General features: G+C 59.4%; 1 protein-coding gene across 1 annotated transcript; it reads right to left on the reverse strand.

Moving 5' to 3' along the window:
• Positions 1–9,108: 9,108 nt before the first annotated feature.
• Positions 9,109–60,159, reverse strand: EFNB1 (ephrin B1). Its single transcript, XM_059824473.1, has 5 exons — positions 60,044–60,159; positions 28,504–28,781; positions 11,708–11,800; positions 10,527–10,655; positions 9,109–9,550 (listed from the first exon to the last, which is right to left on the reverse strand). Exons 1-5 carry the CDS (start codon positions 60,157–60,159, stop codon positions 9,162–9,164), a joined length of 1,005 nt encoding a protein of 334 aa, XP_059680456.1. The 3' UTR covers positions 9,109–9,161.
• Between the last annotated feature and the right edge of the window lie 9,614 nt (positions 60,160–69,773).

The following is a 69,773-nucleotide window of genomic DNA, read 5'->3' on the forward strand; positions in this document are numbered from 1 at the left end:
CAGATTTGCTCTGCCTTGGGGCACAGATGGCTTCGCTATCACGAAGGACGGTGCTGCGAGCTGGTTGCTGCACATAAACACGGAGCAAGCGCTGGATCCTGACCTGCTGCCTTGGCATCCCGAGCCACCTTCTCCTCCTCCTCCTCCTCCTCCTCCTCCTCCTCTCCCATGCAGCGCCTAGTGCAGAGCGAGCCAGCAGCAGCAGCCAGCCCCGGGGCAGGGACTGCCGTCCCGCACGTCCCGGCACCGTCCCCGCTGCCCGTACGATGGGCCTGTGACAAACGGCCCTCCGGTGCATTGCTGTTATTGCTCTCATTACGGAGCCCGCGGGACTCATTGCATACCACGATGGCCTAATGGATCTTCCAGGCTCCTCTCCGTGCGAGCGTGGAAACCAGGTGCAGCCGAGTCGGTGGATGCCGCAGAAACCCTGGCTGTGGGAAAAGCCCATCGCCTTGACCAGGGGAACCTGTTAGTTATTTTGGATGTACTACAGGGAAAACAAGGATAAACTTCCCAATCCTCGTTGCAGCAGCTGGCCCAGCCAAGGTTTATTAAGAGGGATTGCTGTTATATAGCCTCTTACAGGCTGGGGTTTTTTCAGATGCTCCCCTTGGAGTGGATGTGGAAATGCCAGAGGAAGAGGTTGGACGGGCTGGGAAGGGCGGCTGTGTCTGGGAAAGAGCTGCACGAGGGGGGGCAACAGGGTGTGATAATGGAGAGGGAACTCGGAGCAGCCATGAGAACTGGGGCTCGCTTGCCCCGCTTACCCTTGGTGCAGTCAAGACCCAGGGCAGCGCAGCCGAGGCCGGGATGAGCAGGGGGCTGAAGGCACCGGTGCTCTGGCTCCGTCCCCGATGCCTCCCAGAGCCGGCTGATCCCAGGGACGTGCAGCAGCAACCACTGCTCAGGGTCTTGCGGAGAGAGGGAAGCTCCAGGGGAGGCGATGCCTCTGCAGTGCTGGAAATAGAAGGGCGAGGAGCGGCGGGGAGGGTGGGTGCAGTTGCGAGAGCACCCTGTGCAGCACCAGTGCCACCGGCACAGCGCCCGTGCATGGAGCTGCTGCTGCAGGCTCGGTCCCTCCAGCACTGCTGCCTCCCCTGCTCGCACCCCCCGGTGCGCCGGGACAAACCGGACGATCCTCGGGAGGCGCCTACATAAACGAAGAGATCAGAATACACCAAAAACATCTGAAAAGCATCAAGTCTCTCTCTGCGGTCTGCTTTCCATTCGGGGAGGTTGCTGCCAGGTTACATGGACCTGCTGGTATGCGAGTCCGTGGCCACGAGGCCAGAGGTGGCCCGGGAAGCCTTTGCTCTGATCTCCCCGTCCGTAACAGCCCGACCCTCCCCTGCGGCACAGGGATGCTGTGGGGTGTGCGGCGTGAGAGGTGATGCTGCAGCCCCAGCGCAGGGAGCTGCACCCTGAGCACGCATCCGCCCCACATCTGGCAGCACCTCTGGCAGCCTCAGGTGGAGTCCTGGGCATCCCGGGGGCTGCGCGGTCTGTGCCTGCCCAGGGTGCTCCTGCTCTGTGCTCCCCGCGCCAGGGCTCAGCCTGAGACCCGCAGCAGCCTGGCCAGGGCAGCCCGATACCCCAGCTCCAGTCGAGCCCCATCTCAACTTGGAGCTGGAAGTGCTGCAGATCTGTTATTCCCTGATCACCCACCACCGAGGCGGTTTGAGCTTCCCGTTGTTTAACCAGGTCATACAGGTGCTTCCCACGTGGGCTCCCCCTTCCACGGAGCAGAGCAAGCTCGTGTGGGGTGCCACCCTGGCCATGCCACCCGCGGGCTGGCTCCTGCACCAGGGCCATGGTGCACCCCAGCATCCAGCTGTTGCAAACACTCCGGCTCTGCTGACCTGGCAGCTGCTTCAGACCCGAGTGGGATCCGGCCAAGGGTGAGTTAATAATCTTGACAGAAAGCTCCTTTATGTTAAATAATTAAAATAACTTATCCAGTCCTGATGGACGTCCAAAAACATCAGCAGCCTTGCAGCTTTAATGAACTTTCCAGATCTGGAGGCTCCCAGGCGAGATCCTGCTGATCCCCCTCGCTACCAGCCAGCCCTTGGGAGCAGAGCTGTGCACACTTGCATGCACGCCCTCAGCTCCTGTGTCCCCATGGGTGCTGGCACCCGCGGCTCGATGTCCTCTTCCCAACACAGCCAGGGGCGAGGATGCTCCCGAGCAAAGCCCTTCCCAGCCCAGGCGCTTTCACAGGACCTTGCATCGGGGGGGGGGAGCAGGGGGGGAGCATGGCAGCTCACCCAAGCCCCGTGCAACAGGGATGACGCAGCTCCGCCGTAGCCATGCCCCATGGGCCCCCCCTCCACGGCAGCCTGGGGACACACAGGGGTAGGGGCACCAGGGGAGATCCTGCGGGTCCGACAGGGTCTGCCCCGCCAGACCCTGCTGTGCGCATCCCTGAGCCCGTGCCGGGTCCCGGGGTGCGCCCACCCGGAGCAGCCCTGGAGCCAGGAGGAACCTGCAATGCTCCCGCTCCCCAGCCGGGTGCTGGGTTACAGGAACCTGTTAAAGTGCTTTTCTCCTTCTCTGGCAGGTCCGAGCAAGTTTGGCGCTTACAGTTTTACCCTTTGGGCATTTGGGACCAGGGAAGCTGTTTAAAATTAAAAGCATTATTTAATTCACACTGGGATCAAAGCATGCAGAGAAGAAGGATTTTCAAACCACATATAAGCACGTCTGTCACACCCAAAGGCCCACTCCCCCCACCCTGACCCCGATCCCAAGCAGCCCCTGCTCGCTCCTACAGACGCCTTGGCATGGTCCCGGCGGCTCGGGCTGCGCCCCAAGCACCTCTAAAGCGGCCTGCTGCGTTTGATCTCCTCGGCCCACCTTGTTTCTCACCCCTCACACATCGGCCAAGAAGAAAGAAGTTCATCCCCCACCCTCTCTTGGTACCTCGGCCTCATTTTTCCTGAGACCCCATAAACCCGACCCATCCCTTCACGCATCCCGGCAGCGCCATATGTGACCATGCAATCCAGCATCCACCACCCCCGATGGGGCAGCCCGGATTGATGCAGACGTGGTTTACACCAGGCAGGCAGAGCTTCGACTCCTCCGTCCTCTCCTAGAGCAACTGCTGGGCAAGCTGGCGGGATGCTGGCCTCGCTCCCCTCCTCTGGGCGCCCTGGTGCACCCTGGTTTTCCCTTTGCCTGGTTGTGGAGGAGGCTCGTTCCCACCAGTGGGTCACTAAGAGCCTTCCTCCTACTCTGGGCTGGAGACCGGCGAGGCCGTGGTGCCCCAGCCTCCACACCGCCATGCCGGTCCCCTGGGATCTGCGGGGAGGGGGCACTCGGAGGCTACAGCCTCTGCCCCGGACCTTGGTGGGCGGCACTCACACTCCCGTATCACATGAGCCCAGCCTGGCCGGGAAGAGACCCCCTCCCCACCTTCCCACTCCATCCCCAGCCCACATCCCACCTCCCACGCCCTGCATCCCCCACCCAGCATCCCATATACAGCATCCCACATCCCGCACCCCACATTCCATGTCCCAGATCCACACCAGCAATGAGGACGACGTGTAACTGCTCCACCACTGCCCTTCCCCAGGACCTTTCTTCTCCAGCCATCCCAGACTCCCCAAGTTGCCTCCACGCTATCCCGCCATCCTGTGCTGCCGGACCGCTGCCCCCAGGAGAGGCAATCCTCGGACAAGGCATCGGCCGTAGCCCAGGGGCTGCACTCGCCAGGGGAGCCGGCAGAGAGGGCAGGGGAGCCGTCCTGTCCCTGCAGCAAAGAGGTGTCCGAAGTCCAGCAAAATCAGAAATACGGGCTCCAGGCTGAGCAACGCGGCCGAACAAGCTCACCGAGCGTTTCCCATCCACACCCCACTTCTCATTCACAATGTGTTGTGCTGCCTGGTACTTCAGAGCAATGCGAAGCGCCGTACGAAAGCTGGCTATAAAGAGCAAGAGCAATGACTGTGGTGGAGCCCATTTTGGAGCCAGAGAAAGCGCCATCTGTTCAGGATTTATTACCATCCCATTTCCTAAAATGACTTTTTAATAACTTATCAAATGAAGGTACATTGAGGAATGACTAATTAAGTATCAGTCACTAGATGGGGCGAACATCGCTGTCCTGCACCATCCACGAACGGCTCCCGCGAGGCTCTGCCCGCTCCGAGTGCAGGGGCAGCCTCCGGAGCTCCCGGGGGACGGGGGCTATCGGGCGCAGCGCCAGCCCGGGGGCCGTGCCGGCACGGCGGCTGGGCAGGCAGCTCTGCTCTCGGGAGCGAGGCAGGCGGGCATTCGCCCGGGGGGAGCTGGTGGCCTCCGATGATGCCGCAAGTCTTAAGACAAAAATCCCCAAATTTTTAACGCTCACCAAAACAAACCCCAAGGCTCCCTCCGGCACCAGCAGGAAAAGCCGGCGATGAACGGCGTGAGCTAACTTGTCCCAGATCTCTTCAGGCTGCAATTTCAAAAAGACAACCTGGGGCAGCAAAAAAGCACACAGGAGACAGCCGGGTTTCCATAGGAAAAAAACCCTTTTATTTAACAATATATCAGGTTCCATCACGGCTCCATGGAGTTCAGATGCCACAGAGCTGGTTACCGATGCCGATGATATGCTACTGGGCGGGAGAGCTGGGGAGAAGGCGAAAGGAATCAAAAAGAGGAACATGACACGAAGAAACAAAAGTCTGCGGCGCCGGGGAGCACGGCCGATGGGACCCCAGCACCCAGCACCGGCCGGAGCCCCACCGGGAGCCGGGGACGATCAACCAGCGCGGGACTGCCGATCCCCGCTCCGGGATGTGCCCGTGCAGCAGCTTGGGGACTGGCGGCCCCCGAGGAGGTGCTGGCACAGAGGGTCCTTGTTCCCTCCATGCCACAGCTGAAGCCCCGGCATCCCCCTGCACCGCCAAGCTGCGCGGTGCCCAAACTGCTCCTGCTGCTCGCCAGCAGCAATTCCCAGCCCTCGGCCGAAGCCCCCCCCCGTGTGCCCTGCACCGGCAGCGGAACCGGCCGCATCTGGGCTCCAAGTCCGAATCCACCTCTTGGCTAACAGCAGCAGAGGATGGACAGGGAAAATCTGGCAGCCCAGATGCTCCAGCGGTGCCGGCACCCTGGCAATGGCAGCCGGGCACGGGGCCGGGGCAGCAGCCCCGCAGCTGGTTGATCGCACAACGCGGGGCCACCCGGGAACGCGAGGACTTCCCCACCTCGGGACGCGGGACCGCGGCGAGGGTGCGGATGCGACGCCGTGGGATGTAGACGTGGTCACAGCTCTGAAATGTGGGAGCGCGTGGTGCGGGTGTGCTGGTGTGCGGCGCAGCCGGGACGGAGGGAGGACCAGCCCTGCGCCAGCACCTCCAAACCCGCCCCGGGCAGCGGAGGCAGCCCCCCCTCAGCCCCTGCTGATACCATGGAGGCTCCTGTGAGCAACGGGGACTAGAAGGAGCTCCCAGCTGCCTGCCGGCTGCCCACAGGGCAGTGCCAGGCATGCCGGTGACACCGGAGATGGCTTTGGTGGGCACGGCCACCTCCCCGAGGGCAGGGACCCCTGGCACTGCCCTGTACAAAACGCGGGTGCTGCTGAAGAGGAGCGAGGCACCCCCGGCCTGGGCACCAAGCAGAGATCTGGCTACCGTGTGCTTGCAGTTGGCAAGTGGAAAATAGGGATAGCCGGGGAAAGGGATCTGCAGCGGGAGCAGCTCCACAGGTCTGGAAAAGCGGATCAGGATCTCAGGATGCTGCACTGACTTACACAGCCAGAGGTTCGTTTTTTCTGGTTAAAGATAAAAAAGGAGGTAAATTTGATGCTCCTTTAGTTCACCTTGTGTTACCGAGCTCTTGCCCGTGCTCAGGCCGGGGCTGAAAGCTCTGCCCGGACCCAGGATGGCCAGAAACTCGCTGGGAATGAGCCGGGTCCGACCCTGCCGCGAGCACCGGGGCTGTGCCGGCGGTAAGGGGCACGACCAGCCCCACTGCGCCGCGCCGGGGGCAGAGCCGGGGCTCCCGGCCTCGCTCTCTGCTTGGGGCCCGGCAGATCCTGCTTTATACCGAGGGCATGGCCCCCCGCCCTGCCCTGGCCCCCCCAGGGGGGCCCGAGCCCCCCGCAGCCATTCTGCCCAGCAGCGCCCACACACCAGCACAGCCCCGCGGGGCAGCTCCGGGGCTGAGCGCAGTATGACAATGTTTTACACCCGTTCTCATGGTTAAAATTTCTTCTTTTTTTTTTTTCTTTTTTTTTAGTTCTCATTTGTTTTTCTAAGAAAAAGCAACCAGAAAATAATTCAGAGTTTATACAAAACATCTTTACATTATTTCTTCCAAAAAAGACTAGTATTTACACAAACAAAACAAAACAAAAAACAACAACAAAAAAAAAAAAACCCAACCAAACTTCAATGCTTTCAATGAAAAGAACCGAAGGGACACACCGTTTCAGGACCCAGCAGACCGAGGTGCTCAGCAAAAACCAAGAGTTCAGATTTCACCCTTTCTTCACATATTTACAAGGTTTCTCAGCTGCCCCCAGCAACAGGAGCGGAGCTGAGGGCGGCCGCTGAGCCGCAGCCTGGCTGGGGACAGCCACCGCGCCGGGGAAGAGCCACCGTGGGAAGCCACCCCACGCCGTCAGTTTGCTTTTGGTCCGACCTGTGGCCAGACTCCTTCCTTTCCCCTCCAAAACCGAACCAAAACTAAATCATCCCCCAACTGCCTCCTCCACGCTGCTCCCCGGGAGAAAACCCCATCGATAAAGCATCCTCCACTGCCACCGTCACCGCTGCCACCACCGCCCAACTGGGGCTCTGCTCACGTCGGGAACTGCGGGTCCTGATTTTGCAGGTGGAAGAGGGCACCGGTGAGGGAAAGGAGGATTTTCTTTAAGACACCATTTTCTGTCATTTCTGAGAGCGGACCCCGTCCCCCTGCGGGGAATGGGGGGGGTCCCAGCTGGGGTGGCTCCCAGCCCTTCAGCAGCCCAGGGTGGGCAGCACTGGCACGGATGCCGTGGAGGAAAGGGGGCTGAAAGGTGCTACACGGGGGGCCAGGGAAGGGCCGGGCAGGGGGGAGCACCCGCTGCAGCTCTTCTCTCCCAAGGGCAGTAGCCAGTTTAGGGCCCTGGAAGCGCCCCTCCCCTCGGGATGCTGAGGGCGGGAGGAGAGCTGGGGCAGCCCGCTCCACGCCAGCCCAAACTCCTGCCTTCAAAAAAATCCAAAAAACAACGCGACACCAAGGGATGCTCCCGTCCCGCTCAGGACTGCAGCCAAACCCCCAGCGCAGCACCCGAGCCGCCGGGTTTTGCCCGACACCGTCCCCTGCTCTGCCCCTCCTGCCCGCTCCTCGTCAAGGCACTTTTGCAGAGCAGCTCTCTCGCTCTTTGGGCACTTCCTAACGCGGGTTTCGGGGCCCTGGGAACAGGCGAGGACAAACCAGGCCAGGCAGCCCCGCGCCACCGCAAACCCACCGCCCGGCAGCGCGGCGAGCCGCCCCGGGGGAGCGGCACCACGCACCCCATGCTCGCTCCCTGAGCAAAGGCAGCTACTTCGGAAAGGAAAAGAAAGTGAGGAAGGAGGGGGCAGCCACCAGCCCCAGGCTGGGACAGCCCGAGGACAGGCGGGTGGCAGGGCACTGCCGTGCTCGCCGGCATCAGCTATGGTGCCGGGAGGTCCTCCCAGGAAGCGGAAGCTGGGAACGATCCCAGCAGAAGAGCCCAAAGCTCATCCCCTTCCAGTTTGGGGCAGGAGATGGGCAAGGCAAGGGCAGAGGGAGCCCAGGCTGCGGGACCCCTGGGAGGTGGCACGGCTGGGTGACGCTCCTGCGCCCGGAGCACGGCCGGGCGGGGGGCAGGCGCTGCTGGGGGCCGGTCCCCAAGGCAGGTCCCGCAGAAGGGCACCGGGTCGCCCTGGTAAACCAGGCGGGTGGAGAAGCCTTTGGCTCAGCTCCCAACCAAGCCAAGCCCGGTGCTACAGCCAGCGCGAGGGATGCCTCCCGGGTGGCTTCCAGCCCCGAGTTCTGGCCTCCTCCTGGCACCCCCAGCTCCCCCCGGCACGGGCTGCGGGTCGGGAAGGTTTCTTTTCCAGTTTTCCTTTCCAAGGACAGCCACCCGCAGCATCGCCGGCTGGGAGACGGCACCGGGGGCTGCAGCTACCCCCTGCCCTCCCGCCGCCCCCCGCTTCGCTTCCAGCAGGCTCAGCCCCAGCCCGATGGAAACCCTCAGCAAAGGCTTTTCTCTGCAGCGGGATGCCCTCGGGGGGGTCAGGAAGAGCTGCCAGGCTGAGGCTGCCGCTCCCCGCGGAGCACCCGGACTCTCGCGCACTGAATGCTTGAGACGTGGTATAGATGTAGGTTTTTTTTTTTCTTTCTTTCTTTTTATAAAGAGACTAAAACAAGAGTCAACAGCTACGAACACAAAAGTTTAAACGGGCAGTGGCGGGAGCAGCGGGGTGTGCCCCGCAGCCGGCGGGACAGCGTGCTGGAAGGAGGTGACGGCGTGTGCCCGAAGGCGGCGGGCCAGAGTCCCACCCAGAATTCACAAAAATAAAAATGTTACAAAAAATTAAAATAATAATAATAATAATAATAGTAGTAGTAGTAAATCGGGTTTGCCAGCTTCCTCCCTGCACAGTTGTCTGCATCTTGGCACCTAGGCAAAGCATCCTCCTCCTCCCCCTGCGGCTGCTCGCTCCTCCTCGGACCGAGGCTCCTCGCCGCGGCCCCGGCGTCGGTCCAGGCTCCGGGACCCAAGCGGCGGCAGGCGCACGGGCACTTCACGCAAGAACGTAGGGGTGACACAGGGAAATCCCAAAACGAGAAGGGGAGGTGGAGTCTCCGGGTTTGCCCGCGGTGTCCGAGAGAGCACGGAAAGGCACGGCGCCCGCCCCCCGGCCAGCCGCAGTCTGGAGAAGAAGAGGAGGATGCTGAAGGCTCACCCTCGAGTCTCGGGATTACAAAAGCTGAGAACTACAAAACTAAATACAAAGGGGAGAATCAGCGCGCGAGCGAGCCATCCGCTCTCCAGCGCCGGACCCTGGCGCTCCCCGCGCCGTGCCGTGGGGTTCGTTTCGCTTCCTCCCTCCCGGCGCCAGACCGCCCGCGGGGAGACCCGGGGGGCGGCTGCCCCCCGCGCTCGGCGCTCCCGTGCTCCTGCATCGGCGGCTTGCCCAGGCTGTTCCTCACACCTTGTAGTAAATGTTGGCTGGGCTCTGGGGGGGCATCTCCTGCACAATGTAGACGGGGTGCCCGTAGTCCCCGCTCACCTTCTCGTAGTGCGGGCAGTAGTTGTTCTCTGTAGTCCGTAAGGGGATGATGATGTCGCTGGGCTCGGAGCCCGCGTTCCCACTGCATTTCGGGCTGGCCAAGGTGCTGAGGGACAAGGCTGCGGCTCGCTGCTGTGTGTGCTTCCGGTGCCGCTTGCGGATCTTGATCAGGAGGACGACGAGGAAGATGATGATGAGGATGAAGATGACACAGCCAGCGCCAATCGCCGCGAAGACGGCCACCTTGGAGCTCAAGAAGCCATCGCTGGGACCTTGGGTCTCCTGGCCGTCCTGGTTGACGGAGCCTGCAAGGCAAGGGGAGAGGGGTGTCAGAGCCTGGTGGGCAGCCTGAGCCCCATCTCTGCAAGGGGCTCCACACGGCTGGTTCCACGCTCCATCCAGGCACGGATCGCATCTGTGGGGTGGGCGAGCCCTGGATGACAGCAGGCTCTGGGCAGGGCAGGCAGGAGCCCCGGGCATCCGCAGAGGGACCAGGCGCCCTCTCCCCCACCCCGCATTGCTGCTCCCCCTTTCCATCTCCCAGCCGCTGAAGCGGAGTGCTGCTGGTGTCCCGGTGACAACCAGACCGGATCCCGGGAGCCTTCGCTCTCCAAAACAGACCTGGATGCTCTGGTGAAAGTGGGCTCTGATACCTGGAGCCCCGCGATATCTGATTACTGACCCCCTGCCTCCTCCTGACCCCCGGGCCAGGGCAGCCCCAGCCCCCCGAGGGGAGAGCGCTTGGCTGGCTGTACTGGGAGAGAAGAAAAGAGCAACTCTTCCCCACTTCATCTGATTTCACTTTTCTCTCAGCAGGGTCAGGAACTCAGGAAACCACTTTCAAAGGGCTTTCACACCGGCTCAGCTCAAAAACCTGAGGACCTCACCTCCTCCAAGCCCTCTCAGATGTACTGCGAGGAACAGATGGGCAGCGAGGAGGAGGAGAGTGCTGAAACAGCACTTCCCTGCAAAGCTCCTGCCAGGACATACCGGAGCTGGGAAAACAAACCCAAGCCGCTCCGCACCGCAGCCTGGCTGCCTGCACCAGGCCCCGAGCGGTCCCCGGCCAGAAGGCGCAGGGCTGGGGCAAGGAGATGCTGCGAGCAGCGGGGACGGCACAGCGATTACGGGAAACCCGTCTGCACCCCTGCTCCGGAGCGCCCGGTATCCCCAGGATCCATGCAACAAGCCCAGCTCAGAGCTGCTCTGCCTGCCAACATCCAGCCCCGCCGGCAGGCAGAGCCCCCATCCCTCTCCCGGGGTGTCCCTGGCGAAACCCACCCGGCTTGCCGGGCTCCTCCACTGCAGGGACCTTGCTGCGCGGGCTCTGCGTGACAATTTTCACGGTGTTGTCGGACTCCTTGCTCGGCCGACTCGTCGTCAGCTGCTCTGGGATCACCGCGTTCGGATCTGGGGAGGAGAGGGAAGGGACGGATGAGAGACCTCGACTCACCCTGGACGGCAGCAGCTTGATCCCCCGCCTAAAGAACAACTGCCCCCAAAATCCCAGCTGGCCCCCCCACCACGGGGTGCAAAGGAGATGCAGGAGCGATGGGAGCTGCCGAGAGCAGCAGAGCAAGTCTGCGCAGCTTCAGGCCTTGTGGGAAGCACCTTCCCACCCTAATCCCCTCCACTTTTATGTTTTCTGAGCTCCCGTGCGTGGGTTGGGGCAAGTTTCTTGCGCAGGCAGCGGGAGGAACGGGAAGAAAGGGAAGGGAGCCTGCCAAGGCTGCAGCACTGCTTCTTCTGTTTATTATAAATAATCGGCCCCAAAGTGAAAACACAATAATTAAAAGCAGCCACCGGGAGCTCTGCATCCGAGTCGGGGGCCAAAACGAGCCCGGGGCATCGCTGGGGCTGGGAGGCAGCCGCCACCTCGGGACAGGAGATCTTGGGGAGCTCCCTCCAGGAGCAGAGCACGCTCTGCCACAGCACCGCTGTCAGCGATACCCTTGGTGTCCCACTGCCACCCTCGGCTGGGTTGTCCCCACAGCGCGGTGGCCACCACTGCCGAGAGCCACCGGGACCACACGGAGCCCAAGCGCTAACGCCTGCCCAGCTCGAACCCCGCCTCGGGTGCCCAGCAAGTCACAGGAGCACCGTCCGTGGCCACCGCCCCGCCGATGCCCTTGCGCAGTTCACGGGTCCCGCGCTGAGCTAGCTTCCCACCGGGACACCAACCATGAGGTTACTCACAACAATTACTCCATTTTAACCCCAATGCACCAAACATGTGCAAGTGTTGGCAAAAGAAAAATAGAGAGGAAAAAAAAGATCCTAAAAATAACATTCTGCTGAACTAACCCAGGAGGCCTCCGGGGCTCCAGGGACCAACTGGCCTGGCCTCAGTTTCCCCAGAGCCCCTCCACCATGGCACGACAGGGACCCTGGTTTAGGGGCCAACGCTTTGCCGGACAAAGGCGTTTCGGCGACGGGAGACCCCAGGGCGCAGAAGGACTCACCCTGCCCCACTTTCATGACAATCTTCATGGAGCGCGTCTGGCAGACCCCTCCTTCCCGGTTCTCCAGGCCATCCAGTGTCCCGTTGGAAGTAGCTGCAAGAAAGTAGAGGGAGCGTTAGGGAGAGCTTTTGGGAGCTGGAAGGGCACCGCCGGGCAGGTCCCCGCTGGCCCCAGGCACCAGGAGGGATCTGGCAGGAGCTCGGCACCTCCCAAGGCGGGGGCTCGCTCCTGACCCCCTGCTGCGGCCACTTCGTGCCCCAGACTGGAGCCCACCGCAAGCGTTTCATATGCGGAGTTCTCGTTTTCTGCACCTTCCAGAGATGTTTGCAGTGGTGAGGATGTGATCCCCCCAGCTTCCCCTCGCTGCCACATCCACACAAGCGAGCCATTCTCTACGCCTGTACCCTCCTCCCCCTTTAATTCCTGGATAATTTCCTTTGCTCCTTGGTGTATAATAGGAACACATGCATATGCACAGTTTAAATTATACATATATAATTACACACTGTGCCTCAGTAAAGAATGTAAACTCAGAGCCCCAATGGGGTTGAGTGGCTTTAATTGCAGGGCAGAAGTCAGTCAAATTCACATTAACTTTTTGCTTTAGCCGGCACAGATTTTTAAGCCTTTCGATCCTGTGGGAGCACGGGGAGCTGCACGTCTCCCGCTGCCACCACGCAGGAAAGGACCCCCACCCATGCGCCCACCAGCCCTCTGCCGCGGCGGGGACAGCTCGAGGCAGGGGGGGACACGAGAGGAAAAAAAACCCCAAACCAGAGGATTACAGGGTTAAGCACCCAAATGGCAGATGCTGCTAAACATACTCAAGAAACTGGCTTCTGACCCCAAAAGGTTGGGGCCCTCGTCGCCGGCAGCAGCGAGCGTCCAGTGGATGCTGTGCCGAGTGGGTGATGGGCTGGGCAGCGCTGGCACGCAGCCCGCTCTCCCCGGTGACCACGGACGATTCTCAAGCCAGCACCTCCATCCATCACGGCAAACACAAATCATCCCGGTGCTCCACCAAATCCAGGCACAGGGATTTATTCACCCAGGGAAGCAACAAAACCTGGGAGGAGCACGATGACAGCATATGGCACGAGCGGGGCTTAGGAAAGGCAATGCAATGAGAATCACAAAGCTACGGGGATAATTTTACAGAGACAAGGTAGTGAAACAAAGCAGGATTTGGCCAGCACAGCGCAGCCAACACCCACCCTGAGCCTCAATGCCAAAACTCAGCCCCGGGGTTTCAGGTTGCCTGTGCAGCTCGGTTCCTGCCTCCACCCCACAAAAACTCGGGTTTGGGCAGGGCGGGTGACTGAATGCATCAGACCCCGCTGGGTGCCGGCGGGGAGGTGATGGGAAGAGGCTGGGTTATGGAGCAAGGTCTTTCTTTTCCCTTCTGCACTCCCCTTCCCGCAGCAGGACCCTTGGGTGCCTCGATGAGGACTCAATGCTGGGCTACGCTGGAAATCGAGCCCGGATCACACCGGGATGCAGGCTCAAAGTCCATCAGCTCTGTGCAATCAAGGCTCTCGTGTGAAACACCAGCAAATGTTTTACTAATCAGAAAGTCATTGGGCCGTTTGCTGAGTTATCGGCTCTCCCACGGCAGGGTTTCGCCTGCCAGCAGCTCTCTGGACGGAGCCGTACATCCACGCATCTGGGATTCGCTGGCGGCCGTTTTGACAGGAGCAGTGTCAGCACAAATCCCGACGCAAATGCCTGGGAAACTGGAGAAACACCCCCCCACTGCCTGCACAAGCTCTTCCCAACGTGAACCGCAGTCAGGGACCTGAGCAAAAACTCCCCATAAAAACATCTCAGGGAGCTAACTCCGGCAGAAGGAACAGCAGCCGAGTTCTCCCAGGCCAGAGACAGCAATTTTGGGGTGAAATAAGCCGATATGTCCCAGCTCACGGCCCCGAAGCAGCTCCATGAACAGCTTCCCAGCACCACGCCATGGGTTGCTCCATCTCGAATAGACTTCACCCATTCATGTTGCAACTGTGCGGCACAGGGGAAAAAAGAGCTGTCTGTAAAAACCTGCCTCTGCGAGACCTCATAAGGTCTTATTTATAAGGTAATAACCTGATTGCATCAAAACGATCTACAGAGTAAGTATGGCTCGAGTGTGAGGAGCTAGGAGATCCTGCCAAGGTAGAACACACAGCAGTAATGGGAGACAGCAGCTCCTCCAAAATAACTATGGAGACGTTGCATTCGGAGACGACAAAAAATACTAAAGGTCCAAACAGGACAGAGGAACGGCAGCTGGAGCCACAGGGACGGACGAGGGGACGCAGCTGAGCATCCTTCCTCCCGCGCCACACGCAGGACTTTGTTCAAGAAGCCTCTTCTCGTTCTGATCATAATAACGATGAGGGGAGAAAGTAGCTTTGAAAGGGAACCGCATGAAAAAAATGAAGCAGCTACTTGAGAGAACATAAAAAGGGGCAGCTAAAAGGGTAAAACGCTTGCAAAAACCATGGTGATTTGTCTCCGGTGCAGCCTCTTGAAACAAGGACACACACTGCCGTGCTTTGTATAGATCCAAAACGGGCCAAACCAAAGCAAAGGAAGATGCTCCACCCAGCCAGCCGGGCTTCCGAAAGTCAAAATCCCATCCAAATGGCTAAAAGAGTACAACTCCTGACGAGTTTTATGTAAACATGTAGGACAGACTGACGTGTGGCTGAGAAGCAGGTCCGGAGGCGGGCAGGGGGCTGCGGCCGGGGGGTCCCCACTGACCCACGGGCGGGGGCTGCAGCGGCAGCGCTGCAAGTTCCTCCGTCGTGCTCCACTGCAAAGCTCAGAGACGGAGAGCTGATCCTGCTGCTGTTTCTCGTTTTCACAGGGGAAGATTTACCAGAAGGCCACAGGATCAAGCCCAAGGCCGGCGCTGCTCCAGCAGAGACGAGCGATCCGGGAGGCACCTGGCGAGCAGCGAGACGAAAGCCCAAAGCGTCTGTAATACTCGCTGCTGCGCTCGTGGAAGAGCGACGGAGGCACCACCAATCATCAACGGCGGATGAAATTCAACGTCGACAAACGCACGGTAACGCAGGGGAGAAAAAGGTTAAATCCACAGGCACAACAGCGGGCTGCAGGGAGAGGCGAGAGGCAGCCCTGAGCCTGGGGAGAGGTGAGCGCAGGGCGGTAGCACGAGGCAGAGCTATAAATGATGACCGAAGCCAGGCAGAGAGCTGGGGATACCATGGGGAAGAGGAAATGGCAGGTCTCAAACGTCGGCCGTGCTTTTCACGTGCTGCATTGGCAACGAGCAGCTCCATCGCATCAGCAAGGCTTGATCCAGTCAGCCCCTGCAGCGCTGAGTGTACGGGAGCGTTTTCCTGCCCCCCTTCCATTTTGGAGGGACTTACAGTTTGGCTGTAGGACCGGGAAAGCAAAAGCAGCCTCTGGACAAATGACTTCTACTCGTCTTTAAAGAAAAGGCAGCTCCCAGCCTGGAGAGCTATTAGATGCCTTTGCCTTAATGAAGCATTAAGGCTCAGGCTGCTGAGTGATGAGGATTTAACATTGATACCATTAACCATGTAATTGCTTGTCAATTTAGAAGAGATGCTCAGCCTGCATGGAAGCACAGGCAGGACCTCCGCTTGCTGGCACAGCTCACCCCGGTCCTCGGGCAGAAGACCAGCGAAACGCCAAGCCCCAGCCCGGTGACACACGCCAGCCAACTGGGACAGACGCCTCTGCGGGGAGGAGAGCCCCAACAACCCCCACGTTTCCACCTCCAGCAGCCAGCGGTGCCGCGTGCTGTCCCCGTTGCATCACACTCTACCTCCCCACCGCCAGCGCTCAGAGCGTCACCGTAGCTTTTCTTCCTCCCCTAAAAATATTTCAAACGAGAACTTGGGTTTTGGCAGATGGGAGACTCTGGAAGTAATACCTGGCAGCAGATGAAGGCAAGGGTCTCTTAAATGGTCAGCTTTGGACAGAGTGAGATGTTTGGTTTCTCTTCTGGATTCCCTCTAGCAGGACTCCGTTATGATTTGGGCCCCAAAGCACAATTAATGTGCTGAGACTGTAGCGAATCCAAGTCTCTTTCCTTTTATTATTCTTAATTACTCTTCCATCTGTGCACCACGGCCCTGCTCCAGACCCGGCCAGGCGCTGCGTGGACGCAGCCCGGACGCCCGCCCCGTGATCCCCCCCTCGCCCCCAGACCTGTCCAAGATTCACGTTCCCATCGCGCAGCTTTAGGCGGAAGCAGCAGCATCCCACCGGCACCCACCACCGCTTGCTGCCAGGGCTTCGGGGTGCCCCCGCAGCCTGACCCCCATCCCGCCGGAGCAGACGGGGCGGTGGGAAGGCACGGACTGACCCTGCTGAGGGGCAGCTGGCGCAGAGCAGCCTCAGATCAGCCACGGCTCAGCCAGGACACCCACACCAGGCTGAAAGCCCCTCTTGGCACGGGTAAAGACCCTAAGGGTGGCCCTGAAGATGTGCCTCACACATCTCCGGTGCGCTCAGACACTGTGCCAGCAGACCCTTGCATGGATCTGCAAGCAGACTCTATTTAAAATAAAAGTCTAGCTCATGCCACCTTCCCTCTCCTCCAAGGCTTTCAAGTTGTTTTATGCACCCTCAGTACCGAGGTGCGGCTGTTGCATTGGTAGAGGTGTTGCACCAGTATGGGTGTTGCATCAGCAGAGGTGCTGCACCAGTGCCCAGCGCCGTCACGTCCCGGCCGGGGCTCTCGCCCCAGGGGACCCGCAGAGCCGCTTCCAGAGCCGCTTCCAGGTCACCGAGCAGAGGCACCCGCCTGCTCCACTGCACACAAACTCCCTGGGGCTGCGCAGGGAGCAGGGCTTGGTTGCAGCCCCTTCTCCTCCTCCCCGGCTGAGCTGGGAGGCGGCAGGGGCACGCAGCCTACGCTCACAGTATCACCATTATTCTTATTCTTATTTCCTTGCCGGGCCGTGCTGAAGGGCGGCGAACCCACCGCCCCCTCCCCGCACACATCACCCCAAAGCCCTTTCCATCAGCTCCGGCACATTCGCTGGGTCGGCTGCCAGAGCAAGGGCAGGGGTGCGCGGGGGGAGCCGAGCCCCCGCTGTCAGGCTGCCAGCGAGGCCGGCACAGCCTTCCAGCCCAGAGGCAGCTGCAGCGGGAAGGGGCCCCCAAGCCCCAGAAACGCGTGTGCGCGCCAGCCCAGCCCTGTCCGTCCCTGAACGGCTGCAGGAGGTGCAAGGCTAGGGTTTCACACAGAGCTGCTCCAGCCTCCCGGGCTGCTGCAGGAGAGCCCAGCAGCCTCTTCCCCCGGCACCGCTAACCCCGGGGGTGCCCTGGGGTGCAGGGGGCTGCCCCCTCCCCAGCTCACCGCCCCAGCCGTGCCACAGTGTCCACGCAGCCGGCCGGGACTGATGCTACGGTGCCAACTGGGATTTCTCTGCCCCCCACACCTATACCAGGCATGCAAGACGGACCACGGGTCAGCCTGCCGACAGCCCACACAGCCTCAGGTCCCTTCTCCCCGCTGTGCCCGGTGGGCACCAGGAGATGACCACCACGGGCAGGGATTCCCAGCCTGCCCGCCGGGCAGCTGCCACCATCACCTACTCCCTGTTACCCCAAAAAACCCTTCTGGCAGGAAAAAAGCTCAGGCTCCCCCGTGCACAGCAGTGGCTGTTGCCACGGGGTGGGAAACACCCGGAGATCCTCAGAGCTGGGGACATCCACCACGACCTTCCCACTCTGCCCCGCCAGCTACCAAAGCGCCCTAAGAGACCCAAACCTGAATTTCACAAGCAACACCCTCCCTGTTGGTTATCTGCACCCTCCTTTTTGCTCCCCGGGGTTTACTGTCTCAGGGTCTCGCAAACACACACAGCTTGGAAAAAACATGGGTGTCTCCCAGAAAACAGTGCATCCCAGGACTGCCGGAGCTGGGATTTTGAAGCACTGAATGGCGAACCCTCCTCATGGCCCAGCCATCGGTTTGAGGTTCCCTCTGCCCGCAGCACAGCAACTCTCGGGGTCAGGGAAACACCACCGAAGGGACGCGGAGCTCACATCCTGCCCTCTGCCTCCGCAGGGGACGAAGAGGGGTCCCGGCAGGTCACACCCACCAAACTGAGGGCTGACCAGCGCAGGCTGCTGGAGAAGCAGCGGTGGGACCCACACCAGCGTGCGCTGGGCGATGGTGTGCCGAGGTTCCCGGCCGTGCTGCTCCTCCAGCATAGCCGTGAAGCCTCCCACCGCCAGCGCTTCATGTGCGGAGCCAGTTGCGGGCACGTAGTTTGCCTCCACAGCTCCCTCCAGCCCATGGCCCCGGTTTTGCTGACGGTGTCAACCCCTCGGAGCAGCTGGGAGCCGCGGGCAGAGGCGGCTCTTAGGGCTCAGCCAGCACGGCCAGTTGGAGGGGGATGCTAACGCCCACCAGCACCACATCCCCAGCCCTGGAATCGCCTGGCTAAATAAACAGTTTTTATATACAAAAACACGCAACTCTCCCTGCGCTGGGGAGGGAAATGCCGGCCTCCCCACCACAACCTCCGACCGAGTCCTTCCATCAAGGAGGAGCAAGCAGGTATGGCCAAGCATTGGTGGGTCTCCAAGCAAGGCATGAGGAAAGGACCTAACGGTGCTGATTCGGGGTGATTTGGCTATAGTAATCATTTCGTGTTGTTGCAAAACCCTACAAATTTGTGCCACCAAAGGGAGCACCGAGGGTCTGCTCCCGACAGCCAGGGCCAAGGCACAGCGGAGGAACCCGGGGCTTCACCTCCCTCCTCCCTATGTGCACGGCAAGCAGGGGACAGCCGGGGTGACTGCAGAGGATGGACCGCTCGCCGGATGTGCTGGGGGACCTGGACATCCCAACCCACACTTCTTGCTCCAGCAAGAACACGGCAATGTGAAAATCACGAGGTTCAACTACGCTTCTGGAGATAGGAATGAAAACAATAGCACTGGGTCTGGCTGGGATGGAGTTCTCCTCCTCCTGGCCAGGGTCAGCGCCCCACAAAGATAAATAAAAATGTTAAATTAGCCCCATCCCTTACAAATTGCAGCAGCTGCATTCACAAAGCGCAGGTCTGGCAGCACCAGCCGGGTTAAGGGGGTAAGAAGGGAGGACACCACGCACCCACGCTCATCCTTGTGTGCCACAGCACCGCTCCCAGACCTAAGCACTGGTTTGGGACTGTCTAGGGAGCTTTCCTGCGGCAAAGGCAGAACAACAGGGAAACACTGAAGTATCGCGTAGAAAAAGACACTTTAACGCAAGGAATGCTTACGTGAAAACCTAATTTCCCATTAAAACAGCTTTCTGATAGAAAAATTATAACCAATCCTAATTAGCATCATAATTAAGTCACAGCTACATTGCAGGTAACCTCATCAAGGCCAGAAAGCACTTCTCAGTTGCAAGACCACCGCTTGCCTACTCGCTTGCAAGCCCTTTCGCACCAATGCTGCTGAGACGCCCGCGTACACAAGCTGTGCAAGCTCCCAACATCCCCGTCCCGCGCCGGGGAGCACGCGCAGCCTCGCTCCCTGCACAGCTCGGGGGGACCAGGGCACTAAACACAGCCTTTGTCTTCAGGTCTATCCCCCCCCTTCCAAAAGAAGAGAGCATCGGTGGAGGAGAAAGGTTATTTGCACAGTCTCTGTGGTAGCCCCAAGCAGCTGGTTATCGGTCAGGAAAAAAGTGCCATGTAATTCTCCACCTGATGCTCTGCCAGAGTCATTTGTGGGTCCCGCTGGGAGCGGGGGAGGAGGAAAGAGCTTATTGCGTTTTAACAGGGTGTAAATCTCTTCAGTTAGGTAGCAAAACATCTGTGCGACTGACTGAGAAATCTGTTGTGAAGGGGATGGAGAGGGACACGCAGTGCCACTCCCCCGCCAGCAAGGCCGATGCCAACGCCAGCTCCTCCTCGCACGGGAGGGATGCGGGGATGCGGAGCCAGCGCTACCCGTCGAGACTGCAGCTGCAGCGGCCGGCTGAGCTCGGGCTACGCCATCGCTGCCTGGGTGCAGGGCTGGAGGCGGCTCAGAGGAAAATCAAAGTTACCAGGGACCAGAGGGGCTGGGTCACCTGCAAATCTTCTGCCTGGGAGAGCATGGGGAGCCGAGGAGGTGCAGCGCAGCGGGGAGGGACAGGAGCTCAGGGTGTGCTGCGGGACAGCCAGGAGGAAACCCCACTGCAATTAAAGGTAGACTTTGCATAAGCATCAGGAATCTGCTGGCAGCGGGGAAGTTTACATCGGTGCAACTCCTGGCCCAGAGTTGCAAATAACCCTACGGTTGGGACAGGAGTCAGCCCTGCTTCCACGCGGGGAGCAGCCGCTGCTGCCGTGCACCCACCGGTGCTGTACCCGCGCAGGGAGAGGAGCCCGGCTCAGAGCAGGATCACCCTCGGCTCACAGCGCTTCATCGCATGGCAGCTGGAGCAGGAACTCGCCGATATCTCTGCACAGCAGTACTCACGGCTCCCCGGGGAGCAGGCACGGCAGCACCCGCGCTGCCCCAGCAAGAGGGCACCAGCTGCAGAGCCGACACGTCACTCTCGGGTCCCAGCAGGACCCCAAGGAGGTGGTCTCAGCCCTCTGCTCCAGGAGGATGCCAGCACATGGACCTAATGGTCTCCAGCAATACCCTGAGTTACAGGATGTGGAGATTTCCAACATAGGCTAAATAAGCCCTTGAGTATCCGGATGAGGACTTGTCCACTCGCTGAGTGAAGGATGGAGGAAAGGGCCTCTCTGCCCCCCAAGTCAGGGCCAACCCCCACTGCAGAGGGACAAGCAGCCGCCCCCCAACCCCACTGCTCCCCGCCACCCCGCCGCGGCTGGCTCTCAATTAGCTGTGTTAACACCCGCTCCGCGCTGCCAGGCAGGATCAAAGAGCACAGTCATCACACGGCAGCAGCAGAAAAATCATCATTCCCAGGGCAAAGAAACTTCAAATGGCAAGAAAAACCAATTCTCCCCCAAAAGGCAAGCTTTTAAAGGCGCTGCACACAACCTGGGCAGCCCTCCCCAGCACAGCCAGCCTGGTCGAGAGGCGTTCAAAACACAGATCATTAGAAATTAAAGAGATGGAAAAGGGCTGTGCATCGCAATTCATTAATGCCAAACCTGCCTGCGCTCTGCATGTCTCATGGGCCAAGCATGGCGTCATTTCTTGGAGCCCCCAGCATGCTCCTGATCTGACAGCCAGCACCCACGGCCGCTCACCCCAGCACCCACGGCCGCACACGCGCGCCCCGGGCGATCACGCAGCAGCCCAGCTTGCAGCAGAAGCTACAACGTGCAGCCTTTCACGCCAGGTGGGAGCTGCGGTGGTGCCTGCAAGCCTCTTCCCGGTGCCCTGGCAGCAAGAAAGCACCGTAGGTACAGAAGCAGTAGAGTGCAATGGGGACCCCAGGGGAAAAGCTGGGGAGAGGGTCTTGATGAAGAAGTGTTTTTTTAAAAAAATATGCCAAGTATGTGGTTGTTTGCACTTATCTGCTGCACACCCTTCCCAGCCGCTCCTGTACGCTGGGATTGTTTTCAAGTCGTCCTCAAGTCAGAGGCTTCTTCTGCTTTTCAAGTCTCTTACTAGAAGTTTAGTCCGAAAGGAGCCAAGTTTTAATCTCTTCCAGTGTTACGGAGGCGACCACCGCTGTAGAGCAGGGTCCATCAGGGTCCACGCACCTGCAGTTCCGGGAGATTTCCTGGGGTCCCCGTATCCCCTCCTGCGTGACCGTGCTAGAAGGAGCAGGGGCTGGAAGGGGAGGAAGAGGATGGCAGCAGAGGCATGGCCATGGCGTGCACTGCAAAACCAAGGGGACTGCTTTAGCGTTGGCCCTCCATCACAGCTACAGCTGCAAAGGGAGCACTTTTTGGGGGGGACAGGCAGAGTCGCGGTGCCCCAGCAGCGTCAAGGGGTGCGGAGCAGGATCAGGCAGGCGATGCACGGGTGCCAGCTGGATGTCACCTCCCTGCTGCCATTGCCCAGGCTGCAGGTCACCTCCGTGTTTCAGGAGCACCAAGGAGATAAACACGTCTTAATTTCTACTGAAGGGCCATATCGGTGTTAAAGAGATGCCCTTGGAAATCATTTCTCTCGGGGAAGAGCATCCTCGGATGCAGGCAGCCCAGCTCCCCGGGCAGACACAACCTGGTGCCCGGCTCCCTGCGGTGGGGAGAGCCCTTGGCCGTGCAAGAGCTGCGGGCAGCTGCCCGCCGGGTGCAGGCAGGGGCCGGGCTGCCCAGCAGGCAGAGAATTAAGCGGGCACCGGCACCCCTGGCCGGGGTCTTTGTTGCAGGCAGGGCCCCCCTCTCCCCGGCCCAGGAGCAGATCAAAGCGCTGGGTACTTACCTCCTGGCTGGGTGCGGGACACCGGCCCTTTCTGATAGGGCTTTTCATCCCTGTTAGGGCCCTGAAAGGCTGAGCTATGAGATCAGCTGCCAGGGGCTGTCCGAGGACAGCGCTGAGCCGAAAAGGTCAGGAGGGAGGAGGAGAAGAGAAAAGAGGCAGAGGCTTAAGGGACGGGGCTCAACAAAATCGCATTTACTGTGGTCACGGTCTTCAGACAAGCCTCCAAGACAAGGAACCGCGTGTTGTCTAAGGGCCATTATTTGGGTTTGACATGTCCAGCGCCCGCGCTTTGAAGTTGGGAGTGGGACACTGTTAGAGACCCGTTTGTCTCCCGCGCGAGCCCGCCGGCTCCCACGCAGCATTTCCCGTGGGGAGGAGGTCTCATCCAGCCTCTGCCACCCGCTCCCAGCGGGATGGGGATGGAGCAGGAAAGCCAGTCCCCAAAACCAGACGGTTATGCCACCAGGACGGCTTTGCTTAGCCCAGGCTTTCCGCGTCGCCACAGGTATGTCGCAAGCTGGTGGGACGACGACAGCGCCAGCCCATTTGGGTGAAGAATGAGGAAGCCGGTTAATTGGGTTTTTATCAGCAGAAGTTCATAGCTCTCATCACGGCATCAAACGGCACTTTTGCTTTCAACTCATCTTCACCAAACAAGTTGTGGGACGGAAGATGAGGAGCACATGAAAGTGGCCACATTCAAATGCAATCAGCAAAGAAAGCCAGCAAAGAGCTGGCGGGCTGACAAACCGCCCCGGGGGGCTGCGCCCGGCCCCCCTGGCACGGCACCCATCAGAGACTGGCAGCCAGCGCGGCACTCGCCGGGCCAGGAGGAACCAGGGAGGAAATTATTAAATACCAAGGGCTGCAGAAAGGAGCTCAGGCGGCTCCGCAGACGCTCTCACACATGCTGGCATGGGCTAAAGGCTTCCCAAACCAACGGCAGCTATTTCGGAAGCTGGAGGAGTCCAGCCAGAAAAGCAAGTATGGCAACGTGTCCCAAAAAAAAAAAAAAAAAGGAAGGAAGGAAGTAGGATTCTGGCAGTTGGCAATATATAGGTGACCCCCTTCTCCATGCTGAACTGCAAGCTATAGAAAAATGCTGATGCAGAAAGGCCCAGGGACGAAGCCCACGTCGCAGAGGCAGCAATGGTTTACAACAAATAATTCTTGCCAGGTTAAGTCTAATTGCGTCTAAAAACAGAAATGCAAGACAAGGGGTTTAAAGAAACACTCCGGGTAATATATCTGGTCTCGCTGAATCCTGCTGCCAAAAAGCGTTAGATTGGATTATGAACATTATTACATCAAAAATGGATTGAAGGGCTTAAAGACTAACAATAAACAGCAAACGTATTAGATTTATGGGGCAAACATCTACTGGGGCCTCGCTTTTGCTTTAGTGTTTTCATCAAACGAGGTCTCCTTGCCTTAAACAGGCACAGGGGAGAGGTGGGACTTGGCAGAGGGACGGGCAAGAGATCCCACCTGGAAAAACACCACTGCGCTGGCTGGCCGAGGCGCTGCCCATCACATCTGCAAACAGCTGCCTGGAGAGCATCGAAAGGCCGAGCGAGGCTTTGCTTGGGGGTCTCGGCTCGCCCGCGCCCCATCGAACACAGAAAGGGCTGCCAGGACCACCACCGCCCAAACACCAAACAGAGAAGGAACTGGAGAACCGGGCCCAAGGACGAAGCAAGCCCTGGGCGGAAGAACACGTCACCCGAGGCAGCTCCCTGCCAGGGCTCGGTGGCACCAGCAGCAGGCAGGGCACCGCTGGGCCGCATCCAGAGCTCCTGCGTGGCGGGGAGCCGCGCCGGGAGCTCCTCCTCACGCCGCCCCGCTGCCAGGACGTCGGGATTAATGCGTCTCTATCTAGGCACCTCATTACCAGAGATAGTAAAACTGGAGCAAGTTCAAAGAGTAGCAGCAAACGCAATTAAGAGCTGGGGTGAATTAGGAGGGGAGGTGGGGAGAGACGAACCTGCACGGCTGGCTAAGCCGCGGGGAGGCTGGAGCTGCCCACGAGCATCCCAGGAAGCCCAGACACCAGGGATGGGGCGGGAAGGCTACTTGAGTGGGACACGGACAGCCAAGGAAGCAGAGAAAATCATCAGAAATTGATAACAGCCAAGGCTGAGGAGAAATGTTGGTATGATCAGGCTCTTGGACCTGCGGCAGATGACCCGCAGGCACGAAGCAGGACCCCCACCCCACCTCTAGGACAGCACCTTCACAAAACAGTCTTCATTTTTCATCTTCCTATACCCTTTTATTCCTGCTAACCCAAAAAGCAAGTGGATGGATGATTTTTAAGCACTCGGACACATTCTTCCCTCCCATTTCAGCCACTCACAAGCAACCAGCTTCTCTACCAGCTCAGCAGGGACGAAGGGAGGAGTAACCGCACGCCCGCTAATGAGCCAGAAGCACCTTCTGCCTTGATGAGGGCAGCGTGAACGATCCACACCTCGCTGCCGGCCCAGGGAATGGCAGCAGCACTCACATCCACACACAGCTCTGCAAGGCCAAGCTACCCTGGAGTCCCCATCGACCTTTCCAGCAGCCTGCCCGCGGCTTTGGGCTTGGCCAAGGAGCCCCCAAAGGACTTGCTTTTGGGGCAAAAAGCAAGAATTCATTCCTGTTGGACCTCACCTTCCTACCTCCCACGCAACGCAGCAGGAGAAACCGCCCGGAGAGCCACTACTGCATGCTTCCCTCCGTCAGCCCGCAGCGTACGATGGTTTTGCAGGGAGGGGACAGGACGCTGGGGACAGGAGACTCCCACCCAGACACCAAAGGCAGGGACAGAGGCAGCTGCAGAGACCAAGGACAGAAGAAAACACAGCCTGCCCTGAACCAAAGTTTGCCACGGAGCAAAACACCCAATTCCCAACTTTTCTGCACTCCCAGGGCCCCGTCGCGGGGACGGTGCCCCACGTCCTCCACCGAGCCTCTGTCTCCAGCATGGACCTGCACGCAGGAGCTGCCGCATCTTGTTCCCTACGAAAAGGCTTAGGAAGAGGCATTGGCCCCGGGAGAAAAGATGCTTTTAGCGAAAGCCTGGGGCTGGCACGGAGGGGCTCGGCGCGAGGCTTCGGAGAGGATGGGGAGAGGTTACGTCCGCTTTCAAAAGCCTTTTTCATTGCTAAGCCGAGGGCTGGGGCTGTGTCCCTCCATGATAAAAGTGGCCCTAAACAAGGCTTGGCATATCCAAGGCAAGGGGGGGAGCGGCCCTGAATGGGGAGGGACCCCGGGAAGCCCCCCGGCTCCGGTGGGGAGGTTTTCCAGCCGCCTGGGGAAGGTGGGGGGAAAGCGGCACACGTCCCGCTGCCGCCCCGCTCCCCTCCGCTTCGGCATCGCTTCCCCCGGCTTAGGGCCGCCAGCAAGTGAAAAGGAAGAAAAAAAACCTTTTGTGTGTCAAGGCAAAGCTTGGGGAGAGGGAGGGGAAGGGGAAAAAAAAGGGGAAAAAAAGAAAAAAAAAAAAAGACAACATGTGGGTGGTCTGCTCGGGAGACTTTTGACTTTGTTTTTTTGGCTATTTCATTTCTTGGCAGAAAGAGCTCCTGGGGCTGCTCGGCAGAGGGTACGGCCAGATCACAGGAGCATCCTCGGCCCACCCAGGGGCCAAAGTTCAGCTGGCAGCGGCCGCTCGCTCCCAGCGCCGAGGGGGCTCGCTTCAAAGCGCAGAGGAGTCAAGAGAAATTAAAGTCAGAAACGGTCTGAGCAGGGGGCAGAGGGCACTGCCGGCCCCCCGAGGAGAGAGGGGGGGGATGCCACAGGGATGCTCCGAGCACCCCGCTCACCACATCCCTATTCCGGCCCTGTACAGGCTCTGAGATGCTGCAATGGGAGACTGGGAAATAGAGGATAAATAGGATTTTATGGCTGTCTCTAGGGAGATCCCCTGTGCCTTGGGATGAAAGCAGGACTGCATTATGAATATCAAAGAAAATTTTAGATATGGGAGAAGATTCCCATTGCTGGGAGCAGAATCATACAAAAAAAGATTGGGAAAAAATGCAATGAGTTTAAAAGCCTCAGCCAAACCTCCGACAGCAAAGCCGGCACAGCGCAGCTTGGAAAATCCCGTCTGTGCATCCCGTCGGAGCTGCAGCGAGCCAGAGCGATGGCGACCCAGGTGTGCTGGCAGCGGTGGAGGGGAGCTGGCACTGGCTCAAAGCCATGGGGGCCTTTGGGGAGCCGCGTTTGTACTCGGCAGCGCGCCGTCGGCCGCTTGTGAAAACGCCACCGAAAGCTACGGGCGGTTGATTTAACTTAAGCAAGAGCTTTCGTGTGAAATGCAAAGTAGCTCCTTAAAACTTGTGCAATTCAGAGCCTGGCAAATCCTCTGCCTGCACCCTCCTGCCAGACTGCGTTGCAATGCGAGGGACCCCACGTTCCCCCTCCCCGGCACTTTGTTATGCTCCTGAGCTTGCTCTGGAGAACATATTTGTCTTTGGGGGCTATTTCCAGCCCAAGGGTCCCAGGGGATGTAGCAGCAGGGCACGAGGCGGGACCCCGCTTTCAGCCCTCGTTAGCTTGACGACTGTGCCGCTGCTTGAACTTGACCCCCGAGCACGGAGGAGCCGCTGACCGAATGCTTCAAGATGTTTGCCTGAGATACAAAAGGCAGACAGACCCACGGCTGTGCATTCAGCCCCTCTCCCCCCTCTTTGCTCACTGCAGGGAAAGCTTGCTGTTGAATTCAGCCTTGCATCAGCCGAGGGACAGCAGAAGGGCTGACCTTTCGGGGTCCCAGAGCCATCAGGCTGGTGCCAGCCCTGGTTACTCGTGGTAAGGGAGGTGGGAGCCGGCGAGGGACCTGTGCCAGGGCTTTTGGCACCCCCAGCCCATCCCCGGGGCGCCTGGGCTTGCAGCCAGGGTTGCCTGCACCCCCGACGGCTGCAAAGTTGGTGACCCCACCTGTGCCCCCCGGGTGACAGCAGGCAGATGGTCCCAGAACCGGCCAGCGAGGGTGGCAGAGCGATGGGGGCTCTCGGGAGAGACCCGCCTGCCAAACGGTGACTCAGCCCTGCGCAGCCCGCGGTCTCTGCCGGCACCGCTGCCGTGCCGAGCAGGCCGAGCAGGTTGTTGCACCAGGTCCTCCCAGCCGTCACCCCTCCTACAGCCACGCGGTGCTGGGTGCAGTGACCAGAACCCCCCGCGAGCCCCTTCGCCACCACCCCGTGCTCAGCCAAGCATTAAGAAGCACTAAGCAAAATTTACCACGAAGGACGCAAGGGTGGGCTCAGGGCTGACCTGCCGGAGCCCGTCCCGGCTGCTTTCTGCGCACCGTCTTTACTCTAATTATTCTGCAGCAAAACTACAGGCAGCCCCAGCCCCAGGGAAGGCTCGCTGGGGAAATCCAGGCTGGCAGCATCACCACGGCACCGCGCTACGGCAGAGCACCTCCTGCCCCCAACACCCTCGCCCGCCCCCTCCGAGGCCAAAGATTTCAGGCTAAAAATGCATTGTTTACCGACTGGAAAGCACCAGCTCCCACGGCTCGGCGCTCGCCTCCCACGCGGGCGGCTGACCTTTGTGCCAGGCCGCTCGCTGGCGAGCCCGCGGCACGTGACGGCGAGAGGAGATGAGCCGCACGGCCACCGTGCCCTTTGCCGTCTGCTTCGCCACGGGTTCGCACGCGATGCGCCGAGCCAGGCGGAAACAGCGAGGCTGAGGAGAAGCCGAGCAGCGGAAGAGCGAGCTGGCAGGCATCGCCGAGCCCAGTGTCGCCAGAGCAGCTGTCGAGGGAGGGCCGAGCTCCCCGGAGTCCTCCCTCCATCCACGCCAGGGCCGGCACTGGCAGACGCATCCCCGTGCAATGGTTCCCTGCGTGCACGGACCACAGGCTGAGAGAAAATTCAGCCCTCCCTCCCTCTCCCCTCCACAAAGCCATGCTATACCGAGAAACACCACGACCAAGCCAGTACACAGAATTTTACAGCCATTTTGACCACAGCGAGCACTGGGCACCACTGGTGGGGAAGCGCTGCTGGGGCTGCTCTCAGAGGCAGCGCCCAGGGAGGAGGACGAGCATCTTCTCAGTCAACGTTCCTGCCCATCCTGACTGCCCCACCACGAGCTCCCCAGGGCAAGCCATACAAGAAATGCTCTGCAGCACCTCCAGCCTCGGAGGAAGATGGCAGCAAATAATAAGATCCAGACAGGCGCTGCCCCTCCGTGCCGGGGCTGACCCCGGCTGGGGGACGTGCTCCTGCTCGCGGCCGCAGGCAGGGGCAGGGCAGAGCAGGGGGACAGCACAGCAGCCAAATACAGGCTGGTGACCCGCTCGGCCAGCGGCACATTCCTCCCCCTTCTCCCATCCAGCGGGAAATATTTTCCGTACGTGTCAGCTCTTTGCACGGGCCAAGTCGCGAACAAGCGCCTGGCGACACTCTCCAGGCCCTCGCGGCCCCCCCGAGCTGGGGACAGCGGCGAGGAAGAGGAGGGCGACTCACATGTGATGAAGTAATCCTGCTGCCGCTTGAACTCCAAGCCCATGTAGTTGGGGCTGAACTCCTGAAACTTGATGGTGAAGCGGATCTCCTGCTCGGGCCGGTTGCATGTCACCAGCACGTTGGGGTCCATGACGGTGCTGCAGGCATCTGCCTGGTCCTTCTTCACCAGGTACAGCTTGTAGTACTCGTAAGGCTTGGACGGCTCCGCCTTGGGGCAGATAATGTCCAGTTTATCCCCAATCTCTGGGTAGATGACCAGCCCCTTCCCAGTCATGAACCTGGAAGAGAGGAGGACGAGAGGTTAGCTACACACTCGAGCGCAGGCAGTGGCGGCCACGCCAGCCCGTCCCACCCCATGGAGAGCCCCGCTTTCACACCATTTATTTCATGCTTAAACTGTGCTGCTTCCTCTCCACAAGACGTTTTTTGAACACCAAAATAAAGTTCTCCTCTTCATTCACCATCACTGCACGTGCAAGGAGCCGGCACAGGCTCCCACCGACAAAAACGGGGGCTCGCGCAGTTCAGTCCCGCTCCCCTGTCCTCCCGTCGCAACGAGGGTGAGCACCCTTCCCAGACACAAGCCTGGCACCCAAAAGGGAATGGAGTCTTCCCACAAAGGGCTGCAGAGCAGGAGGGCTGGAGACGCCGCGGCTCTGCCCGACGGCCAGGCAAGGAGCTTCCTGCAGGGACAGGCGATAATTAGGCATGGGGAGAAGTCCTGACAATGGGGCGCGGGGAGGGATCCCTTCCACGCCCCGGCTCCCCGAGGAATTCCTGTCCTTAAATGGAAAGGAGGGAAGCATCCTGCAGGACAACTTCTACCAAGCCAGGCTCAACGACGTGCCCAGGAGCGTGGGAGGACCGGATGGAGCGGAGCAAGGAGGGAGGAAAGCTATTTGGGGCTGGAAGGCAGGGCATTGCGAATGGAAGGAAGGCAATATGCTGATAATTAGCATTCAGATTTCATTATTGTGGAGCAATACCCTGATTTTTTTTTTTTTTCAGTGTGAAGTAGAGGATTAGAGCAACAAGGAGGGAAGCAGCAGAGCATCTACTTTGATGTAGGCAACTAACGCGTTCTTGATGGAAGATAAGGTGGGAATGGATGTTCCTGCAAAGCTCTCTCTGCTGCAACTCCCTCCCGTAATTTGGGCACGGCGAAAACAAAAGCGTGTGCTTCGGCAGGCTGCACGGCTGCGGCGTGCCCTTCCCACCCCCGGGCACGGCCAGTCCCTGCCCCGTCCCACCCCAGCGGCTGGACGGGGGGCACAGAGCCCCGAGGACACGTTCTCCCCCCAGCCAGCTGCACGGGCTGAGGCTGCAGGCTCCACGGAAGGAAGATCAAACACACAAGACCAACCTGCTCCGTGGCTCTGGTACAAGTCTTAGCAAGAAGCCAGGGAGCTGAAACCAGCGCCCGAGCAGCCCAGGCTCCAGGCCTCTGGCTGCAGAGCCCCAGCAGCTCTGCACGCCGACCGACCAGGCTGGGAGGAGCCCGAGCCCTCGCACACCCCGATGCCCTTGGCAAGGGCTCCGGAGCTTGGTGCCAGCTGTAACAGCGGGAGGAACAGCCAGGACAGACAGACAGACATCAGCTGCACCTCTCTGCCAACTCGCTGGGTCGGAGCGGGGAGCCCCAGCGCCCGCCCTCGCCCAGCCCCAGGAGTGGAGGCAAGGCACAGGGACAGCGGGTACGGTCCCCTTCACCCGCACTGCTCCCAATGTGGGAGCTGAATTCAGGGGGGTTATCTGCCCCATCCTCCCTGCTGGGCTGCGGCTCTGCCTCCGCCACGCCGGCTCCAGCGGTATCCGAAGCAGCACCGCGGCCACGGGGCAGCAGGCACGGGGGGCAGAGTCGGGATCATCCCAACCCCGGCACCACTGGTACGGCAGCTGCGCCTTTGCCACGCAGGTTTGCGGGAAGCAGTTAAGTTTTGTAAAAGTCATGAGTTCTGGAGGAAGGCGATGCAGCAGCCTCACAGAAGAGCAGGAAACTTAACCCCTAAAGGGCCTGTGCAGGTGGGATGCTGCACCACGCTGCTGGCACAGCAGAGCCCGGCTCCATCCCTCCATCCCCGGCGCTGCCGGCAGGTGAGCTGCGCTTCACCTAAATGGTACCAAGTAGGTCAGCTGGCCCCCGGCCAGCACGCCGCTTCCAAAGCCTTGGGAGCGATAAAGGCTTCCCCCACCCACGGCCGGAGCCCTGACGCAATCCCAGGAGCCGCAATCCCAGGAGCCGTGTAGCAGGAGATGCAAAGGAGCCCCTGCCCCTCCCTCCCCTTGCTCACCCTCCCCACCCCACGCCAGGCCGCAGACATGCGGCGCAAGTGAACACTTGCACGCTCGCTCACGGGTTCCCACCCCGAGAGGCAGCTGGATCCCACACTCGTTTCTCCACGGCCGGGCTGAGTCAGAGGCTTTCTGGCACAGGACTCCCAAGTGACTCAAATTCCCTCCTCCGGCCTCTGCCAGCTCCCTCCTGCCCAGAAGATGCCAAACAGGAAGCCACAAACAAGTCAAGCAGATGTCTTGCAACGCCGGAGCAGGAGGAGAAGGCTCCTATCCGTCCCCCATCTCCGTAGCAGGAGGACCTATCACACCTCCTCGGCCAAAGCCTTGGCCAACACCTGCAAGCCGACCGGTCCATGCGACACCAGCCTGCGCCGACGGCACGGCCGTCTGGGATTAGGTCAAGCTGATTTTTAAGCAGGGGAGAGGCCGTGAAGCAATCAAGGGAGCTGAGAACATCCCAGCACCACATCCTGCTGGCACGTCATCCCAGAAAATTCAGAAAGAAGTCCTATGTTTGTTTTATTTGTTTCAAGGATAAAATTACGGGCTGAATTTCTTCTGTGAAGGCTCAGTCTCGGCTTCAGAAGCACACAGCTTCTGCCTTAGCCCGGGAACATTTTCCAGATCTCCTACACGAACATCGAGCAAGACAGAGCTACCAGCCAAAGCAGGCAGACCCCCATCGCATGCAGCGGCAGTGCTGCACGGGGCTTTCGGGGTGCTCCCTCCAACCGCTGATCCCTGCCAGCCGCACTCCTGCCCACACACACGTTTTACCCTTTGTCCTCCAATTTCCCTGATTTTTTCTCCTCCATTTCCCCCGTAGCATCCTCCCCCTCTTTACTAAAAGCAGGGCTGTTCTGCAGCCGAGAGGCCGGGCAGCACGAGCGGTGAAGACAAACCGGAGTGTACGCCTTCAAAACCCCTCTCATTGCTCTTTGAGCTCTTAAACACACATCGAGACTTTTTTTTCCCCAAAAAATTTTGCTTTGTCTCAAGCAATAGCTTATGACGGCCATCCCAGGGAAGACTGACAACTCAACAGCATGTGAGAGGCCAATTCTCCAGAAAATTCTCCTTTAAAGTACAGAAGGTGAAAAGCAACATTTATCAGAAGAACAGCAGAGAGAAAAGCATCCAAAAATTGTCGCAAGTTGCCCGTACGCAGTATTACAGCAAGTTCTGGGTATGAGAAATTTTACTTCAGAAGGACTGTTGAAGGCAAGAAAGAATTACACTCTTGACTTGTCTTTAAAAGGACACGTCTTAAAATTTATCTTAACTGGGAAGAATGAACAGATCTCCTCGTAAATTAATAGAGAAATTCATCGTGCCCTCAGTGCACGTGCTGTAAGTTCGGGGGGGGATCTGCTGTGTCCTCCATCCATCACGGTTTGATTTCCCTGTTTTAAGGTGGGGAGGGCAGAAAAGAAAAATCAAAATTCAACTCAACCTTAATGCTGAAACTAAGACTGACACCAGCACAATAACAGGCTCTGGGACAGAGCCCCAGACACACACTCAGTTAGACAGTTCGAATTCGGGCCGGCGGAGCTGCAGGGCACCGAGGACAGCTGCTGCTCCAAGCCACAACCTCCCGAAAGCCCAGTTTCCGACGCCGCTCCTGCGACGCGAGCGGACCCCTGCCCACCGTCCACCCCGGCTCAGCACGCCCCTTGCAACGGGAGGGAGACAGACCCACCACCAGTGCCCCATCGGTGACTGCCTGGCGCTTTTGGGGCTAATCCTGCACGACGTGTGCCGGAGCCCTGCCGTGGAAGCCCGCGAGCAGGCACCCGGCACCCCAACCGCCCGCGGCACCCGGCGCGGTGCCCGCACACATGCACCTTCCCCCCGACTGCTCTCCTCCACTTGGGAGGAGGATGGCGGCTCTGGCTTTATTTATTTAGCGTTGGTACTACCACCAGTTAGCAGCTCACAGACAGCATCTCAGCATCCTTTCTCCTGGTGTCGAAGGCGGTGGGAAAGATTAACTACAGCCATTAAAGTTTAAAAATAAAATTTTTTTGCTGGTGCGGCAAACTGCACCCAGCTGAGCAGAGCGTGCCGGGAGGGGAGCGCTGGCCTCCAGGCCGGTCATCACCAGCTTCATCACTTAAAGCCCCTCAAGGTGAATTTTGGGTGGGACCTGCGGCTGCCCACCCGCAGAGCCACGCCGGCCGCCGAGGAGCATCCCGGCCAGGCGTCCCCGCCGCCGCACCCCCAGCCCCCAGCTCCCGGCCCCCAGCTCCCGGCCCTGCAGGTTCCTTGGGAGCGATCAGGTGGCGGCGTCCGATTTCCTCATTGTTTCGGGAGGTGTTTTCTGATGGGAAAGGTGAAAAGGGTATTTGTGAGCCTTGTAAACCGATTCCTCCGAGTTGGGTAAACAAGGGGAGCTCTGTTGGCAGCGGGATGCCGGAGAGACAGGATTAAAGAGCAGCCTCTCCCCTGCCCCGAGCTGGGAGGGGACCCCCGACCCGGGAGGGGACCCCGGACCCCCTACGGACCAGGCAGCCCCCCCTCACCAGCACTGAGGGCTGGTTTCCCCTCAGGGGTCCAAAAAGCTCCAGTGGGACCTGATGGAGTGACCCAGGGGCGACAAGTGGGACCCGCTGGAAGGGCCACGGACTCGGCCAGTGCCCGGCGTCAGAGGCGGCCACCCCGGCATCACGGAGGCGGTTTGCTGCCAGAGGAAGAGGAGTGGGGTGATAAGAGATGATAATCCCTCAAAATATGCAGTGGGGCTACCCGAGGTCGAGGGCAGGATCACAACCCTCGCGTCCCCAGGCTGTGCCTAGGCAGGGAGCTGAAGCCACACCGCGGCACCGGCGCGTTCGCCGGGTGAGCACAGACCAGCCCCTTGGTGCCGGCTGCCCCTTCGGTTCAACCCCGACGCAGCCGGGCACAGACCCACCCGACGGCTCCGCACACCGAGTGCAACGGGGAACCCTGGTGCAACCGCGGGCAGAGAGACACTGTCCTTCCGCCGGCAGCAGAGAAGCTCATGCCTCGGCTTCGAGGAGGAGCAGCCGCGAGGGAGCGTGGCGGGGCTCCCAGCAAACCGCCTGCCAGATCACAAGCCCACGGCTTCCCATGGGACACCAGCCACGACGAGGAGCTCCGGCAGCACCGGGGTTCCTGCAACCGGCAGACCCCAATGGGCATCGCAGGAGGATGACCTGCTCCATCCCACCGCTGCTAGAGGCTCAACAGAGGGGTAAGAAGGAAAACCATGCAAGTTTGGTTGGAGCAAGCTCAGGACCAGTGTGGAGCATGATACCTCCCTCCTCCACACACGCGCACCACGCAGGCTCCTCTGCTCCGTGGGGACAGGCAGGGGCTCGCGGTCTGGGCCACGGTTAAACGCGGACGAGCTGACCCGTTCACAGCAATAGCTGCAAACACAAGTGTCCTACAGATACGGCGTCTGGCACCTTTACAAACAGCCTAGCAGTCCTTCAGCTCCTCCTGAGGGAGAACGTGACCGGTAAATTGCTTGAAAAAGTAATTTTTTGAAAGAATGGGTTGACGGACTATCAAACGACCACCCACTCTCCCCCCAGCCCGGGCACTCCTTGCACCATGTGAGCTACAGAATCTTTGGAGCAGCACCATCTTGCCCCACATCTGAGAAACACGATGCACCTCACCCTATTTCAGGCTTTGCAGAAAACAGAACAACATTTAACAACAATCTCCTCCTTGGAGAAGATGCTCTAAAGCATTAATGCTGACATACATACAAGATGACATATGCTAAATGCTGTTTTCTTCAAAGAAATCCAAAAATAACTGGATCTTAGAAGGAGGACATCTACTTCTGGGAGCGAAGGCTGCAAGAAGGCTGCCGATGCCCGGCAGAGCGAGGCGCTGCGAGAGGAGGGCAGTGATAACCGAGGTGCATACGGCATTTTCTAGTATGCAGGAGCTGTGTGCGTTCGCCTGGCGCCTGGGCAGCTGAAGGCCACGTTGGCACAGCTCTCCATACCAACAGAGCCTACGGGTCCTCCCAGCAGGACCACGGCTCCCGCGGAGCCACCGCAGCTCACACCAGCTGGGAACCCCCTCAGAAAAGGGACAGGGAACAGCCAGCGGCTCTGCAAGCTGAAGAGATCCAGTAAAAAAGCCAAAACTCCATGTACAAACTGGGTGTGTGCTCCTGAAAAACACTTCTGAAACCTGCCAGAGCTTCACCAAAGCCCAACTCCACACGAAATTAAACGCCTGCCTCTCTCTGCCTCGTTCTTACTCGCTTTTCTGGGACACAGCAGCACCATTTCCCAGCAGCTGCCCAGGCACAGGGGACTCTCTCTGCCCAGGACACCCTGGGCTAGAAGAAATCCATCCTGTCCCCAGAGGAGTCCTCCAGACCCCCCGACGCCGCAGAGCCAGGTCACGCTCCGGCCATCGGAGCGTCCCTCCAGAGCTTGCGCTCTGACCATCGCTCCAAAGCCCCTCCGGTGCCGCCCAGCCACCTCTATGTTTGCCAAACCCCGTATTTTCACCAAGCAAGAGACATCGAGGGGTTTGTAGCAAATACCGGGACCCTACTTGGGTGGTACCCTTACAGCACCGCGGCTGAAATCCAACAGCATTATCAGACAGGGACAACCGCACGGTCCCCTGCGAGCTTGAACCGAGAGCATCAGACATCCCATGTCACGGGGACAGGGACAGGTTTTCCCGGCGGTACCCCAGGCAGGGCTGGGCTGCCCGCGGACACTGGCGCAGCAGCGGGGGTCCCCGGCCAGCCCGGTGGGACACCGCAGCCAACCACCCAACTCACTTCGCCTCTGGAGAGCCGAGGACAACTAAAACACAGGAATTACATACTTAACCCAACAACCCACCTCATCCCAGTACACCGTCCCAGTACACCAGCAGCATCCACAGCCCTTTCCTGGACCAGTGCCGGCACCCGAAGGCACAGGACCCTTTCTCCTTTTTGACTCCCGTTAAATTCTCGGGAACAAAGATATCCACGAAAGGAAGTTAATTACAACTTAAATAAAAAGGTTCCCCGCTCTCGTCTGCCTCCCATCTGTATCTGTCGCCTTCTCGCTTGTTCAGTCGAGTTATTCATCACCGCAAGAGAGGGTAAATAGGAGCACACGAATCCCCATGCTTTTAAATCTCCCTTCTTTTATGTGCTCTTCTATTATTAGTCTCCTTTAAAAAGAGCCTTCGATCTTTTTTTCCCCCCTGCTAATCTACGTATAATTATTTTGATTGCCCTGCTGCAGACCTCTTCTATTTCTGCTGCGGCCTTTCGGGGCCGAGGCGGTCAGCACAGAAGCCAGCAATTTCAGGTAACTCTTTCTGAAAACAGCCTCGTAATTCCTTCGCTCCCTTGGCCTCCGCTGCTCAGGGATATTTTTCAGCTATTCACAACGGCACCTTCCAGCCCCCCCAGCTCCTCGCCGTCCCCTTTTTCCACATCTCGGGTTTAATGAGGCCCATTCAACCCTCCCAAAGACAAAAGGCCCTTCTCGTTTCCAAACGGATTTACACGACGCATCAGTGAGGCATAAACGGGTTGCCACGGCAACCTGCACCCTGACACACACACCCCCCCGGGAATGCCATTTTCTGACGCCACTGCTCCCCAAAACCCCCCTGCTGCTCTACTACCAGCTCTAAGGCTGGGCACAGGCTGGTAAAAACACCCACCCCACCCAAAAGTGACACACCACACCACACCCCCCCTCCCAGTTGCCAGGGATGCCATTTCTTGAGATGAAGTTGAAGGATGCTCGAGCCAGGGCCCCGCCGGCGCAGGCACCCCGGTAAGCTCTGCACCGTGACCGACTCCAGGTCACGGTCAAGCTGGGGTTCAAACTAAGCGGAAGGCAAGGAAACACCAGCTGGGGCGGGAAATGAATCCAAAATACCCCCCTCTGCCTAGAAAGAGGCCGACTTGGCTCCCAGCATCTCTCCGCGGGGAAGCCGGGGGGTTTGGCGATGCCAGGAGGCCACTCCAACGCTTCACACAGAGGTTTAGCAACCACGAGCCTCACGTTCAACGCCTTGTACCGGCACTCTCCCCAACCAGCTTCCATCCCCGGAGGCCCCGGCTGGGAAGCAGGAGAGATCCCGTCATGGCTCTCGGAGCTGCGTTCCGAAGTTGCCCAGTCGCTGCTGTCACTCCGAAGAACGAGCCCTTACAAAATGAAAAGGGGGCGGCCCAGCTGTACCTGATCAGCAGACGGAGAGAGACCAGAGAGAACCTGTTCTACTATGAAAACACACACAACCGCGGTGTCCTTCCGCAGCGGGAAGCCAGGAGCAGGACCCAGGGTCCCGCGGCAAACCTGCAGCTTGGAGAAGGGTCTGGTCTCCCCTCCTCCAGCGCAGACCCCTCTCCGAGAGGAGAGGAAATCCAGAGCAACACCAGGCAAGGGCCGACTCAAAGCTTCACCCGCTACCACCACCCAGCATCCTTCCGCTAGCGGAGGTGCTCTTCGGCCAAAAAAGCCACCCAGCAAGCGGCAAGGCAGCCCCTCCGTAGAGATTCTTCTTCTGACCCGGGGGTGCCACGGCAGGGCAAGCCCAGATGAGGGGCAACTCGCAGAGGTCACCAGGGAAAAGGGACGATCCCCACAGGTCTGCTCTGCCCTCTGCGCCGGCTCTCCTGCCGCCAAGCTCGGGAGTCTGCTCTGCTCCCAAGGGCCTTTGGACCAGGCGGTTCCGGCAGCGGTTACACCGAGGTTATCGCCAACCAAGAAGCAGCCGAGCAGACGAGGGCTCCAGCCACCGAGGGAGCTGCAGAAAGCGGGTCAGAGCCAGGCTTCGGGAAAGCAGGCATGGGCGCCGTGGGGTGCCGGCCACACCTCGGTGCCCATGGCCAGCGGCTGCCACCACGGCCGCCGGCAGACAGGGCCGGCCCCGGTGACTCAGAGCCATCCTGCGCCGCGGCAGGGCTGCGGGAAGGGCTTCCTCACAGAGCTGTCCAGGTAATTAGAGCGTGGCAAAGGTGCGCGTCGCCGGAGAGCATCCAAGCCCCAGACTCGCCACCACCCCCAAGGAGGACGGGCGATGCAGACCCACGGCGCTGGCTGACCATGGGTGGACACCGAAGCACCCAGCCGGGCAGGGAGGCCGGGGAGACAGCTCTGCCGTCCCCTCCCGCGGCAAGGACCAGCAGGTCCGCGTTTCCAGCCGCCTCTCCTCCTGTCCCGTCCCAACCGCGGCCCGTCGGCCACCCACAAACACCCAGCAGAGGTTGGGTGGCTTTGGGCTTCATCCCGCAGCGGCCAGAGCGTGCACCAGCGATAGCAGAGCCGCTGCAGAAACCGCCGGCACGGGGCCCCGCCATGCCACGGCTTGCCGGAGGGGGGTTCCTGTGCTGGCCCTCGATGCCCCTTGCTCGGGATAGGGATCTTGGGGCTTTAATTACCTCCCCACAGCACCCTGCCCGGGTGCTCGCTGCCTCCCCCATGGCTGGAGAAGACATGTGCGGGTGGTGGGGTATGACCGGGGACCCCCAGCCTGCCACCGAGCTGGGGCCGAGTGCTGCCAGAGCGAAGCGCCCGCAAAAAGGTGAACGTTTTCCTTTGTCCCCTCAGGGGCTCGACCAGGATGCGTCCCAGTGCTCACCTACCACTCAAAGGGATGGCTGCCAACCACTCCAATGCCCCATGGAGGAGGAAGAGGAGGAGGAGGAAGGCTCACAGCCCTTGCAGGAGCCAGGCGCTGATGTGAGCAGCCATGTGCCGCTCCATCTTCCCACCTCCGTGCAGCACGCCGTGCGTTCAGAGGTTGCACCCAAACCATGCAAACAAACGGTATTAATGCAAACCCTGCGAAGGGGGGTGGAAAAAACAAAAAAGAGTTGGTAATTGAGGGAGTTTGGAGGAGATTTAATTGGGGCCAGAGCACTGGCGCAGGCTGCTGCTGCCACCTGCAGCGCTCTCCGCAGCCGGTGGCATGCAGCTCCGGGGACCCCGGGCTCCCGCCAGCGCCGGCCCGGGGCGCAGACGCCATTTGGGCAGAATAAGGAGCATCGGGAGTCCCTCGGGCTCGGCCCCCGCCCCACATGCACCCCTGCAAACTCATTATTTTTCAGCACAATAAGCAACTCCGCCAGCGATGGAACCAAGGGGTCGGCCAAAAATTAAAGGGGAAAAAAGCCATATTTTCTCCCTCAAGTAATATCGTCCCGCATCTCCCTTCGGAGAAATAAAGACAAGCCGAGTTATCTAATTAATGCTGTCAAGAAGCGGGGAGGCCGGGGCCGGGGGGGCCTGCCGGCAGCCCACAAAGGCGGCGTGGGGAGCGGTCTCCCCGCCGCCGCCGCCGGCATCTCCCGTCAATGGGGCCCCACGCTGGGAGTGAGGTAAGAGGGGATTCAAAGGGGGGTTTGTCAGGGGTTTTGTTTTTGAAAACGGGGGAGGGGAAGGGGACAGGGCTTGACAAGAGCTGACAGACAACTGAACAAAACCATAAGGGCCATGAATGGCAACACGGCTCTTTAATTGGCGTAGGAATGGAGAGAGAAGTGAGACAATGAGGCGCGGGCAGCGGCGGCGGGGGCCGAGGCGCGGGCAGCGAGCGCTCACCTTCTGCCTGCCCGCACTGCAGCTCCCCCAGCCCGGCTGCCCGTCCAGAGGTTGGCAGCTGGATGCTGCAAGCGGGATGCTGCAGCCACGACTACCACCCCAACAACCCCCGAGGAAACAGGAAAGCAGTAAGGAGCGGAGCCTGGCACCCCAGCAGGCATTGCAGAAGCCAGACAGCACCAGAAGCGGCACGAACCCAAACCCCGAGCGCGGGATGCTGCAGATATTAAACGACCCGACGGAAGCGGATCAGGTTCCCCGCTCGGCCCCATGTGTTTTTCAGCTTTGCTTCGGTTTGGACGCTCGTGCCCTGGCTGCAGCCCCGCTCATCCGGAGGACGGGGGGCCAGGAGGGGGAGAGAGGGAGATGCAGGTTAAAAGGGAACAAGGTTGGATCAGCAGGGTTCCCACTCCTTCCCTGACCCCTCCGAAATAAGACGGAGGAGATTTTGTCTCCCGGTTCCAAAGCAAAGAATTACTTTGGCAGGGGACGCGGCGGCGGCTGGGCGCCCACTTGGAAGGGAAAGCGGCAGCGGCAGCGGCAGGAATATGCCCAAGGAACCCAAGAGCAAGACCTCCCCGCCAAGCCCGGCTAATTGTCATGCAGATTAATCCCCAGCCGGGACAGAAAGGAGGCAAACTGCAGCCCCCCCGTAATGCAGGGTTGGGGGGCACAGGGGAAGGCAGGGCTTGGGGGGCTCAGCCCACCAGACCTGACATCAACCCCGGCGTTTTCCAAAGATCCTCCCCGCTCTCACCTCTCACTTTTCCAACTCGGCTGGAAAAACGGAGAGCTGAAAGCAAACAGCCAAGAGATGAAGTTACAGCCTGCGGTTAGTCCTTGGGCGAGAGGAAGCCCCTTCCCTCTGTGCGCCCCATCCCTGCACCCCAGCACCTGACACCCTGGCTAACCCTGCACCCCACAAACCTGTCCAGCCCCAGCCCTGGCTGGGAGCCCCCCAAAACCAGACACCTCCCCACGCTTGGGTCCCCGCGGGACTGCGGCTGGGCGTGCTCCTGCACCCCAACCCGGCCAATGCCACGTGCTGCAAGTCGCTGCTGCTGCACCCCCAGGGGTACAGGAGGGGTCCCCAAACCCCTCGGCTCCCCACTTCACACTATGCCAGCCGCACACAGCCGTACGGCCGCCTCCAAAGCAAGGGAGAGGGGCAACAGCCCCAGCTGTTTTTCTGAGGACTTCCACAAAAATAAAACCCGTGCCTGCCCTGGGGAGCCGCAGCAGCGGGGACCTCACGGTGTGCCAGTGCCTGCGCCTCCATCCCCGGAGATCCCACCCAGGGCTGGGTGACAGCCCCCATGCGCCGACCCCGCTTGCGAGCAGGTCTTCGGGAGGGCTGGGGCTCAGGCTCGCCCTGGGGAAGCGATGCTGTGGTTTGAAGGATTAATCGCAACATTAGGAACTGGGCAGGGAGAGGAGAAAACCCTGCGGATGGTTACCCGCAGCCCGGCTGCGGGATGCCCTGCCCTGCACCAACAGGTCTCCCGGGTTGCGCCAGCCCTGCCGGTGGCGGCTGCCAGCCCGTTCCAGCCCGTTGGTCCCTGGGGAGCAGCGTCACCCCTCGCCGCGCCGCCGTGACTCACGGCACGGCCCTTTGATCTCCCGGCTCCCAGATGTGGCCAAACGAGTTCCGTCATTCTGGCGGAGTCTGGAAGTGCCATCTTCCCAGGCAGCTGCAAATCACCATCCCTCAGCCCTCGTGTCATTACCGGGAACTCGCTCGACTGCAGCTGGCCTTGTAACTTACTAAGACCTTCTTAACCACCCCATCATAACGAAGGGCATGCACACAACCACCCCAACAGCTGTCCACGGCAGCCCGCAATCCCTGCCCCAGTAACCAGGTCACCCAGTATTCCTCACCTCTGAGTCAGCCCTACCACCGTCACGGCCGTACAGGACCTTCAGCCCCACACCACGGGGGTGGATGGGTCTGGTTTGGGTCTAGGAGAAAAAGCTAAAGATGAGTCATAGGACCTCAAAAGGTTATTCCTCTCCCCCCCCCCGCCTTTTCCTCCTGCACACAAACTGCGAGCGATCACTGAAGCCTGGCGAGCAAGCTCTGCAAGGAAGCGTGAATCCAGCCTCTACCTCAGGCTGTGCTCCTGGACGTCACTCAGCGGGGAAGAAAACTGCCCATTTCTCCCCCAAACCTCTTCCGAGTGCTGCCCACATTCCCTCTTTACTGAGAGGTCCTGTTCAGGCGCAAAAGCCCCCATTTTCTATGTTATCTACAGCCTGCGGCAAAGAGAAAGACCCTGCTAATGGCTTCACCACTGGAAGGGGCTGGGACCCCCTGTGCTCCCCCCTGCCTGCCCCTCCACTGCTCCCAGTTTACCCAGTTAAGGGCTGGTCGGCACAGCGGCAGCTGAGAGAGGGGCCGGGAGAGAGGCCAGCCCAACACAAGAGTGTCAGGTTTAAGCCTCTCCTCCTGCCGAAAGAGATCAGGCTCGTAATTGCTTTTATTTTTAGGCCAGAGACGCGTACGGCTGAACTTTAATAAAATGTACAACCTCCTGCTGGGAAGAGAAGGGGAGGAACCAGAGGGCCCATTGCTGTTTCGGCTGTCGCGGATGCTGCCAGACCCGGAGATCTCGGACTGGGCCTCCCCTCCGGCCCCTGCCCCTTCTCGGGGACGTCCCCAGACCCTGCCGGGACACACGGCCCCTGCACCCAGCGGGGGCTTTAACAAGGCGCTACGGAAAGCCCGGGGTTTAAACCTAAAAATAGACCAGCCCTTGGGGCTGGGGAGGAGGAGGAGGGCAGAGCACCCAGCCTGCCGCCCCGCTCCCCGGCCACCCTCGCTCCAGCGCCGGCCCGACGCGCAGCAGTTTCCAATTGCCCGCGGACGGGGAGCGTTCACAATCCATCCCCCCCGAGACGAAAACCTCCGGCTTGCCACCCACGCGCGGGGAAGAACGCTGACGAGATGCCGCAGGAGAGACCAAAGTCTCCCCCCAACCACTTCCTCCCCCCCCCGGCTCTGCTGCCAGATGCGATTCCCCAGGGCCTTGCCCCAAAATCCCGCTAGCTCAGGCATTCCCGGCTGCGGTCCTCGCCCCACCGCACGCTGTGCCGCCGGGCTGGGGACACGTCCCCGCCGTGCCACCGCGCCGGGAGCAGGAGAGGGCTGACGCTGCCAACCTTTTTATCGCAACGGGGAGTTTGTTGCAAAGCACCCGCCGCACGCAGAGGGACGCTGGCACCCCACCGTCCCCCGGCATCCCCCCAGCCGCACAGCACGCGGAGCCGGGGTGTTTCAGGGTGCCGAGAGGATGCACGCTGCCGGCAGCTGTGTGCGGAGGGCTGCAGCCTGGGTGGCACGCTCGCTGCCGCTCCCCAACACGCAGCTCATGCACTGGAAGCGACGGGAGCTGCGGAAGCAAACAGAGCTCGAACGCCCACCTTGCACGCAGGCAGGCAGTGAGGGTTTCAGGGCACCCACCAGGAAAGGGGTTTTATTTACCGTGCCTTAAAGAAAATCCCAAGCGAGCACAGGCGCCGCTGAAGAACCGCCCCGGTCCTGCCCTGCAGCCCCCCGGACCCAGGCAGGACTCACCCCCACACACACATCCCACGACCTGCCCTCGTTCATCAGACCCCAAATCGCCCGCCCGCGTCCCCGGGACCCTCAGCTCCCCCTCCCCTTTCTGCCTCCCTCTGCCAGCTCACGAAAGGCCCTTCTGAAGGGCTCCAGCTGTCCAACGAGCTAAACTCATTTTAGTCTTGCTTTGCATTTAAGGTGCTTTTTCTTTTTTTTTTTTTTAATTTATTAAGGAGAAAGTTCACAACGTTTGCAGTGACTGCGACGCACTAATTTGGAACTTACTGCGGTGCCGACATTGCATTAAGTATTTCTGTCAACCATGAGGACACACCATGTCTATGTAAGAAATTACACTAGCAATTATAGCTAAAGAGGCATGTAAAATTTCAAAAAAAAAATCTAATGTATTCAGAAATGATAACTGACATTCTTATTAGGATTAATCTAATTTTAGTAGAGTCATTTATATCCTGCCTCTGGATAAAAAATGAATTTCAATTTTAAAACCTGGATAAAAACTGGCATTTAAAAAAGTACTTTTAGAAGTCACCCTGCATGATTAAGCGTGATGATAATATGAGAAAGCTTAACAAAAAGCTTTGCCATTAAAGAAGATATTTGTTAAACAAAACAGAAACAGATATTTATCAACCCAAGCAGACTATTTCGGGCTAACTCCAGACCCGGCACTGTCGGGTGCTGCTTGTATTTGCGGGTTAGTGGAGAGCAAAAGGGCCAGTGGAGATAACGGGGATGGGCCAGGAAGGTGCTCGGAGCAGAGTGTTGCTTCTGGATGCCGGGAGCACGGGACGTATCCTGCACCCATGAGCAGGGAAACGCCAGGCAGCAGCAAGAGTGATACTGTCCATCTGTAGCCTGGACAGCCCCCGTCAGACATGGACGGGGAACAACTGCAAAGCACGGAAGGGATTCAAAGACTGGGAAAAACAAAGTTGGGTCCGTTTAGCTTATCCAAAAAGAAGAAAAAAAAAAAAAGGACGAGATTTAACACCAAGGTCCTTCGCACGGAGAAGCTATGGGGCACTGAGCTTTGCTTTGAGAGCGAGCACGCGGGCGGGCTGGGGCTGCTAACGCCGCTGCCGTAGCAGAGGGAGCTCAGCATCACCCACGCCACCCCGGGAGAGCGCAGGCTCCTCTGCGGCGCTGGCACGGGTTAGTTGTCTTGCAGAAAAATGCACTGTTGGCCTCGTGCGCTGGTCTCAGTACTGCTGTAACTCAACGGAAATTGATGGTTTGAGTGATAAAGGTCCTGGCAGCCTCCATTTCCCAGAAGAGAGCACAAGGAGACTCTCTGCTCCCCTTCCCGACCGACCCAAGAACGCCTTTCCACAGCGCACCCTTCCTGTTACGTGTATCTTCAACAACAACAAAATAACCCCAAAAAGCCCATGTCATTCACAGGACCCAGCTACCCCACGCGAGAAACCAGCTGAGATGCCTCCTCCAGGCATGCCTGTCGCTCCGCGTCCCCCCTGTCCACATCCTCCGCGGCAGCGGTGCCGCCACGGACGTGCCCACGAACTCCACGCGCCGTGGTACGCCGACTAGAAGATGTTCAGCCAGCCCGGGATGGGGAGGACAGGGAGGCAGGAGAGCGTGTGGGGACAGGACAGGACCGGGGAGCCTGCTCCCGGCCAGGGATGGGAGACAGGGCACCCAGCACCAACCAGGGCTGGACCCCGCTCCTCTCACCCGCAGCCCCCCAGTTAGAAAGACGTTAAGCGCATAGGCAAAACGCAAAATGATTTAAGAATATGTGGAAGGAGTCAAATGCCAAAGAGGAAAAAAAAAAAAGTCCTGGGCTGATTATTTTATTTTCTACTGACAGTTTCAGCCACAATGGCCAATAAATCCCGATTACGGATTTTAAAAATGCTTCCTGCAGACACTTGGACCATCAAGGCAATTCTGGGCTCCCATAACTCCTGGTTTATGATGGTCATACATGTCAACTCTTTGCAGAGCCCAGCATTTCAATAAAGATGACCATAAACCTAGATTAGAGATTAAAGAACTGACTCACAAGTTTGTCAGAGGAAGAAACAAGTTTCCCTGCAATTGCCTCACTATTTTTACCGACTAACAGTTCGGGGTTTTTGATGGTTTTATACCAGCAGTAAATTTTCGGACTGCCGACAGCTCGGTGTGCAACGACAACCACCCAAGGAAGGCGAACGCGGCAGCGGGGAGACGCAGGGAGGACGCGAGCCCAGCCACGGGCTCAGCCGACAGCACGCAGATGAGAAGTGACAGGTCTCCTCTTGGGCGACCCATCGCCTGCGACGGCACAGGGACGCGGACACCAGCTCCGACCGACCTTCCCGGTTCTCCCCTCCCAGCCCCCCGACCTGTCAGACTTCTCTCCGGGGAGCAGCGCTGTCCTCGTTTCTCCTCCTCTCGCCTTGGCAGGGTCAGTAGCTGCCAAGCAGAAGCACGCAAGCACACGGGAAGGCGACAGGAGACCGGTGACCCCCCTCCGAGGGCTCCCCGCCGCCGGGCAGGACCAGGGGGCCGACGTGCACGGAGAGCATCCCCGGCCCCCCGCCGCCGCCTCTCGCCCCCAGCTTGTCAAAGCAGCAGCGACAACCGCGACGGAGACGCCTTTTAAACTATAAACGCCGTGCATTTATTGTGCTCTTGTTTCCTGGATGAATACGCTGCTTCCTTTTAATAAGTGCCCTCTTAGGAGAGGGAAAAGGGACAAATAAAAAAGCAGCAGAAAGGAAGGAGGATGACTCAGGGCAAGGCCACATCTCCATGAACGCGGGAGAGCTGCTGAGACAGTGCCAAGGACGAGGGCTGGGATCAAAAGGACGAGAGCGGATCAAACACGCGCCCTCCCCGGGGAAGGGAACAGTTTGTGGGAGCTGCCGGGGGGAGGAAGGTGGGATGCAGCCGTGCCCTCCCGGCCACCCATGGTTTGCCTCCTTGGGTTGCAAGAAGCCATTTCCCTTTCCCAAGATTCAGCCGCTACTTTCACATTTTGAACAGGACTCTACAATTGCTTGATTTCGTTAAGACGTGCCCACGGGGCTGCCCCGCACCGGGCCACGGGTGGTTCTGAGGATGGGGAGGACCAGTAGGAACTGTGGGTGCAGCCAACACGAGATGAAAAAATGCCCTTTTCCCCAGGAAATGAAAGAGGCGAGCCCAGAGCTCAGCACGCTGAAGGGGGCCGGTGCCCTTTCTGCCCGTGTCTCTCAAAGTCTATCAAAAAGTCCCATTTACATCAAAATGCCCTTCCAGACATGCCTCAGTTTTACTTTTCCCCTTTCATCTCCTTCCACCCTCCCACCCCACCTCGCAGCCCTATTGTACTCGCAGCATCTCGCACGGTGGCGAGGGCCGAGCGGGCTGCCAGAGTGAAAGAAACAGGAGAGAAAGAAAAAAGCTCTAAACTAAGGGAGAAGCCGGAATTGCTCCTGGTCCCGCTCCAGCGGGAACCGTGACCCCCTCTCCTCCCACCCGCTGCTTGGCGGCTGCCCCGGGGGGACGGCACTGGCCGTGTCCCCACCACGGGGACAGGGACTGGGGCTGCCCCAGCCTCCGCTGCCGCCCAGGCTTTCCAGTCAGGCTCCGGTAACCACAGATGGTTTTAATGAGCTTTAACAAAAGCCCCGGGCAAGGGTTGCAGAATTCGCAGTCCTGCACTGCTCAGCACCCTCCCCTCAGCATCGCCGCCATCCCGGCCGAGAGGCATTCTGCACACCCGGCTCCCAGCAAGACAGCTACTGGTGGCACTGGGACAGCCCAGCAAAGCGCTTTGGGCACTGGCACGACCGTGCATCCCAGCTGGTGATGAAGTGGATCGAGTTTAAGTCACTCCCTCTTTTCCAGCTCAATCCTAAAAAACGCCAGGGGAGCTGGAACATTTCCACCCCGTGCCAGGCTCTCCTCTGCCAAAGCCGTGTCCCACCTGCGCTCCTTGAACCATCAGGATTTAATGAGCTGCTTTCTTCTCCCAGCCCCGGCAGCACTGCATCCTCGCTAACCAACTTTTGCAAGACCCTTGAAAGCGGAGACGCTTTCCCCGGGACGACCGATTGACATCCAAGCCCAAGAGCGAAATCCACTCCAGGTTACGCCAAGTTCACGTGAGCTTTAATTCCAGTCTAACCCATTAAAGCCCAGCTTCAGCAGTGCACAATCCCGATGTCTGTCGCTGGGCTCTGTCCACCTCCCCTGACACGGAGCTTTTCCAGTCCTCCCTTCCCATTGCCAGCACCTATTTTTAACCCCAAGCATTATTTCTCCCTGGGTGACTTCAGACGCTCTCCGGGGACGAGACGGAATTGCTGAGCTGGTACCAGGCAAAGTGACTCAACTCTCACCTTCAGAAGCACTACAGGAATCACAGGAGCAGTAAATTTTCCTTCGTTCACATTTTCCTTTCTCCTCCCCACTAAGCTTCGTCTGGGGCTAAAAGCAAGGGAAATTGCAGGGAAATAAAATCCGTGTCCCATCAGCAAGCAACACGACGGCAAGCCATTCTGCTCCCGTTTCTTCCCCAGCACCTTTACTATCAGCTAGATTTACCTCTTGCAGCTACCTTGGGAAAAATCCTGTATCAAAGCCCATTGCTGGTGTAAATCAAGGTCAGAACTGTAACCTTAAAATAGGTCTTAAAAGTCGAGACTCCGATCTACCAGGCAGGGGGAACCAGCTCGCTAAACGTGCCGAGAGAGGCACGCATCCCCGGTGCAAAAGGGAGGAGGCGTTTTCCTCGCGGGGCCCTGGCCGGGCTGAGCGCGCCGGATGACAACGCTTCATTACTCCCTTTCAGCTGGTCCTCCCGGCGCTGCGCAGCAGTAATTAACAAGAAGGTCAGCAGCGAAGCCCTTCAAGAATCTCTACCTTCAGGGGAGTTTATCAAAACAACCCACCATTTGCCTTCTTCCAATTCATAAAGTGCGTCAACCCAACGCCAAGCGCTCGGAGACGTCTCACTGCATGAGCAACATGTGCGCTGCGTTAGCCAGATGTTTACAGTATTTGGCATTAAGAACCAATAAATAATCGTTAATACTACTGCTAGCAATGATGCTCTCTGCAAGAAAGCCCGGATGCCAAAAAACACGGTGTTTATGGCAAAAGCATCCCGAGGCGGTGCGAGCCGTGGGGAAGCCGGGCACAGCCTGCTCCGGTGCGGATCCGGGAGAGCCGCCTGCCGCGCACAATGCAGCCGGCGCTGACAATTCCGGATTGCATCCCCAGTCCTGCAGCACTCGGCATTTCTCATAAAGCCCCAGCTCGGGGGCTGGCGGAACCGGGAGAGCCCCAGCCACAGCTCACAAGCCGGCCCGCTCCCATGTCCGCACAGGACCGCTCCGGCCGCCGGAAGATGCAGTGAAATCAAGAGCCATCGCAGGCTGAGCTGTTTGAAAGCGCTCGGGCCAGCCCCAGTTTTTGGGCTGACTCCCGGGTTTTGCTCGCCGGAGCTGGCAGGGCGCTGGAACACACACGGCCCCAGCGACGAGGGGAGGCAGCATCTGGAAGCAATTATCCCACCGCTCTTGTATCTGTCACCCGCTCCCAGTCCTTGTGTAAGGAAACCATTCGTACCATCAACAAATCTCTTCGTCTTTAACAAACTGGGAAAGGGATTCTCACCCCCCTCCCCGACAAGAAGCAGGCAGCGGAGGCTTTCCCAATGGAGAGCACAGCGTGGGCAAGGTCCCTCCTGCCAGGTCACAGGGTGAACTGGGTGCACCACGGACGGGCACCTGTGGGTACCTTCAGGAGAAAGCGCTCTCGGATAAGAAATACAAAAGTTTCTCTGCTCTACATGTACACTGGTACACTGCTGCAGCACGTGAATGCTTCACTTGCAAGTCTGACATCCCACAAGCCTCCAACTGCTTTACAGGCGCGGAGGAACTCCCGGGAGCGCTGAAAGATGGCCCACCCATCTCCACCCTCAAAGAGGTGAAAGAAGGAGGAAAGGGCCTTGCTTGGGACAGCAGGAGCCAGGAGGACCCCGCAGCCCTCACCCACCCCCAGATGCCCCCACCCCAGGCTGGGGACCGCAGCAGGAGCCCCCGTACTTGCCCTGCCACTGCCCCCATCCCGTGACGTGCCCAGGCACAACGTGCAGCCTGCACCCCAAAAGGAGTAAAACCCAGTCGAGAAGGGATGCTAGGTGGGCACCGGTGCTCTCCTGGCCGGCTGGCACAACCAGCAAACCCCCAGCCCCGGGTCAGCACCCTCGAGGGGGCACCCGCACCCGCCTTCCCGAGCCCACGGGCTCTGCATGCAGCAAAGGGAGGTGGTTTTGGAAGACTTTCATGCCTCTCCTGAACGTTATGAAACCAGCCAAGGAGCATGAAACTGCCTGCCGTGGGTGGGAGCACCCAGGGCTATATGAAGAGCGCTGTAGGATTCCTGCGTGGTATGGGAAAGCACGCTGCGCTCCCCCACCCCGCACACGCCCTTGCAGGGTATTTTTTTTTTTTCTTCTTGAGAGAGAGACCAGGTAAGCACAAACAACCAGCGCAGCCCCACATGAAGGGGGTAATTAGGGAAGCAGCGCCCATCACTAGCCACGTCAAGGCAGAGATCAAAAGCATCATCAAGCGTTAAGCCTTCCTGGGATCGGGAATTGCTCCTGGGAAGGGACTCCCATGGGACCCCCTCACCCCGGCCATGCAGGACGGTCACTGGAGCTGGTCCCTGGTTGCTCCCCACCATTACCGTGGGGTGCCATCCTCTCCCCGCCTTTTTGGGAACAAAGTTTAATTCTGCAAAGGAACATGAAGGGGAAAAGCCCACGACACGAAGCCGGCAGACCGGCCCGTGCGCCGTCATATGCCGTCCCAAGCGCTCTCAGCCCCCAAACCCGACAGGGGCTGTGTCCCCCTCTCTGCCTTTGCCGGGGTGGCCCTGCAGAGCCTCCGCCCAGCACCCATCGATGCAGGGAGGGAACACCAAGCCAAGACAACATCATCGCCCCCAACATCCCACAGGCAGGCTTTCCTCCATCCCCTATCCCCAACAACACGTTTTCACGTAGCTCAGGCAAGTGAAAAAAGACAGACAATAGGAAGAAGTTCTCCAACTGCAGCAACACCAGCAACGGGCACGAAACTGTGCCGGCGCAGGACGGAGTGGTGGGAGAGGGCTGGGGGGCCAGGAAGCACGGCTGCACCACGGACCCTCCTCTCCTCTCCCTCCGCGACCCCGGCCCAGCACCGCTGCCTTGCCAGGCTACTGCTGCCCCAATTATTTCAGCAATTAGCTACAGCTGAGGTGCCGCTAACGGGGACGCAGGGAAGGGGAGCCATGCCACCGGAGAGCACACGCCTGCATGGACGCGCAGGCAGGGGTACGCAACCAGGCCACGTCCTCGCAGAATTCACCCGAAAGAAGAGTAATACAAATTTAAAACCAAACACAGCTGAAGGGGAAACGCCAGCCGCCTCCAGCCCTTCGCACCTCCGAGCGCCTTCCTGAAACCCTAACCTGGCTGGGCCCCCCCTCCCCGGGCAGTGGGGCCCATGGGGCACCGCGGCTCTGCCCAGCAAAAGGGAAGGGGGCTCTGCACCCCCCACAGCACTGGGACGGCCCTTCCCCACCTCCTGGGGAAGCATCTCTCTCCTCCTCCCGCTGCGAAGGAAGCTGGGAACAATGGGATGCACCAGCGCCAGCTCCGGAGGGGATGCTCATGGACCACCCGCCTGGCTGCCCAGGGAGAAGGGACATGCCGGAGGGGGGACAGCGGGGTGCAGGGGGGACAGGCAGCAAGCCAGAGCGCAGGCAGCTGCCAAGACCCCGTCTCTTGCTTGGTGCAAGGGGCAGCACCCCGTCCTGCCAACACGGGGGGACACGCCGGAGCTCAGCGACTGCAGGCAGAGGCCACTACGGCAGGGGCTGCGCAGAGCCCCTCCAGCTCGGCCCCGCGGGAGAGGGGCTGCTCGCTGATGCGTTGGCCAGACCTTCCCCTAAAAAAATAAGAATTTTTTTGGTTTTTTTTAAATTTCTTCTTCTAAAATAATTGGCTAATTGGCTGAGCCCCAGTTGCGTGCTGGGAGTGGATCCCAGGTTCGCTCTTGCATGAAGCATTTATTAAAGACATCAGAGCAGGAGAGGAGGGCAAGGCAGAGCCCGGCCGGCCGGGGGAGCGGGGCGGTGCCCACAGCCAGGTGGAAATTTCCCATCGCGCCCAGAGGGAGGAAGCCCAAAAATTAATCCCGGCCGTCCCCCGCAGCGCACCTCTGCCCCGGGCAGGGCCTGAGTCAGCGGGGGCGAGCACCACGGCCCCCGCGCCCTCCGGAGCGCACGGGGCCGCAAGCGCGTGCGAGGGAGGGGGTCCGCTCCCCCAGGGGACACAGCCCCTCTCCCCACGCCCGGGGCTGCCCCTCCTCTCCTCCCTTTAATCCCCAGCCCCAAAGCAGAGCCCTTTTAGGGGAAAGTGTAACGCAATACCTGGAAAATTTCTCCCACCCGCTCTCCGCTGCCGGCTGCCAAATTTAAAACATATTTGCTGCTCGGCCTTGAAGAAACGTAACCTGCTGCTTAATTCCAACACGTTTATTCTTTGGGGGCAACGAAAAAATTCGCACTGCCGCTCGTGGCTCCTCTCCTTACGCCCCGCAGCCCTCAGGGGTGGGAGCTGCCAAAAAGCTGCCTGGGAGCCCTTCCACCACCAACGCAAGCACCGAAACGCCGGGGAAGGGCAGGAACCTCGCTCTGCCCATCCTGCCCTGCCTGCGGCACCGGTGCGGGCAGGGCAAGAAGTTTTTGACGGGCGAGTAGGTGCTCTTGAGCCCCGAGCATCAGCTGGGGGTGCCGCTGGCCCAAAAGCCCTTGGGATGCACAAGGTCCGGGGCACTGCAATGCTCCGGAGCATGGGAAGGGGCAGGGACCACCACCCACCCGCAGGGAGAGGGTCCCTCCTCGGAGACGGGGCCACCCCATCCTCCCCTCGCCCTGCGGAGGCCCCGGGGCCAGGCGGGTCCCCAGGCAGCCCCCATCCCTCGCCCCACCACACCGGGTTCCTCGGCAGGAGGAATTTTCCAGCGGGGCCGGGTTAGCGAGGGGAGGCCGGAGCAGTGGAAAGGGGCCGCGGCAGCGTGGGGCTGGGGGCGAGCGCAATGTGTTTAGCAGACTGAGCGATCCAACAGGGCCCATTAAAGGAAACAATTTGTAATACAATAATTATTATGTCGTTTCACTGGACTCCTTCCTAAGCCTCTCTTTAAACAGTCAGAGGCCTGACGTGCCTGTATAAAGCAGACACGATCTGCAGGGCTGAGGATGCTTAAGTGCCCACATGCGCCGAGACGAGGCAGGCAGGGGTGGACGCACGCCGCGCGCTCTCCACGCGCGTGCCCAGAGGGACGGGAGCTCATCCCAGTTTGCTCGCAGCCCTCAAGGGATGGCAGGGGGATTGCCGGGAACACACAGGGCAAGCGGAGCCGATGCTCCCCAGCCACAGCCTGAGATGCTGGCGTACCCGCAGCATCACCAAATGAGGTGTCCTCTCCCCACGCGCTGCTGGAGCCAGGTTTGCCGGAGCCCGCGGTGGGGGCCGCATCCTGGCAGCGTGGCCGGGACCCGCAGCTCCCCCGGCTCTGCTTTTATGCTCTGAAGTTCTCGGCCGCACATCTGAAGAAAGGGGCGGTAGCGAACAACAGAGCGAGAGCGCGCGAGAGCGAGCAACACAAATCCCCGGGATAATGAGCCCGGAGGAGGGAGACGGTGGGCTCTGTCTGAGGAGGGAGCCGTGCTTTTATTGGAGAGGCCTAAAAGGGCTATAAATCCTCAGATTCAAAGGCGAACTCGAGCTCTTTCAAGTCTGAGGAAGGCCTGGGATGTGTCAGCCGGGAGGACTAACCACGCCGCGTCCCCTGCTGAAGTGGCCTCTTCAGCAAAGCCGCGCTGCAGCCCGGGATATTACACCCAGATCCTTTCCATATGCTGCCCGCCCGGCTGCGGGCGGGGTATGCCGTCATCCCTGCCGGCACGGGGGGAGCCCGCCCTGACCCCCCGCCCGGCCAAAAACCGGCCACCCCCCGCTTTAAGGGAGGGAGCGCCTTTGCACCCGTTCCCCCTTTCCAACGCACATCAACAATTTGCCCCCCAAAACCCCAGTGGGAGCTGGGGGGGCCACGGACCTCCCCCTCGCGTTCGGCTGCGATACTACAGCGAGCCCAGACAAAGAGCGCCCGAGCCCAGCACCATCACATCCCCGAGCATCACCGCATCCCCGAGCATCACTCCGCGCTGCCGCCAGACCCGAGGCTGCCGTCGCTATCGGCAAAGCCACATACCGGACCGCGCCCACGTGTTTCGGAAACCCTTTAAACGTTAAAATCCGTAGCAAAGAGAAGACAGCGTCGAGTCGCAGCCTCGCCACTGATGCATGTGCAACCGCAGACATTTCCCAGCCTTAACGAGAAGGAAAACATGCAAACACTCAGGAATCAATATTAATGGTGTAAGGGTATTTATGGCTGATAAGCCATGAAAACGCACTTTGCTTTTTCTGAAGTACCTACTCAGAAGCCGTTGGATGCCAACAGCCAGGCAGGGCGGACGGTCCCCAAGGCTGGGCTCATGCTGCAAGCCAGGGGAGCCACCAGCCGGGTGCAAGGAAAGGGATCGCCGGGAAACGGGACGCTCGTGTCCCATCACTGCACATGGAGCAGTGAGGCAGGCTTGGGTGCCACCAAAATCAGCCAGGACCCGCCCTCCCAGGGAAGGCACCCAGCCCAGGCCTTTGCATGGGAAGGGGAGCCAGCACTGCAAGGAGGGCGCTTCCGGAACTCCAGCCTGAAGGATCAGGGACAGAGAGCTCGTGCAGCGTCCCCTGGGCATCCCACCCCCAGCACCTCCGTGTTGGAACCAGCAAGAGCCAACCCCCACCAAACCGGGTTAACACAACGCCTCTCACCGCAGCCCGACCCCGTCGACAGCCGGGCCAGCAGATACGGCACACGCGGGCGCAGCATTACAGCAGGATGGAGCCCTTGGAGAACACCGAGGGAAGTTCACGGTCAGACACTAACAAGCCCCCCTGCTCCGGCTCTCCACGCAGCCCCCATGGCAGCCCCACTGGCAAAGCCCAGTCCCACGACCTCGGAAAGGGGGAGCAGTCCACCTGGAAAGGGCCGGCTGCGGGTAGGAAAAGGTTATTCCAGAGCAGCCGAGCCAGGGTTATAAATAGCTGGCATTTTTGAAGTGCAGCTGCTCGGCTCGGCCGGGGCGGCACTGCCACGCCGGCACCTGAGCCGGGTCGGATCCCACCCGGGGGCACCCGCGGGGAGAGCTCACAGAGGAGAAGCTGCCGCTCGCTGAAACACCGCAGATAACCCTCCAAATCTGTCCCCCATCCTCTGCCCCTGGGAAGGAGGGTGCTGGAGGCCCCCAAGCCCCCTCTTCCCTCCAGGCATCAGCCACAGCCTCTGTGGGGTTTGGCTCCAGCTCCACGGAAGGACCTTGCTCCCGAAAGCACAGGGGCCATGCAAACCCCACCCCGTGCACAAACCCAGCCTAACCAAGCAGGACGTTTAGCCCCGGCTTGTCCGACTTGCCTGGAACCAAGCCTGGACAGGCTGGCGGAGCCGGGAGCGCCGGGATCCCGAGGCTCCAGCACAGCCATGGGCAGAGCACCGGTGCTCCAACCGGAAAGGACACACAAGGGGCAAGAAAACCCTCCCCGAAGGATGCCGGGTGTGCACCGAGTCTCCCCACGAGCCGGCGAACCACCACCACCAGCCCTCCTGCTCACCGGAGGAGGTTTCTCAGCCACGCCACCCACCCCAGACCGAGGGACGGGAAGGAGAAAAGCGGCGGAAAGAAGCAGAAAGGACCCCAGCTCTTTCGAGGCGAGCACAACAAAAGCCCCGCAGCACCGCCGCCGCATTCCTGCCCAGATGTGACGCCGAGATAGCGCCGAGCCCAGAGTCCTCCGATACAAGCAATCATTAATTAGACACAGAATGGATTTCAGCTTTGTTTCTCCCCACCCTGTTTCAGCTGCCAGACTCCAAGTAGCATGTGCTACTGATCGGTACAAGATGTTTTCCCACCGGACCCCAGCGCTCCTCGGGCAGACGGGCTTCCCAGCAGCACTGCCACCGCTCTGCTGATTACAGGGTGCCCTGCCAGCGGGGCAGGGACCGGAGGGCCACGGGGGAGCCCTGGGGCAGGCGGCACCCAGAAATCCTATATGGAAAGAAGGGGTCATCCCCACTGCTAAGCCCCCAGTTTCCAGGGCACAACCCAAACGCCTCCTGACGCGTGTCGTGCAAGGGGCTGCGTGTGCATCGCGGCTCTTTGCAAACCCCGTGACCTGTACAAACACGCGCAGGGCTCAGGGGGGTCCCCAGCCCAGCCAGCAAAGCTGCTCGGGGGGGACCCCAGCCCAGCCAGCAAAGCTGCTCGGGGGGGGACCCCAGCCCAGCCAGCAAAGCTGCTCGGGGGGGGACCCCAGCCCAGCCAGCAAAGCTGCTCGGGGGGGGACCCCAGCCCAGCCAGCAAAGCTGCTCGGGGGGGGACCCCAGCCCAGCCAGCCAGGGCCGCGCCGTGCAAGGGCACATCCCACCCTGCCGCACGCAGCCCGTTTGGGGTAGGGATCCAAGGAGCAGCTTCAAACCAAAAGCGATGAAGTCGCTCAGGTGCGGCGGAGAAGGGAAGCAGCCCCCCACCAGCTCCCCCCACAGCACTCCACGCTCAGAAATGGCACAAAAGCTCCGTCCGTCCGTCCCCACTGCCCCGAGGAGCTGCAGCAGCTGTTTTGCTCTGGAGAAAGCTACGGCTCCTTTTACAATCAATCAGCCACCCCATCATGGCTCTTTTTTTCTTTTAAAGGAAGCAGTTAAATCCATTTTATAGAATCCAGTGGTATTTACCCAGCTACTGCAATAGCCACAGCCCTGCCTTTGCTTTTTTTTTTAATTTAAGTTAATGAAGTCATTCCCAAACAACACGCAAGGAGCCCTGGGTGCTCCTTTCCCCCAGGCACGGCAAGAAGGGCGACCTCGCCGCCGCAAGGCGCAGGGGCTTCTGCCTCGGGGGGAGCGAGAGCAAGAGCCCCCCGTGCTGGGAGGGCACTGGGCAGCCCCACACCAAGCTCCCTCCACCAGCACAACCCCGCAGCACCCAGCGAAGGGTCCCCCCCCGGCACCGGAGCACGCAGCACCCTCTCGCCCACGACCTCCTGACGCGCTTGGAAAGGGCTCCTCCATTCCAGAGGGAAACTCCGACCGGGGATGCAGCCCATCCAGGCTCGCTTAATCCAAACCAGCCTTGGGAGATTAAGCAAAGCCCCGGGGAGGCAGAGGTGTGCACGGAGGACATCGGATCGCTTACGGCACCCTCCGCGCCCCCCACCCCCGGGGACATCCCCCCCCTCCCGGCCCCGTGTGCTCCCCGGGAGGAGGGAGTCTCCGAAGGCTCCATGAGCCAAACGCGGCTTTTAATTAAAAATAAGCAGCATGTTTTCACTATTTCCCAACTCCTTATACTGCGAAGCGCCTCATGCGCCCACTGGTACGGTAATTAAATTACATCTGCTCCGACAAGTGCGAGCCCACCGCTGCAGAGCTCCAGGCCAGCCATTCCCCTCGGAAACAGCCTTCCCACAAGCACTTTGTCCCTCGTAAAAGGCATTAAAAAAGGCGAAGACACGCCAGGCTTCAAACTCAGAATTCAATAGGACACCATAACGTCATTAAAGACAGAACAGAAGTACCACAAAGGATTAGACTTTTGTCTGGTTTGGGGTTTTTCCCCCCCTCTTCCATGCTTTTTCTTTTTTAAAATGCATTTGTCTCGGGTTTAGAAAGTTGCTGGGCTGCTCCGCAGAGCGAGCGAGCGGAGCAGAGTAAAACCTATATGGGGGAAAGGGAGAAAAGCAGAGCCGAAACGACCCGTTCTTCAGAGCGGCACGGATGATGTGTCCCATTTCCCCCACCTCCTTATTAAAATACTTTCTGGAGAGGCGAATTCCAGCCTGAAATGAATTTTCCAAACCATATTTTATTAGGAATGCTTCCTTTTAACGGCCGGCACAGGAGCCCACCAGGGTCAATATTTCTCCAAAATTACAGCCGAGGGAGTTCAGAAAGGATTTAGCCAGAATTTCTGCTGCAATTCCCGGCTGTCCAACAAGAGCACGCTCCCACCAACCCCCGGCTGAGCAGCAAAAGGGACGATTAAATCCCGAAAGCACCCGCCGGCCCCCCCCACGAAACCCCCTGCGGCCACGGTGGAATGAAATTGAAACCATACTGGCTCCCCGAGACCCCTTCCGAGGGGCTCCGCCGACATCCTGGGGAGAGCTCGCTCAGAGGGGATCTGATTTACCCTGAGCTGGTCCCAAGCGCGGGTTTAGCGACTATTACCACCTTTTATCCGGCGAAGGCATTTCTAGGCCTATTTTTTCCCCCCTTAAAAGACCAGGAATTATTCACAATAGGAAGACGGTGACCATTTCGCTGCTGGTTGTCGGACACACACACCTAGGAGCCGAAAGGAAACGTTCCCCCTGTTTCCCACACAGTACTGCAGCTTAAGCTAGTCTTAACCCAACTAGGAAATCGTTCCTTCTATCAGACGCGTTATCAGCGTCCCTCTGATAACCACTGCGAGACCAGGAACCTGCCGGTGACGTCCCAGCCAAGTTACAAGCCCACACTTGGTACGCGCAGCCCTGAGATGCCCAGAGGAGGAAAGGGCAGAAGAAAATACTTCCATGATCTCCAGTGGCACCACCAAGGCCCAACGCGCGACGCTTTCTCCTTCTATCTGTTGGATAATCCCACCCAGCGACGTTATTTTTAAAGGCTTTAGCTCTTTTTACTCTAAAAAGAAGAGTTAAAGCTCAGCAGAGCGGGGCGGAGGGCTGGCACGGACACGGCATCGCCCGCGGAGCGCCGGAGGAAGGAAGGGGCTTGAAAGCCCGAAGCGCGGCGGGGAGCGCACGTGGGGGGGGGTTTAATGCACCCGTCCAGGAGACTAAGCCCAGTCTAACAAAGAGCACGGCTTTTCCTCAAACTGGAACCAGGCTTTGTACGGCGGGCGGTTCCCCAGACCGGCGTACTCGGCTGCAGGCGGGAGCAGCCACGACGAGGCTCTGCCCGACGCCACGCAACCTGCGGGGCTCGGAGCTGGGAGCATTAAGGCGTAAAATAAAGCGAGGGACCCCAAAGACGGACCCCAAAGACCAGGGTCCGGGGTCAGGCCGCACGGACACAGACCGACGGGGCGCGAGTGGGAGCACGGCCGGGCACCCACAGCCCCCACCACGGCCAGAACCAACCATGGCTCCTGCCCCGGCACTGGGATCCCTCCCCAGCGCCCGTCCCGCCCCGGCAGAGCCGTTTCTGGGTGGGAACGCCGACATTCCGGGCACTTCCCACCTTCTCCCATCCCAGTGGGGCCACAGGGCTGGGGAAGCACCGGCGCTACCCCCGGGAGCCATCCCCACGCAACCAGAGAGCTGCGCCGAGGGCAGACAACCACCGAGCTCCAAAATGGGGGAGAACCAAGAACACCTCAAACTACCCCCGCGTGCCCCGCCGGGGAGGGACGCCTCCGAGCCCACCGCACCCGGGGCTCGGTGCCGGCACAGGCAGGCCCCCGGCAGATGGGCAGGGGGGTGGAAAAGCCACCGGTGTGCCACCCCCCAGCCCGCCCGCCGCATCGCCACCGCCTCCGCCCAAGGTCCCAGGCCTTGGCGATTTAGAAGCCAAGGCGAGCGCAGCGGGCTGGGGCGACATGGTGGCCACCACCGCCCCGCCAAAGCCGTTTCTCCCTCCAGCCGCCCCTTTGCCAACTAAAAAGGTATTTTCCGGAACCGATGCGCCTCTGCCTCGCCGATGTCATGGAATCACAAACGCAAGGGATCGACTCCCCAGGGGAAAGGCGCTTTCTGCTCCCAACCGACGGTCTCCCAAAGGAAGGAAAGGGAAAAGACACCAAGGAGGAGAATCCGCTCACGGGAGCCCTTGGTTCCAACGCCGAGAGCACGCCTGCATGCGCGTGTGCCAGCAAAGTTGCTTCCCCCCCCCAAAAAAAAAAAAATAAAGGAATAAACGTTTGGTTGGAATGCAAGTGTCCAAGCAGGAGGGTTGTCCAAATTGTTTCAGTTCTCCCCGACCCTCAAAAACTCTTTTTTGGGAAATGGGGAGGGGGGAATCGGACTAAAAGCTGGATTATTGGGTTTTTTAACCCAGAAGGGGCTAAGGTACACAAACACAGCGTGACCTACACGCTGAAGCCCAGCGAGAGGGCTGCCAAACCGCCCTGACACCACCACCCCGGGCAGCAGCGCCCGCCGCCGAGCACCTTCCACTCCTCCTCCTCCTCCTCCTCCTCGCCCTTCATCCCGGCGCGCTGGAAAAGCCCTTCTCATTGTTCCCCCAGCCCAGCGGGGCAGGGACACGTCCGCAGCCACGCACCGCACACAGACACAACCCGGCCCTGCAGCCGCAGCCCCGCGCCGGCTTTGTTCGGAGCCCGACCGCCGGGCGGGGGGGTCCCACCGCCGGCCGCCCCCCGCCGCCCCCCGCGGCCGGCTTTGGGAGGAGAAAAGCCAGAAAAGAGTAGTAAAAAAAGATAATAAATCCAACTCTAGCGTCGGCGAGGTAGAGAGGAGCGGCGATCCGGCCCGCTGGCGGCCCCCGGAGCCGCCCCGAATCCCGGGGGGGGGGTGGGGGGGGGCAAAATTAAAGGTGAAAAAATTTTAAAAATAAAAGAAAATTTGAAAAATCAAAAAAAAATTTAAAGATAAGAAAATCTTTAAAAACCAAAGGCATTCTTAAAAAGTGGGAAAAAAATTGGAAGTGCCTTTTTTTTTTTAAAAAAAAGGGTAAAAACCCGCAGCAGCCACGCGCGCCCCGGGAGCAGCAGCCGGGGCTCGGCGAGGGGTCCGTACTCCAGCCGGGGGTCGCTCCTCTCCGTCCGTCGACCGCAGCCTCCAGCCGCTCTTCGCGGTGCCCGCTCCGCTTCCCGGGGAGGGATTTTTTTCCTCAAAAATCCTGCGGTTTTAGTTAATTTTTTTTTTTTTTAATTTTCCCGGGTTTAGGGGGGGGTTTGGCCGGGGGGGTGCGAGGCGGGTTCCCCCCCCCGTTCCCCCGCGCCCCTCCGCCGCACGTACTTGGGGTTACCGGCGCTCCAGGAGACCGGCTCCAGGCTCTTGGCGAGCGGCGCGGCCAGGCGGCACAGGGCGAGGAGGACGCCCAGCAACCACCGCCCGCCGCGGGGCCGCGCCATCGTCCCTCGGCGGCGGGACGGGACGGGCGTCAGGCGCCCATGCCGCTTCCCCCGCCGCCTTCCTCCGTCTGCCCGTCCCGCCGCCGCCGCCGCCTCCGCCGCCGTCCCCTCCCGCACAGCGGCGCCGCCCGCCGCGACGACGGCTCTACTCCTCCGCGCAGGCAGCGGAACGGGCAGCCCTGAGCGGGGCGGCCAATCGCTGAGCGGCGCGGGGGGGGCCTTGCGGCGCGGGGACACGCCCACTTTCTCCTCTTAAAGGGCGCGCGTACCTTCTTCTTCTTCCCCCCCCCCCGCCCCCCTTAACCCCCCCACCAAGCGGTGACCGGGCGAGGCGGGAGGGGCGGGAACGGGGATGGGGACGGGCCGGCCCGGCGGCCCGTCCCCATCCCCATCCCCGTTCCCGCCCCTCCCGCCTCTGCCGGCATTCAGCCGCGGTCCAACAGCGCCCCCCAGCGGACGCCGGCGGCCCCGCCCCTGCCTGAAACCGGCCGGCAGCGCTGCCGGGGCCGGGGAGGGCGGGGCGGGGCGGGGCGGGGCCGGGGCGGGCCCCGCCCCTCCAGCCGGGGCGGGCCCCGCCCCTCGAGCCGAGGCGAAGGTCACCCTGGTGTGAGCGGGGTCCGGAGCTCGGGAGGGGTTGGGAGGGGAGGGTTTTGAAGTTTTTTGGAGGTTTTTTGACGTTTGGGGGAGTTTTCTGGAGTGTTACGGAGTTTTTTTGAAAATTTTTGGGGTTATTTTATTTTTTCGGATTTTTTTTGGATTTTGTTTTCAAGTTTTTGGAGGTTGTTTGAGTTTTGGGGGGATTTGGGGGGGAAAGAAACCCCAAACTCCGAAATCAGTTTGCTTTCCATTATGAAAATTAAACAAAAACCTCCAAAGTCAGTTTGCATTCTATTACAAAAATAATAAAAAAACCCCTCTGGAGTTAGCTCTAATTTCTATTAATAAAATTAGAAAAACCCCAAACTCCTGGGTCAGTTCGCTTTTTATTAAGAAAAAAATTTAAAAATCACCCCGAGTCAGTTTGCTTTATATGACAAAAATAAAAACCCAAACCTTGCGGAGGAAGTTTGATTTGTATGAAGAAAATGTAAGGATAAACAACTCTGGAGTCGCTCCACTTTCTGTTACAAAAATAAACAAAAAAACTCCAGAATCAGTTCTCTTTCTATTAAGAAAATTTAAATTAAAGCTCGAGTCAGTTCACTTTCCATTGCAAACATTTAAAAAAAAACCCTTTGGAGTCAGTTCAATTTCTATTAAGAAAAATAAACAAAAACCTCCGGAGTCAGTTTGCTTTCTATTACGAAAATTAAAAAAAAAAAAAACAAACACTCCGGAGTCAGTTCGCTTTTTATTAAGAAAATTTAAAAAAACTCAAGTCAGTTTTCTTTCTATTACAAAAATTGGAAAAACCCTCCGGAGTCAGTCGACCCGCAGCTAAGAAAACGCTCGGCGCCCTCGGTTTCCAACCCCCGGAGACGCATTTCTCGCCGTTACTCTTCCCGTTCGCCTCTTCCCGCGTTTCCCCTCCGGCGCGGTACCTGGCGAGACCCTGTCCTCAAATTTGGGCGCGGATCTGTCGGGTTTCCGCGGTCTGACATCGGGTGGCCGGCCGGGGCTGGCACCGCTCTGGTGACCCCTCACTCAAGAGAGACGAAAATATTCGAGGAAGGAGGGGAAACAAAAAGGATTATTTTCGTTTTTCGGAGCGGGCGGCCTGCCCTGGGCCGGCCGGGGGCCGCGGCTGAGCGATGGGGAGCGGTGCCTGCCCGCCCTGCCTGCCGCCGGCCACGTTCTCGCCATCCCTGCCCCATCATCTCTGCCGATGACATCACGAGCGGTTGCCATGGCGATGCTGGCTCTCCCGGCACAGGCTCAGGTGGGGATCCAGGAGCCCAGGAATCCTTCAGACGGAGGATGCTGTGCCCCTGCATCCCCCGTGCCCAAACCGCCCCGACGGGCGGAGTGAGGTGGAGGCAGGATCCCTTCGGGATCACTTCGGGATCGCACCTCCTCACCTCAAACCAGCGGAGACCAGTTTGGTGCTGACGGGTGCTGGTGCGTCCTAGGGATGAGGGGGACCGGCCGCAGATGGGCAGAGCCACCAACGAGCATCCAAAGGTCACCCAGTGCCACTTCAGCGCGGGTTCGAGCGGCACGGCCAGCCCGGCCCGCCGGCACGGCTGTGCGCGGGGTGAACACCCGGGTTTATTGCCTCTGCCCGCATCGGAATGTCTCAGCGGACACCAAACCACTCGCAAGCTGGGAAAGGCACCACGGCACGGGGAGAGGTCTCATTCGTGGCAGCGGGGCACCTCGGAGGGGTGGGCACTGGCCTGGGAGAATGGGAAAACCCCTTCCCACCCCTTCCCAGTGTCGCTCCTACAGCTGGGAACACCCCCCCAGTAAAGTCACTCAGAGACAAAATCCAGCTTTTCCCACCCAGTCCTGGTAAGGAAATCGGTGGTGCCAAACCAGGGCAATTCCTCAGATGGTTCTGGGTAAAAAAACTAATAAATTGGAAAATGGTTCCCAGCCTCAGCTGTGCCAGCGACACCAGGGAACCGGGCTGAGCTCCGGACGGAGCAGCGCCGGCAGCAGCAGGAAGGGATTGCTGTCCTGGAGGGCCGAGGCAAGGATCTCAAAGCAGTTGCAGGGCAGGTGCAGGGGGACAACGACACCCCGTCCTTCTCCAAAAATCCTGGGATTTGTGAGCGACCCTCGTGCTTTCACAAGGAGCTGGACAAGGCAGAGAAGTGGCCAGGAAGCTGCCGCCCTGCCCATGCCCGCCTGTCAGCCCAGGGAGCCGTGGGGAGTCACGTCTCCCTTCCCTTCGTCTGCCCTTCTCCTTCCCCAGCACAGTCCCAGGGTTGGCAGGGACGTCCCCACGCGCTGCACCAGGCCACGGGCACAGCATCACCCAGCCCCTTCCCCAGAGAGGCAGGGGAGCGTGCAGGGAGAGCGCGCATGGGGAGCGCACAGAGAGCGGCTGTGCACAAAGAGCGCGGATGGAGAGAGAGCAGGCATGCACAGGGAGCAAGCGCGCATGGAGAGTGCACAGCGAGCAAGCGTGCATGGAGAGGGCGCGTGGAGAGTGCACGTGGAGAGCGCACAGACAGCAAACGCACATGGAGAGCGCGCATGGAGAGCAGACAGAGAGCAAGCACACATGGAGAGGGCTCATGGGAGCGGACAGAGAGCGAGTGCGCATGGAGAGGGTGCATGGAGAGCACACAGAGAGCAAGCGTGCATGGAGAGGGCACAGAGAGCAAGCATGCATGGAGAGGGCGCATGGAGAGCGCACAGAGAGCGAGCGTGCATGGAGACTGTGCATGGAGAGTGCACGGAGAGCAAGTGTGCACAGCAAGTGTGCATGGAGAGAACACGCACGGAGAGAGCACACACGGAGAGCATGCACAGAGCGAGTGAGCAGAGAGAGCACACGTGGAGCGGAGCGTGCAAAGAGGGAGCGTGCACAGAGAGAGCACACGCGGAGCGAGCGTGCACGGAGCGAGCGTGCACAGAGAGCACACACGGAGCAAGAGTGCACGGAGCAAGCGAGCAGAGAGAGCACATGCGGAGCAAGAGTGCACGGAGCGAGCGAGCAGAGAGAGCACATGCGGAGCAAGCGTGCATGGAGCGAGCACGCACAGCTCGGGCGCACCTGCTAGCAGCGCTGGCTAAAGTTCAGACGCCACCTCGGCAGGGAGAGATCAGAGGGCTCCCGCTGCGCCGGCCCCAGCCCTCCCACCTGTCCGGAGGATTCGCATGCCATACATCAGGGGAAGCAGCGCTTATACGATCCCATGCCAAGGGCACGTATGCACACACAGGCGTGGGGGGCGACTATAACTACACACGCAGCGCAGCCCCGGACCAGCTGCGTGAGGCATTCTCCTGCGGCGCAGCCACCCAGCGCCCCGGGGGGAGCAGACCGAGCCGCAGGCGCAGTGCGATGCAGCTCTGGATGCAGAAGAGGCAATGCAGGACTTGGCCTGCTGGGCTCCGGCTGCCTTTGATGTCCTGAGCAGGGACAGCTGCCCGATGTATTAAATGACTCCAGGTGTCATGAGTTTCAAGGGACTTAGCTCCCACGCAGGCTCCCAGGAGGGTAAAGCTGCACCGAGCTCCCTTTCCAGGAGGGGTGCAGGGTCTCCAGCAGCCCACAGACCTGGCGCTCCCCCAGACTCCTTGCCTGCAACCAGGGGGGAGCCTGCGGGAGAAGAAAGGGCATCACTTAATTCCCGCATTCTTCCTATTTTTGGGGCCCAGGAGTTGCCTTCTGCCGCATGCACACGCACCTTAGTGCTTCCCCTGCCCATACATCACACTGTCCCCTTCCCACACCGTTGGTACGTGTGTTCTCTGCTCTCTTGGCTCCCAACTCCTCCCTCTTCCACCTCCCTTGAAACCTAATTTAAAATGAAAATGCAATTTTTGGGGGGTGATCTGGGGGATCCACCCCCACCTGCTTCATTCTAAAGGGACAAGGAGAGAAAGAAGTTATTGTACATCCTTTGGCAAGACCCAGCATCACCCCCGATCTACGCAGCTCTCCGGCAGCCCACCGTCACCCCCCCGCTCCCGAGCAGCCGTGGCTTGCAGTTTCTTCCCATGCACAATCACACCCTCATCAAAAGATGATCTGCATCCCAAAATGTATTCCACAGCCACTTCGTATTTAAATTACCTGCGAAATTTTATAGCGAAAGAGTAATGGGATAAAACAGAGCAAAAGAAAATTCAGGCTGAACACCAGGAAAAACTGCTTAGTGCTGAAATCTGTTCGGCTGTGGGACGGTTCCCCCGGGGAAGCGTTTGAGTTATTTAAAACTCACCTAAATAAAAATCGGTGGGGAATAAACTTCACTCGTCCCCAAGGCATGGGCGCCGTGGGACCTGGTAGATTTTCCCCCTAACTATTTTCTGGGATGAAACGGATGAGATCTCACCGGGCTGAACCCACGCAGCACGTGTATCCCAAATGGCTTTGCAGAGGCGCAGCCCCTCTCCCTGAGCAGAGCCTTTCCAGGGAGACAGCCCCGCGCAGGTTGGGGCCCGAATTCATGATTAATCCAACCCTCTTTAAAAAAAAAACCCACGGGGATTTTTGAAACGCCGGGACATCGGATGCGTGGAGACGTCTGACAAGCCTTGTACCTATTAAATAGCAAACAGCCCGGCAAAACGGGTGCCAGAAAGCCAGCGTTGCGCTGCTAAATCAGAGGATCAAGTTCAGAAATGAAGGTGATGTCAAGGATTTGCCTTCGCCGTGATTTATGCCATCATTCTCGCGCCCAGGCTCCTGGAAACTTGCACCTTCTGCAGATGTGCTGGCTGATTAAAATGATGCAACATATTCGCTAGCTGTGTAATAGGATTTAAATTAAAAAGCCCATATTCTAGCTGAAAATCTGCTACGGCTGCCTGCAGCCCTGCCATCGCCTCCGGCGCTTCCCACCTGCCCGGGGGGCCGGGGAGGAGCGGGGGGAGAGGCAAGGGGGGAGCTGGAGGCACCTGAACCGTCGGGGAAAGGGCCGAGCAGGGAAATGCAGCAGCACAAGGCGATCGGGTTCCAGAAGGCACATTTTATGGGGCTGAGAAGTCTACTGCATAATGGTCTGGGGAAGGAAGTATTAAAATCTTTAACCAGTTTTCAGAGACGCGATAATTAAGGTGTTGTAAGCTACAACTGCCCGGAAAAAAAAACCAAAGGCAAGGAATAAGATTTTTATCACTTCAGAAGTGGCCACTCATGGATTTGAGGTTTAAAAAAAAAAAGAGGGGGAAAAAAAAAAAAGAGGGGGAAAAAAAAACCGAAACTAAGAACCCCTGCAAAAAAAAGAAAATGTAAAAGGCGACTGAACAAGGGTCCGGACAGGGACTGCGGGGGAGAAGACTGGCAGAAAGCGGGAGCTCGGTGTGCAGCCGCGGGCGCTGGGAAGTCAGGGAACCTGATTCAGGAAAGCACTTAGCATTGTCCGGAGCCCAGCCATTCACCGCTTTAATCAGGCACTTTAATGGAACTTGAGCACAGGCTTAATGCTTAAGCATCTTCAATGGAGTTGCTCTCTTTCATCAGGACCTCTGGGGAGGAAAGAATATTGGCTTAAATTAATGAGGCCTCAGAAATGGGTGAGAGAGATTGAACTCACCGCCTTACTCTGCCTTCTGCAAGGAGCGAGCGGCGGCGAAGGCGGCAGATGCCGGTTCCGCAGCTGTCCAGGGCGGCACGACGCGGGCAGGCTGGGTCCCGCGCGCCCCTCGCGCTCCTCCCGAGGGCAGGACAAATCGTTTCCCCGTCTCGCCAAGTCGGGAGCAAATTCATTTCTTTGGCTGTGCCCTGGACAAGGGGGAGAGCGGAGGAGCGGAGCTGGTGGGCTGCCAAGGGGGAGCGGGCAGCGACGCCGAAAATGCATCCCTGGCAGGCGGCTGGCATCACCCGCATCACCCTAAAACACGAAGGGACGGCAACAGGGGGGAGAAAGGCCCCGAGCATCCAGAAGTTACCGAAACCCAAGCTATGCATGCTAAACGTCCCTGCCAGAAGTGGATCGCCTTGCTTTTCTAAAGAGTAATGGCAATGGGTGAGAAGCGGTAGGGAGCTATTTTTAGCTCTTTGAACAATGTTGTAGAAAACGTAATGAAAATTACTCAAATTGGCTGGAGTGTGAGCAGCCCTAAACTGCGCCATAATATTTCCCAACGGCAATATGGTGGGAGAATACATAAAAATATATATAGATAGATATAAAAGGTAGCAATCTACCCAATTGTGCAGAGCTTGCTGGAGGAGGCAGGAGGTGGAGTCGGGAGTATCTAACGGGGTACTGCAGAGGTCATTCGTTAACATCTTCCTTAATGACCTGGCAGAACGCGTAAACAGCATGTTAATGACCTGGCAGAGAAGATAAGCAGCTTGTCAATGAAATTCCCGCGGATACCCCGATGTGCGGGGCTGTGCATTCTTCCACGGTCAGGGAAACATGAAAGGGGCCTAAATGGCTAGAAATACGCACAGGAAACTTAATGATTTTGTTAGGGGAAAGAAAAAAGAAATCTAATCGGATCTATCTGGGGCGAGTGATTAAAAACTTGGAGGGGGGAGAGCGGCAGCCGGCAGCTCAGCAAAGGCTGCTGGGGACGGGGACGGCAGTGGCGGCGGGTCGGGTTTAATATGCAGCTATGCCGGAGCTCTTCTCATCTACCTCTCCCGGGGAAAACATAAAGTGCATTTTCAGGTCACTGATCCACCGAAAGAAGGAAAAGCCCCAAAAAGGAGCAGAAGCTGGAGGAATGGTATGTAAGCCGAGATTTTAAAACACATGGATCTGTTTTCTTTGGACCGGTAGCGGCTAGAGGAAGTCACAACTGCATGCAAACATCCCACAAGGTTTTAACACCAAAGGAAAAATGATTGAGGGTGGCAGAAGAACAGAAGGCGACCTCAGGCTGTATCCTACCCAAGGGGAAAAAGCCGGGAGCCTGGAGGCCGTGCTTCGCACCGGGCCGGTGCTGTGCCGGGGCACGCGGCTGCCGGCGGAGGAGCCCGGGGCATCGCACCTCGGCTGCTCCCAGGGCTGCTCTCCCGCTTGCCGCAGCCTCTCCCCTTGGCTGGGGCAGCAAATAAAAGCGTTGCTGTCCCCAGGGTCAGATCAGCCGTCCCCAGGGTCATATCTGCCATCCCCAGCGCCATATCTGCCATCCCCAGGGTCACATCTGCCATCCCCAGGGTCAGAGCCTGTGTCTCGGCATGAGGGTGGGTCTCTGCTAGCTGGCTGGAAAAGGCCAGGGAACGGCTGTGCGTGGCCACAGAGTCAGGATGCTGCTGCAGGAGGGACCAGGAGGGAGATGAGCTGGAGGGGCTGAACTCTTCTCCCAGCTCCCAACTCGTGGGCAGCCCCCCAGGGCAGGGTCCCCGCAGAAATCCCAGCACGTACCTACCCGCGCCAGTGCCCCGAACCAGTCGGTGATCTCACGTGAATGAGCTAAGAGCTGGCTGGGTCCTGCCAGGATTTACATGGGAGGCTCCAGAGAGTCTGTGTGTACTCACAACCCTCCCGCCGAGAGCCACAGCTCTCCCCGAGGGGAGGAGAAGCGGGGCTCCCTTTCCTGCTTCCCCACCCTGCCCTGCCAGTTCCAGCTCGCTGGCAGCCGTCCTGCGCCGGGCGGCCCACGCTGCCTCCCCGTGCGGCTGCGCGGCCCCGCCAGCACCATCTCCACTGCCCCGGGCCAGCGAGCACCAGCACCCTGCACCCCTGCATCTTTGCACATCTGCAGCCCTGCACCCCTGCACCCTTGCACCTCTGCAGCCCTGCATCCCTGCACCCCTGCATCTTTACACCTCTGCATCCCTGCAGCCCTGCATTCCTCCATCTTTGCACCTCTGCAGCCCTGCATCCCTACATCTATGCACCTCTGCAGCCCTGCACCTCTGCACCCCTGTATCCCCTGCATCCCTTGCATCCCTCGCATCCCCTGCATCCCTCGCATCCCCTGCCTCCCCCACATCCCCACACCCCAGCACCCCTGCACCCCTGCATCCCCACATCCCTGCGCCCCTGTGTCCCTGTACCCCTGCATCCCTGCACGCCGGCACCCCTGCAACCCCATCCATTCCAGGCGTCGGGAGAGGACCCCAGTTTCCCACTGCACACCAAGGCAATAAAATCCTCCCATTTAGGTAGACCGCCTGCTTGGACCATCACTCCATGCCCCGCCGCCGGTTTTGCTGATGCAGCCGGGGGAGCCCGCAGCGGCGGTGTTGCTTTTCCAGCCAGGCTGAGACGCTGGCTCCCGGCGCAGAGCAGGATGGGGCGAAAGGCAGAAGAGGAAAGCGGAGAAATGATGCTTTATCTTAGCAATCGCAAAAGGGATAAACTGACATCATGAGTAGTTGCACAGCAGCGTTTCTTTTGTGGGGCTGGTAATTTGTGACAGTGAACATCACTGAAAATATCTTAATTAATGTTTATTTTGATGGCTGTGTAGGTTTGGGGTGACGTGTCCCTGAGTCTGCAACAGGGAAGGGGGCAGGGTGGCAGGAAAAAAAAGCAGATTTTTTTTGACTCGCTGCCCAGAACCACAAAAATGTCTTTTAAAGACTCCCTCCCTTGCCCTAACAGGCTCGTCAGGAGCGGAGAAGAGATCATGGAAAGAAGAGAGATAGAAAGATAGAAATTCAGAGGAAAGGGGTGAGGGGCAAAGACATGAGAAGGAGACAGACAAACACACACGGAGCAATTTGCATGTTTTATGAGTCTTTGATTTCAGCGTATTTACAACCTCAGTGCTAACACCCTGGTGGGAAGTTCTGGAGATGACTGTATTTACCCTCTATTTCGCTTTACATCTTTATCAAGTGATCTGTCTGTCTCGCCTCCAGCCAGTCGTTTAACGAGCGGCATCTATGGCAGGTACCGGCCCGGTTCAGAGGAGCCCCTTCCCCGCCAGCCTCCGGCAGCAGATCCCATAGCCAGCACTCCGCCGGCACTGCGCCTCTCCGCAGGGAGCACAGGGCGGCTTCCCGCGCCCCGGCACCCGCCAGCCGAGGGACACCCCTGCCGCCCCCCGGGCGCTCGGCTCCCCTCTCGCCACGGCTCTCCCCGATCCAG

The sequence above is a fragment of the Gavia stellata genome, chromosome 14, assembly GCF_030936135.1.
Source record: "Gavia stellata isolate bGavSte3 chromosome 14, bGavSte3.hap2, whole genome shotgun sequence".
NCBI lineage: Eukaryota > Metazoa > Chordata > Aves > Gaviiformes > Gaviidae > Gavia > Gavia stellata.

What these genes read in the sequence shown, in the direction of transcription:
- EFNB1 (XM_059824473.1), bottom strand. Translation starts at nt 60,159, where the DNA reads ATGGCGCGGCCCCGCGGCGGGCGGTGGTTGCTGGGCGTCCTCCTCGCC. An exon ending in TGTCATGAAAGTGGGGCAGG is followed by an intron (nt 10,656 to 11,707) that starts GTGAGTCCTTCT and finishes TCTCCTCCCCAG; the next exon opens with ATCCGAACGCGGTGATCCCA. An exon ending in GGAGGAGCCCGGCAAGCCGG is followed by an intron (nt 9,551 to 10,526) that starts GTGGGTTTCGCC and finishes CTTGCCTTGCAG; the next exon opens with GCTCCGTCAACCAGGACGGC.